The 72089-nt window shown below is 40.3% G+C and overlaps 4 protein-coding genes across 7 annotated transcripts in view; 3 read left to right on the top strand and 1 right to left on the bottom strand.

Moving 5' to 3' along the window:
• nr2e1 (nuclear receptor subfamily 2, group E, member 1) overlaps positions 1 to 7188 on the top strand; it is a 7242-nt gene extending 54 nt beyond the window's left edge. The window contains exons 1-9 of one of the 2 annotated variants that reach the window (XM_028605837.1): positions 1 to 4; positions 2724 to 2869; positions 3656 to 3743; positions 4120 to 4355; positions 4879 to 5025; positions 5373 to 5469; positions 5597 to 5746; positions 5951 to 6056; positions 6921 to 7188. The exon at positions 1 to 4 is cut by the window's left edge and continues 54 nt beyond it. In XM_028605837.1, the coding sequence (XP_028461638.1) occupies positions 1 to 4; positions 2724 to 2869; positions 3656 to 3743; positions 4120 to 4355; positions 4879 to 5025; positions 5373 to 5469; positions 5597 to 5746; positions 5951 to 6056; positions 6921 to 7083 (1137 nt within the window). In that variant the 3' untranslated portion in view covers positions 7084 to 7188. The remainder of the gene's footprint in view (positions 5 to 2723; positions 2870 to 3655; positions 3744 to 4119; positions 4356 to 4878; positions 5026 to 5372; positions 5470 to 5596; positions 5747 to 5950; positions 6057 to 6920) is intronic. The other variant, XM_028605838.1, reaches the window with a different exon arrangement.
• A 2762-nt stretch (positions 7189 to 9950) lies between these two features.
• On the bottom strand, positions 9951 to 24697 carry snx3 (sorting nexin 3). Its single transcript, XM_028605617.1, has 4 exons — positions 24500 to 24697; positions 14333 to 14428; positions 13809 to 13933; positions 9951 to 10429 (listed from the first exon to the last, which is right to left on the bottom strand). Exons 1-4 carry the CDS (start codon positions 24659 to 24661, stop codon positions 10324 to 10326), a joined length of 489 nt encoding a protein of 162 aa, XP_028461418.1. The 5' UTR covers positions 24662 to 24697; the 3' UTR covers positions 9951 to 10323.
• A 675-nt stretch (positions 24698 to 25372) lies between these two features.
• afg1lb (AFG1 like ATPase b) lies at positions 25373 to 55459 on the top strand. 3 transcript variants are annotated; one of them, XM_028605627.1, is made up of 15 exons: positions 25373 to 25502; positions 25721 to 26004; positions 28407 to 28490; positions 30103 to 30157; positions 30275 to 30376; positions 30627 to 30754; positions 34402 to 34501; positions 39009 to 39067; positions 49376 to 49411; positions 49801 to 49883; positions 50770 to 50840; positions 51665 to 51765; positions 52870 to 53010; positions 53843 to 53950; positions 54606 to 55459. In XM_028605627.1, the coding sequence occupies exons 1-15, from the start codon at positions 25388 to 25390 to the stop codon at positions 54750 to 54752; spliced, it is 1614 nt and encodes a 537-aa protein (XP_028461428.1). In that variant the 5' UTR covers positions 25373 to 25387; the 3' UTR covers positions 54753 to 55459. The 3 variants fall into 3 exon arrangements, with proteins under 3 accessions (XP_028461428.1, XP_028461430.1, XP_028461429.1); XM_028605629.1 differs by lacking the exon at positions 28407 to 28490; XM_028605628.1 differs by lacking the exon at positions 49376 to 49411.
• Positions 55460 to 59299: 3840 nt separating this feature from the next.
• foxo3b (forkhead box O3b) overlaps positions 59300 to 72089 on the top strand; it is a 47299-nt gene continuing 34509 nt past the window's right edge. The window contains exons 1-2 of the mRNA XM_028605626.1: positions 59300 to 59641; positions 60000 to 60718. Coding sequence (XP_028461427.1) covers positions 60170 to 60718 — 549 coding nt within the window. The 5' untranslated portion in view covers positions 59300 to 59641; positions 60000 to 60169. The remainder of the gene's footprint in view (positions 59642 to 59999; positions 60719 to 72089) is intronic.

The raw sequence follows: 72089 nt of genomic DNA, 5'->3' as shown, positions 1-72089 counted from the left end.
TCAAGTAAGTGTTCCATTTACTGATGCTTGTGGATAATACAAGTAACCCGGTGTGTTAGAATAAGTGCTCTATGGGCCTTTCTCTGACATAGAGTGTAAACATGAACATAAACCTGCTGCACACCTATTTATGTTTCTCATGTCATCCGAGCTTCACTACAATTAGTTAAGTCAGTTCATCCTTATGGTCTTATGCGAGTAGTGATCCGTGGGAAATAGCTGTGTTCTTTTTCCGAGTAGCCTACACACACAGTTGGCTGCGTAAACTTGTGTCCATGAGCGATAATTAAAGCGCCTTAATTCTGACATCTTTTAAGAAATTGAATATAGTTTTTGTTATGTTGAACTACTTTTTTAGGAGGAAAAGATATATAATCATGCTCCGAATATTCATCTCGCATCTCACTTGATGACACTTGTTGCCTGTAATTTCATTTTCAGCAACTTCTATGAAAGAGTAGCGATACAGAGCGAGATATTTAATCACTGATAATATATGATTTTAAAGATTGTATAAGGTATCCTTCTCTTAGTGCACTACTGGGTGCCTCTTTTAGACAAATTAATAAACAGCACGTATCTGTCGCGCGTTGCTATAATACTGTAAAAAATGTTGTTTATATAATTAATCATGAATGTGTTCAGTGGTTTTAAATTCAATTGTTGAGTATTTTTCTGGCGGTATTGAAAACTTACTTTTGGTTTAATGCTTGAGATCAAATTGGATTGTTTTTCTTAACCTTTGCAGTTATCCCTCTGTTAGGCCTCATAATAAATCCAAATTATTATATTATATTATTATAATCACACTTCGATTATAATATAGGCCAAATGTAGATTATTGTGTCAAAATATAATACATTTCTATTCATTGTACTGGGTTTCTTTCAGCATCGTTCCAAACGTGTTGCTCAAGTCAAACTGTTGCTTCTGTTGTTTTATCTTCAGGTGCTCAAATGAATCAAAATTGCTGTTAATAACCAAAAGGTTTTAATTTAGAATAAAGAAAAGGAGACTACAACATTACAACTACTGCCACTCAAGTTCATACCCACATTATGGGTGGTCAGTATAAACATTTCCTGCACTCAGTGAAACTTAATTTCTAGTTCTTTTAGCAGGTTTTAGCCTTGATGGTGATTACCTTAATAGAATATGCCATATATCTTCAAGCAATTACTGCACACAATGGAGACGAATTGGACCCCCACAGCGGGAAGTTAAATACATTTCCACCCTTCACAACAAAATTGTGCGTCATTTTATTGAATTGACTTTCAGCAATCTACAGTTTTATATTTCTTTGAGCTTATCTGGTTGAAATTGTACGCACGTTCGTTCATCTTCAATTTAAGAACAGTGAAAACTTTTATTTTGGGAGTGAGCAAATGAACTTGACTTGCTTAGCGTTGGTTTAATAAATGTCTGTTAATCAGTAATTGACTCCAATGAGTACAGTTAACATTTGTATTATTAGTTTAAGAAAATCCAGATTCTACTTGGCCTTTAGACAACTGCACGTGGTGATGTAAGTTATTGCACAGCAGGTTTAATTGTTTAAACTACTCTCGCGATGAAAAGATGACTTTCAACAGGCCAACTCTGCAGAAACTCTTTCCAGACTAAATGCTACATAAAACGTTAGTTCTCTCTATCTTATGGCAATTACACGGCTGTGGCCAACAGTTAAATAACATACATGGCCTTCTGATTCTTAATAATCTGGCAATTGAAACCATATAACTCTCCTCCTGAAGTCATTGTTTTTGCTGCTCAGTAGTTATTCCCATGCTACCCTTTTTGACGGGTCACTGGTGAATCAATGAGCAGGTGGCAAAACGTCAGTGTAATTACATAGACGGCTTTTCCCTCCAGAATAAAAAAGACTCCCTCATATGCATACAAATATACTTCTTTTTAATAGATCTGAATACAAAATCTTCGCACCAAAAAAAAAATCACATTTTTTCATCTACACCGGGGTCGATTTACATACACTTCATTTGAGTTGGTGAAACGAGTTGGTGCGCATTATTCTCATGGTGCAGTGTCACTCCCTAATCCTGGGGCCTATAGACCTGCGGGATAAAGCAGCTGTCGAGTCCCATTATGAAGGGGAGTTGGCAGCTTGTCGAGATCCAGGCAGTCAGACGAGGTTCAATGGGGGAAAATCATTAAGTTAACACTTTCCCCTAATGTCTCCATTGTGCGCCCTCGGGCCATTGTCTTAGAGAGCTCAGATATGACGCTTCCCACCGGACTTTATTCTTGAAATGTGCGCCGTGAATTCCCATACCGAGGTGCTGTCCAGTGTGTGTGTGTGTGTGTGTGTGTGTGTGTGTGTGTGTGTGTGTGTGTGTGTGTGTGTGTGTGTGTTTTTGTGCGGTTGTCGGACAAAAACAAATAATTTGTAGGACGAGTTGTCCATAGCTCCACAGCGTAAAATGTCTAAAACGACTTCATTTTTCGCATTTATTCGCACTGTCCACACAGTGCCAATTTAAGCAGCTAACATGACAGCTCCACGGAACTCAAAACTGAGTAAAGCAACGATTTTCTCAAGTTTTGTGTCAATTTCGGAAATTGTTCTTGCAATTTACCCAGATGTTCAATAATGACGATAAGCAATAGTCACAATTTGCCATGACATTTTATCCATTTGAAATTCGGCTGAATTGATAATTCAGTGAATGGCATTTAATTGAAATTTGGGCCTTTCTCAGGTAGGATTCTGGACATCCCATGCAAAGTGTGCGGCGACCGCAGCTCGGGGAAACACTACGGTGTTTACGCCTGTGACGGCTGCTCGGGATTCTTCAAGAGAAGCATCCGCAGAAACCGGACGTACGTCTGTAAATCTGGCTCTCAGGTGAGGCCTCCTTTTTATTTCTTATATATCCTCATTTGAGTATTGGCTCCTTTTTACACAGGCTTGTGGAAAAGGTGCAATCTCTATAAGTCACCAATGTTTGATCGTGTCAATTTTGCATCAGATTTTGTAGAGAATCAAGCAAGTTGGAGATGCAACATAATAATATAACTAGACGTTTATCAATGTTGTACGCCTAAAAATCTATCACGTTCAATCAGTAATATCTTATCAGTAATCTATTTTCTGTATCTCTCCCAAGAGAGATTTGTATTCTCAGTGTTATTAGAAGCAGGGGTTAAGTGACACGACGTCCCTGGTCCTCATCCAAAAAACATTACCAGCTTTACGCACGGAATGCGCATTTTACGCGCAGATTTTCTATTTGCTTTAACCCTTCTGGCGCTGTGTTAAGTCTCCCTTGATGAGCCTAATTGTGTCATGCCTGGACGATTAAGTATTGGGCTAAACACCGCGCTGCTATAATATACCAGGTGTAATCCAATCTAATGTAATGACTCGAAGGAGAGGATTTAGGCAGCAGAGGGCGGGATAGAGTACTTATCCTACGGGATGAGGCCGCACTGGCGCCGCAGGGGAGCAGGTTGATAACTACACGATAATAGCACGATCTTTCACCTGGAGATTGGCCTCCCAGGAAGATAATAGCAAGAAGCCTTTGGTTGTGCATGCTGAGAGAAATTAAACTGAAGGCTGTAACTCTCTTTCTTCCTTTCTCTCCCTCTCTCTCTCTCTCTCTCTCTCTGTGTGTGTGTGTGTGTACAGGGTGGCTGTCCCGTAGACAAAACTCACAGAAACCAGTGCCGAGCGTGCCGTTTGAAAAAGTGTCTAGAAGTGAACATGAATAAAGACGGTAAATGGGCATGATTTAATTAACACTTTTACAGTGGCGTTTTGGTTGGAGGTGGGCAGCAGGATGGAAAGTGTATTAAGGCTGTTAATGAAGGCTGAAAAGAAGTAACAGGTTGAATTGCCTACTCTTCACTTATTTTAAAGAGGATGCTATTTACACTCTGTGGGAGCATTAATGGAGATTACAGCTCATTACAGCCAATTATTTTTTCTTTCTCACAAACAAAATTTGCACGTTGACTCCCTAATTTTGGGAACACATAGTTTAGTTCAATACAATTCACTAGTAGTAACTAATAAAGACATTAGATAAATAAGCCATTTACTCCTGTAGAGATCATTCCTTCACTCTGTGTCCCTGATGTCCCGTTTCACAGCCGTTCAACACGAGAGGGGGCCCCGAACGTCAACTATCCGCAAACAGGTCGCCCTATATTTCCGGGGCCACAAAGACGTCCACGGATCATCGACCCATTTCCAGGGATCCTCTCTGCCCGGCCCTCCCTTCTTCACCACGGTCACGCAACTGGAGCCTCACAACCTGGAGATGAGCGGAGTAGCCACCACACCGGAAAGACAGGCCATCGTGGGTCTGGCACAGCCCACCCCAAAGGTATATTTTGGGAAACAATTATTTTTAATGTTGTTTTGTTTTTTTATCTCCCAGGATTTAATATGAGTTATACATACTTAGCTTATGAGTATGGCTAGTTGTCCACCTCCAAATAAATAGCAAAGAGTGTACAGGCTAGTGTGCTTTCTTTGGAGTTTTTACTTGACATCAAGGCTATAGCATTTAATGTCATTTTTTAAATCTTGAATGATCAGAATAAACAGTTAATTTAATAGTTCATGATATTCCGTGGATATTTATATTATAGGCTTCCCAAATGTTATTATAGGATTACAGATTTTCTCTGTAAGGGTTAGAAGTTGAAATTCTTGTTTTCAGCCTGTATGAACCACAAATCCGCCTATTAGATTTCTCACAGTAAATCCACCACAAGCAACACTAATAACTATAAAACCAGGTGCTGGGGCTTGGAATTTGACCTTTGTTGTTCACTATTCTGTGAACTTCATTCTAACATAAACTGATACATTATTGTGATGCTTATCTCTTTCACTTCCTCCAGTATCCCCATGAAGTCAGCGGCACCCCCATGTACCTGTACGAGGTGGCGACGGAGTCTGTGTGCGAGTCGGCGGCGCGCCTCCTTTTCATGAGCATCAAGTGGGCAAAGAGTGTTCCCGCATTCTCCACCCTCCCTTTATCTGATCAGGTACGCTTTGGAGTCCAAATATTATCCTGCAGGGCCTTTTAACGTAAGTGGCCGTCAGTCGATTTGGTCCATAACCAACGGTTCAAAGATAGGCTGGAGATTTGAATTTGATAGAATTTCAGTTTAAAAATATGTAGGTCAAATGATGTTAAAAGCTGGGACTTTCACGAGCCTTACTAAACGAACTCCCCTGTGCGCAATATAGAAAACAATATCAATCATGTTTTACGCACGAGTTACTATTGCAAGTACTTAATACGATTCAAAAAGGCTGATAATGCAATAAATGCATGATTCATTGTAGGGTACAGAGTACAGTTGAACAATGAAACTATTTCTCTTTGCAGCTGATTCTGTTGGAGGACGCTTGGAGAGAATTATTTGTTCTGGGCATCGCGCAGTGGGCCATTCCTGTGGACTCGACTACTCTTCTTGCTGTTTCTGGTATGTAACAAGGCATGAGAGAGCTTATCTGAATACAGAACACAACAGCTGCAGAGTAAAAGTGTTTGCATAATCAGTAACAGCATATCATGTTATCATAATGACATTTCTCCATATTTATTCGTAGGTATGAACACCGAAAACACAGAGTCTCAGCGGATGAATAAGATCATGTCTGAGATACAAGCACTTCAAGAGGTGGTCACCAGATTCAGACAGATGCGTCTTGATGCAACAGAGTTCGCCTGTTTGAAATGTATTGTGACATTTAAAGCCGGTGAGTATTATTGTCTAGAGTGTTCTCATTTAACCGAACGCCATTATTTCCACTTAAGTGAAGCTTCTCCGCTGCCTAAACCCAGCTCTGGAGAGGGAACGGGAATAAAAGCAAACGTTATTTTAGCAATTACTAATTTTTCATTATTATTGTAATACGTCACATTTTAATTAACAATTAAAACCCTGCCTCTGTCTTATATAGTTCCGACGCATGGCAACACTGAGTTAAGAAGTTTCCGCAACGCCAGTGCCATCGCTGCACTACAAGACGAGGCACAGCTCACTCTCAACAGTTACATACACACCAGGTAAGATTCAATCGAATCAATCGAATCAATCTCTCAGATCTCTCAGATCTATCTATCTATCTATCTATCTATCTATCTATCTATCTATCATTCATATCAATCGATCTATCTTTCAGATCAATCGATCTATCTTTCAGATCAATCTATCTTTCAGATCAATCAATCTATCTATCTATCTATATATATATCTATCTATCATTCAGATCAATCTATCTATCTTTCAGATCAATCGATCTCTTTCAGATCAATCTATCTTTCAGATCAATCAATCTATCTATCTATCTATCTATCATTCAGATCAATCGATCTATCTTTCAGATCAATCAATCTATCTATCTATCTATCTATCTTTCAGATCAATCAATCTATCTATCTATCTATCTATCTATCATTCAGATCAATCTATCTATCTTTCAGATCAATCGATCTATCTTTCAGATCAATCTATCTTTCAGATTAATCAATCAATCTATCTATCTATCTATCATTCAGATCAATCTATCTTTCAGATCAATCTATCTTTCAGATCGATCAATCAATCAATCAATCAATCAATCAATCAATCAATCTATCTATCTATCTATCTATCTATCTATCTATCTATCTATCATGTTTCACGCCTAGGTTGAACTGTCTTGTGCAGGTAACTATTAACAGACAGATTCATTATAAAGTTAATGAGGCAATGAGCCGCTGTAGTATCTTGTAATTGTACACAGGTGTCGTAGCTGAACCTCATTTTTAATTAGCAGCTATTTGTATCACAGGTGTGCGTAATTGGGTAGGCTGACACTCTGCACAAAGAACCGAGGAGAGAGAGAGAGAGAGAGCGAGAGGCTGTTTTTGACCCCAGTGTTGTTTCAGGTACCCGACTCAGCCGTGTCGCTTCGGGAAGCTGCTCCTGCTCCTACCAGCGCTCCGTTCGGTGGGCCCGTCCACCATAGAGGAGGTGTTCTTCAAGAAGACCATCGGCAATGTGCCCATCACCAGGCTCCTCTCCGACATGTACAAGTCCAGCGATATATGAACCCATGCCATCTGAAAAAGACTTGAGCTTAAGGCCCAGAGACCCACCCAGCAGTCGACAGAATGTCAAATCATAGCAGGTGTAATCGTGGGTTGAATTATTGCTGAGCACAAAATCTCTTAGGCTGTCTTAAAATAGCCTATTTAGGCCTAGGCTCATTTGAAACAAAGACTGCAACACAGCTGGAATTCACCAAGTAGCCTGTAAACAGTTGCTCTAGTTAAGAATTAGCCTTTAACTTTCATTATAGATTTACCTGTGTGATAGCCTACTGAAACACTGCAATCTCTGGTGTGGGCACCGTGTTTAAATATCGCCTAAACACTCTGGAGAGCACCTGCCAAGTATGTCTGACAAAGAAATGTTATATATTAAGACGTTTTTAGAGTGTCTGTGAGACCAATGAGCTTGACGACCAATTCAGTCTTTTATTGCTGTGATCAATCCCAATGGAGGAAACCAAAAAAAAAAGAAAAGAAAAAAGATGACGCATGCGTAATGGGGATGTGAATCGCTGTCCCTCGATCCGGTGCTGAAACCAAACGCACGGGGCAAAGAAGAAGAGGTGCCAACTCTATGAAGAAATAGAGGGGGTGGGAAAGACTTTTAAAGCATATGCTTGCATTGCTTCTTGACTGTAAACTACATTCATCTGAAGATGGTGTTTGTATTTAAGTGGTTACTGTCCTGTTTGTGTTGCTGTGTCCTGTTTGAGGCTGTTTTAGGTCGACTTTGTGAAGTTAGGCACTAACACTGGATAAAACAATATTCAGCACTTGGAAATGTTTTTGTGGCCTGTGATGTTTTTATTCTGTTGTAAATATTTGGAGTTATAACTATTTAGAGTTGTAACCGAGAGAATAAAAGACACTGAATTAAATTGCTTTCAAATAATATAGATATCAATAATGGTGACACTCTTCTAAGATCTAAATCTTCTTATCAATGTAAAAGTACAATTTCCGAGTAACACTATATAATAAGGGTACAAAAACATGCATACATAACTAAGACTCATGATGATTTAGTGCCAGATATATAATATAAGAAATGATCGAGTCACTATGGGTTTGCAATTAAAGATTGCCCATTTAAAATTAGTTAATACATTCATTTATCTGCCAACAAATGAGCTAAATTCAAGTTACATTTAAAAATGGGCATTTTAGATTCATGCATTAGATCAGCCTCAATGAAAGCCAGACATCACCTGTTCACATGGAAACATTAAGACATTTTTATTTATTTATTTTTTAAATCAGACTGGTAGTCAGATGCAAACATTTACATGTTGCTGATGCATGACCCAACAGTCCTCACTTTTCACGTTGCACACATTAAGTCTTTATCATTGCTTAATTATTACTTTGGAATTTATTTCAAGTTACCTGGTTGACTTGTCCCTTTACGTAAAGTCATATTGTGATACTAATTTACAAATGCTTAGTTAATGGAAATTCACTAAATTATGAAAAAGTATGGAACAAGCATACTGTTCTGCTTTCAGAGAGGCTATTCAGGCCTGAAATGCCATTTTCTATGTAACTGGATTCACGCTAATTGGGAAACATTTAACATTAACAATCATTTATTGATTATCTATTAAGCCTTAACTAATCGCATAAAGTCTGACTTGGTCATCACGATACATCCTGCTTTAAAAAGGTCCCATGGCATGAACATTTCACTTTATGAGGTTTTCTAACATTAATATGCATTCTCCCAGCCTGCCTATGGTCCCCCAGTGGCTAGAAATAGTGATAGACGTAAACAGAGCCCTGGGTATCCTGCTCTGCCTTTGAAAAGATAAAAGCTCAGATGGGCCGATCTGGAATCTTGCTCCTTATGAGGTTATAAGGACTTACCTCCCCTTTCTCTGCTTTGCCCGCACAGAGAATTTGGCCCACCCATGAGAGAGAGAGACATCATGGCTTTCAAACGAGCAAAGTGGCAGTTGGTCAAGGCCACACCCCCACCCTCCACCTTGCCCCCCCTCTCTTCTCCTCAATAGCTACAGACACAGAAATGGCACATACTAAGGAAAGCTCATTGTGGGACTGGCTCTAGTGGCTGTAATTCTGCACCAAGACTGAATTTCGGGAAAGAGACTTCAGATACAGTATTAGGGGACCACAAAGGTCTATATAAAAGCATCCAAAGAGCACCATGTCATAGGACCTTTAAATGATCAAACATTAGTTATGGATTACTTAAGCATGTGTTTTGCACCCTTATTTTAAAGGTTTACTGATTTTCATTTAGAAGTAGCCTACTCCATTTTAAATAAAAGCTTAGGACAGTTTTAATAAACAGGCATAAACCTTTTTGTATTGAAAATGACAGATTATGCATCTATTGAATAAGAAGAGTAATAATACATTTAGGATAGCTGGCTTGGTTGTGGCAGCTTGCAGTACCTAGCTGAATTTCCTATGTGGAGTGTTCGACAGGTCAACAGTCCAAATCAACAAATGTGGAGACATTTCATCTATTTTATTGGAAAATCTTCAAAATAAACAAAAATGGCACAGCAGTATACAAATCTCAAAATGCATATAGCCAGTAGAAATACTGCAGTTTCTCTGTGTAAATTATTTCTTACTAGAAAATCATTGTGATAACTGGGCAGGTGCTGGTCGACACACTCGTGCGTCCTTTTGAAGAGTGGATCAACTAAGTGTGATTTGAAAGTCAAGGCCCATCAAGTGTGTGTGTGTGTGTGTGTGTGTGTGTGTGTGTGTGTGTGTGTGTGTGTGTGTGTGTGTGTGTGTGTGTGTGTTGTGTGTGTGTGTGTGTGTGTGTGTGTGCCAGTATTGGATCTATATGATGGAAACATGCCAGTATTGTCTTTATGATGGGAAACAAGAGCTTTACATACATAGAACGCTCATTCAATGTTACGATATAAATGAATATATTCATGGCAGCTAAATGATAAATACATAATATATCCATGTTAGTGACATTTCCAGACGTAAAGAAAAATAATATAAATTACTTTCAACCACAGTTATGTGTCGAACATTCTTGACTCCAATTAGAAAGTGAAAAAAAAACACAGATCAGGGTCACTAAGTAAACTAAAAGAGGAAGTGAACAATATTATTTTGGGGTGGAGCGGGGAGGGGAAGTTGTCATTTAAATGTTTATTGTCTGAGAGAAACCTGAAGCATTGAAGAGAGCTTTGGGTTGTCGGACCAGAGCCAAGCCAGACCAGACCAAGCAGAACCATCTTTTCTTTTAGGCTTGTCTGATTTTGGACGGGGTGTAGTTCTTGTCCAAAGACTCGTCCTGTAGAAACATGTGCAGGCATCGTTCATTCTGCGCTAGAGGGTGACCTGCCACTCTGAAACACACAAGAGCAAAAGGCAGGTTTGAAACCTGAGCGACTGTTTAAAGACGAGCCTTGGGGACACGGAGACATGAATGTACCTTTGGACACAAGGACACACATGGACGGACGGAACGGGCAGAGACTGACGGGAGCATTGGACTAACTTTAAGGTAAAAAGTCTGGAAAAGATTTAGCATGAATGACCAAATTCATTAAATGTTTAGGAATCATTTTTGTTATGTGCTGTGAGGCAAGACACCAAATAACATTGTCAGTGTTTAAGTGTGAGCATGTAAGAGTCATCACCTCTCTGTTTAAATACTGGAGGTTAAAAAAGAAATGGCATTTTAAGGTTTAAGGTTAGGTATTTATTTCCTTAATGTCTGACACTTGATATCACTGACTTGCTAATCAAAAGCTGCACAATTAAACAACAATCTTTTACATGCTGTTTTTGTAGTTATTATTTTACAATACATAAACTTTCTTTATATAAGGAAATTATACTGCCAATTAATGTTTCTCCAAAAATGTAATAGTTATTTTTTATTTTCTGAGGTGTTCCTGGAGCTGTTTTACCAAAATCCATAATTACTTTTAATTTTCTCCATTTCCTGCAAAGCATTGTGGGAGAATAGTGTCACACTCCAAAATAAAAGGGTTTGCAGCATCCCGTTAGCCTAGGGGTTTAGAGTGAACCATGAGGGGCAACGTCCCCTGTTGAAAGTCCAGCTGGGGACCTTTGTCGCATGTCATTCCCCATCTTTGTCTCCTCCATAATAAAAGACACAAACTGTTGGACACAACAAATTCAAAACCTGCTGAGAGTTAGTGTGTAGTATGGATATGGGACACAGGGTCTCTGGTTGGACAGGGGATGTTGCGATTACATGGTATTCATCTTGACCAATAGGCTGCAATGAAACCCTGGAACAATCTCTGCAATAATCAGTAATCAATGTGCCATTAATACATCTAGTTAATGGTGATAAAGATAAAACTGCATGATGGTCTGAGTTATTGTTTCCCTGATGAAGAGCGTTGCTGACATTTTGAAAACTTTGACCATACTGTACATACTGACAGAGTACAGAGACAAACTGTAAATTTCACTAATGGTCAAAGACATACAGCGACGACCAGGGGTGAGCTTGGACAAAAATTTGGCCCTGGCAATTCCGTCCCTTACCGGCCCAATTTCAGACGGGGACATTATTTATTTTGTCTCACGTGAGATTATGGCACCAGCTGCATGAGGCGCACTTACAGGCTTTCATAATTAAATAATACACAAACTGGAGCAACTCATAAAACCTTCAATTAAACGACCATGGCACCATCTTAAAATAGAATGGAAAGGCTTGCATATTTAGTACATACTTAAACATCCAAAACACCAAACTAAAAAGACATAGCGGACCAGATGCAAGGGTTTATTTTGAAAAGTAGAAGCCTGATGGCACCAGACAGGAGGCTCCAGGCTGCAGCCTTACATATTTTTGTCAAACTAGTGTGAAAGACCGGTGTTTCCGCATTTTTTTCTTTTTTCCAGCTGCCAAAATCGGCTCCAGAGTGCATCGGCCCATCTGGCATATGTCAGAACTGCCAGATTGCCAGTCCGCCTAGGACGATGACTATCACCCATTTACATCAGCCACATAACTACCATGCAAGTATATAACTTTTACGCACATTGGTTCATGGATGTGGATGTGTGGATGTGTGGTTGTGGTCACACACTCTTATTACTTTGTAGTTGTAGTAGTAATGATTTTTTTTCCTCATCTCAAAGCCATAAAATAGCAAGAAAGAAAAAGTTGTGGATGAGAAAGACCCATCAACCCTGGGGTAAAAGATACACAAAAGCCTTCTATGATTCTATGAGAGCTTCAACAACCAGGAAAAGATGCAAAATGAAACTCCACCATGTGAAATCACAGTGTGGGGGAGCAAGTGTGGAAGTTTTGTTAAAAAGGACACAACTTAAGGTAATTCAGGTTTTTCTTGGGGCTTTGGTGAATGTGTTTTTCCTCACATCTATCTTTTTTTATCCGATGATTTAATTAAATTAATCTGTACTTTGTATCACCTTTATTATAGCTGTATGTTATCAATACATCTTTAAAATACTGTATGTTTGGGACTGTGTTTTCCTCTGTTAAAGCCACTTTGGCATCAGACTCTGAATGTCCCTTCGGATGACGCAAAAGGAGCCTAATGAGAATGAGCCAGTGCACCTGAGACCCTAAAAGCATCCCATTTTTCAAATGGTAAATTTCCCCCAAAAACATCAACATGATGACATTGTACATACGCATGCATCTTAACCTCCAAAGGAAAATGTTTTAGACAAATTAAGCACTTAATCACTGGAGAGACCATGCTGTTAAATAGTTTTTTTTGTTTGTTTTTTTAAATTGGGTCGTTGACATTGAGGACAAGGTTTAGCTGAAGCATGTTAAATGTCAAGGCCTTGTTTGCTTTTTAAAGTGGGGATGTAAGCCCTTCTTCTTTACCTGAAGCATGGATTATGTTTGACTAGCCTAATCAAAAACTGATGTTATCTCCTCTTCTCCCTCTCACTTGTTTCACGGCGTCAATCATGTTTACCATTCCAAAAGATTTCTTCTTCACAATGCTCTTAATCACAGATTAAACAATGCTGCACATCGGCTGAACAATGATATGATCAACAGCGGGGTTTCATTCATAGGAAGCAAGGGGGGAAAAATCTTAATTACTAACATTCTCATCTTCTTTGGAAAAAAAAAAACATATTTATGGTTTTTTTAAGTTTCTCAACTGTCTTTAAACACTTAATATTCCAAAAGGAAACATTGACGCATTTGCACATGAAACAAAGATAATGGCCAAGTCTGCAATCAAAGCAAATCATTACAATCACACTGTAACTTTTATTGTTCCGCAGCTGAAAAAGAGGACATGCTGGATCAAAAATAAGCAGAGGTGCACACACAATCCCATGGAACCACGCACAGTAATTTGAGCTGCAATTATCATAAATTACACATCAACAATAAAACAAATGTGGGAAAGATTATGTTGTGGGGGTGCACACTTGAGTCCTTTTTGGTTGTTCTTGTCCTTTGCGAGGTAATTATAAAAGAAATTAAGGAGGATAGTGAGGAAAAAGACCTGTCTGTCTCTGCGGGTTCAGTTTGTTAACAATAAGAAGAGAAGTGAAAAAGTTGAATCTACTTATTGCACAAAGTGTTTTATTGTTCCTGAGGGTTAAAATAATACCTCGCTAAGGCAGGAGCTGCAAACCACTGTGACTACAAAGATAAAATTGTAAAGAATAAATTGTTTTAACCTCATGTCAAAGCAGTGGAAGAACGGAGGAAGACGGAGAAGATGCAGAAAGGCTTACTTGTTGAGAAACTGCTCCAGAGCCTGTCTCCGCTCCTCGATGAAAGAGTCATCAAATATCCCATCATCCCCTCGGAACGGAAGTTGCCGGAAAAGAGCTTTTCCTGGGAGAGGCGGGACGACCACCTGTGATAAAAGAGCACCCGCAGAAAATCATACAGCAGCAGTAAAACAGGCAGATATAACTTATTATTGAGGATTTTAGTGCTGACAATTAACAGAGTAAAACGTTTTGAAAAAAGACAGCTTACTAAACTATGATCCTGAAGTGATCGTGTACGGCATGATCTGGAGAGAACATTTTTATATGGCATTTCTGGGGCTAAAGACTTGAAAGTTTATGGTCTTCATTAATAGCAGGACAAAGAACACAGACCACATTTAGGTGACATTTGCTTTAACAAACTGCAAAGGTTCAAAAGATCTAACACCTTTCTCTCCCATACAAAAACATTGCACATGTGATCAATGTTGTAGGCTGATTGGATAAGCCAATTTTTTTAAAAGCCTTTGTGTTGAGTTCACCTTGCTCTCCCTCTCCAGCTCCGCTCTGAGCCACTCAAAGTCGCTGTACCGCCTCCGTACACTAGACTCCTTCAGCTTGAAGATGGGTAGGTTGGTCTGTGGACACACACACACGGACACACGGACACACACACACAGACACACACACACACACACACACACACACACACACACACACACACACACACACACACTTAAATGTGTCACTCTGTCACACTGCTATCTTAATTTACTGAGGAATTTTCCTTAAACCTGCAGATGGAAGAATATGTTTTTTAAGAAATGAGATTGTCTTCATTTCTGTGTACCCACATTAAGCCAGTGCATTAAATTCCAGTCAGTTCCATAAAGTGTGTGCACATGCTTTTTTGTTTTTACTGTAGTGTATGCAGTGTTTCCTCTATGTTGATTTTGTAGTGGCGGCCCACCAATGCAAAATTTCTGCCACCACGGTATCAGAAATAGGGCTGTCCAAAAAAAATGTAGTCGCAGTTGCCTTTTAAATGATCCTGCCGACATAATGCATCCCCCGTTGGCTGACGCTCACATTGCTATTTAACAACAAGTAGAACTATTCAGAGGTTATTGGGCTCGTCCAGTTTAACTCCACATACTGTTGCGCTGATGTAGTTTATTGTCAAAACGTTTGCTTTCTTCAGAGTCGACTTTTAAACGAACAGCTCCACCAAAAACGGGGGAGGGTTGGGGTTGTTGTTCGGACAGACCTGCCACCACTGCTAAAAAAAAATCCTAAAGGAAACACTGCGTATGTATGGCTGAAACTATTAGGACTTAACTATTAACTCTTTCATTGTGAAACATCATAAAATAGTGAAACCTGCATGTCGCAATTTCCAAGAGCCCAAGTTGATGTCTTTAAACTCGCTTATTTTGTCTTACAAAAAATCTAAAACACAAATTTATTTAATTCACAATGGTATAACCAAGAGAAAAGCAGATAATCCTTACAATTGACAAAGCTGAAACCAGAAACTTTGTGCTTGATAAAATACCTAAACACTTAATCAATTATAAAAATTGCTGCTGATTATTATTTTGTTTATTGACTAATCAACTAACTGTTTAACTATATGAATATAGTGTAGGTTTTTCTTGACACACTTTATTCTAATGTTTTCTTGAGGCATGATGGCTAGCGGACCGCGCACGGTGTTATTCTTGAGTATACCCACGCCTTACGATAATGCACAACATGGTGTGTCGATATAATAATATAATTGATTCTAACCCTTCAGAGCTGAAACAATTAATGGATTCTACGATCGACAAAAAAAAATCATTAACTATTTTGATAGTCATTTAAGTCATGTGTTCCAGCAAAAATGCCAAACATCAATTGTTCCCAGCTTCTCAATTGTGATGTTTAGTAAACTGAATATGTTTTGGTTTTAGACTGTTGGACTTTAACTGGTTAATATAACCTTGGCCCAAAATTGTGATTGGCACTATCTTCTGACATTATATACAAAAAAAAAAAAAATCAATCGATTTATTGAGAAAATATTGCAGCCCTACTTCCCTTTGCATCATGGGATTGACTCCATTATTTCAGGGAACACATCGGCACGCATTATCACATTAATACCAAACAAATATTTCAAATACTTAAACTTTATACTTACTTAAAAAGTTAAAAGAAACCTTAACGCCTTAAGATGCCCTAACTCTAAAGATGCCCTAATTTAGCCTTTACAACCAGGGTTGTAATTATTGGGGGAATGAGTATAAATAGCAGAAAATGATCATTAAAAAATAAATAAATAAATAAATAAAATAAAAATCGGTAGGGAGAGATTGTGCCAACTTCAGGAAAAAAGACAAAAGTGAAAAGGTTTTATTGCATTGGGTTTGGGGCGTAACCTTGCGTTATCTCAAAAAAAAAAAAAAAAAAAAAAAAAAAAAAAAACAAAAACAAAGACTCCTTTAAATTACACCAAACAGAATAAAAAAAATTGAAAGTTCACTTACGTTTTGCTCACCAAGGTCTATCGCACTCAGAATGTTTTGCTATTTTTGTGTGTTCTTGTACAACAAAATGCAGATGTGTGCTTTATTCTAAGTTGCTGTTGACAAGCCCATGAGTGAGTTTCATATTAAAAAGGGGAGATGTTTCGACATTGACAGAGAACACTGAGCAGCACATTACAGCACAATGCCAAACCTCTTCACTTGTCCTGACAGCACATGGCCATCCCATGACAATGTACAAACAAGGAGAGAGTGAATGAGCATTTCATTGGCAGGCCACATTCACAGGAGGTCAGAATTCATGGAAGAAGTAATCACAAGCGCAAAGCAATTGAGCAAGTAGGTGCAGCATGAATACAGCGCAAGTTGCAGACTTATCGATGAGCGGACGACTGTGACTGTGTGCTGTATAGGGGATGGAGAGTTAACTAGAAGGCTGAGTAAATGGCTGAACAAAAGAGAAAGGAGGGGGTGTACTTGGTCACAAAGGAAGAGGAGAAAAAACTGGAGGGGTTGGGAGCTTCATCTGGTCTGTGCAGGACTAATTGAGGAGGAGGGAGAGCAGGAGTGGTCTTTTCCCTCTCATGGTCTCTCGCGTTCAGTCTTTTTCCTCTTAATTTCCCTTGCTCTGCGATAATAAATCAGATTTTTCTGCCCTTGAGACTCCTCTTGTGGCGTTTCAATGGGGAAAACGCAGGCATTCGTTTTCTGCCCTCTTTGCTCTGTCCTCTTTGTAGTAAAAAAATATAGATCCTACCCAGATTTGGTTAGAAAGAGCAAACTCGTTTGATACAATTTTAATTATGACAATAAGAGCTGCCTGTCAACTGATTTCAGGTTTGACTGTAAAACAAATGTTACCTAGGGAAATTATTGAAAGAGATTCCTGGTTTATGGCACAGTATACACACAGTTGCCAGTTAACGAGATACACCTAGATAAAACTAAAAAGGTATTGTAATACAAGTCCTGCAAAAAAATAAATAAAAAAATTGTTAAATTGTATTGTTGTAACAGGTGTGCTATTATTTTGTTTAACCCCATTACTGTATATTAATGAGGGTAGGCTAGATAACAGAAACACCCCCTGTGTTGCAATGCAGTTCAACAGCAGCACAAACTACATCCTAATACTATTATTACAACCTTCATGAAGGTTGGATTTATTGCAGGACTGTTGTATTAGACCGCATTATTGTTCGCTAGGTGTATAATACCTAGCCAATAAACTGGCAACAATAATTTAACTTAAAGTGATGGTTTGGAGTAATTTCACCCTAGGGTCCTTTGCACCATGACCTCGAGCCAAACAACCCGACTTTTTGGGTAATTTTAACATTGTGATTAATTTAACCCTTGTGTTGTCTTCCCGTCAACCTTGAAAAAAAAATTCCGACGCCTTTTTTTTACAGTTTGTTTTTGCTTTTTCCAACGTTTTAAAATTGTTACATTTTTATTCTACACATTTTTAGCGCTTATTTCTACATCCCATATTTTCTGATATAAAACAAAAATTGAAAAACACAAGGGTTAAATCTTTGTTACATCATTGGTTTTATGTTTTAAAGATAACTCTGGGACAGTACATCAAATGGCAATATTGATGTATAATATTGAACATGGTGTCTGACAAGAGTCTGTGATAGAGGAGAGAGAGAGGTGTATGAGTGTGTCAGAGAAAAATCAGCAATACTGTAAATGAATGGAGTTTGCACTGAAGATAGTTGTTATCCTGTACCTTCAAGAACTCCTGTTTTACAGTTTTTTTGCTTTTCTTGTGCTTTGTATGCTTGTGATTTGACAGCTGATAATTGCATTATCCGTGTGTGCGATACTACCTGATTTCAAAACTTTTTAAGGTTTTCAAACTCTTAGTTAATTAGGCCCCCTTTCAGTGTTTACTGTAACACAAAAGCTGTTTCACTCTCACCCATGACACAAGTTATTTTTTGGGGCATTTTTAAGCACAGCTGAAGACATGCAGCAAAGGGCCGCAGGTCGGAGTCGAACCCGCGGTGCCGAGGAGTAAACCTCTAAGCCTATATATGGGCGCCTGCTCTACCAGGTGAGCTACCCAGGCGCCCACGAGTTTTGTTTTTTAACCATCACAACTAGCCTTGCAGCTATTTTTCTAAACAAACCAACCATTCTGTATTCGGTATCTTTCTGTGGCCTTTGTGGTGCATGCACACTCCCTCTTTCCCACTAGGTTTTCATGTGACTAACCACCCCTGAAAACTTCACTTTCCCACTTATTTCAAGTTCTCTCCAGGTGAAGTTGTCAAATGAGCCCCTCACTCCTCCTCTTTCTCAGGTCACAGGAGAAGTGGATTATCTTTGCTTTATCACCCCAGTGCTCTAGCATTAACTCCACTCTCCTCTCTGTCCCCGCTGAGTCATGTTACCTCACAGCATGGAGCGCCGCAAAGTTAATCCCCACCACAACAGATCACAGTTACAGGTAATCTGCCACCGCCGTGACTCTAATCCAATCATGTGCACACAGAAAACACTTAACCACGCGCAAGCACACACTGACGTACAGGAGGTATGCGTGCACAGGTGTTAAGTATAAAGATTTGACCAGTCACACAGTTAACACTGTAAAATATAATAGCCCAGGGCATTCAAACCTGTTAATGCACACACAGTCGAACCCGGACTACTCATCTCCACACAATGAAGCTAGCAGTTAGAACGTAAGGAAAGAAAGTCACCTGGCCTTTCAATCCTCTCGCCCTCTCAAACCCTGTGATTAAGAGATTGGCCTTGCAGGACAAGGGGAGGAACGAAAACGACAGAACTGAAATACGAGAGGTCTCACACACACACACACACACACACACACACACACACACACACACACACACACACACACACACACACACACACACACACACACACACACACACACACACACACACACACACACACACACACACACACACACACACACACACACACACACACACACACACACACACACACACACACACACCGTGAGAGCTCTACAAGTCAAAGATAAGGTTTCCCTGGCCTCTGTTCTCTTCACGGCTGGATAGAGGTTAGGGCCTGGGTGTCTCAACTTACTGGCCCCTGCAGTGATTTGGCGGTGGGACCAGCCCACACCCAGCCGGGTCTTAGCATTTCATTAATTGTCTATAAAAGGCACACTTTGCCTCTCTCACTTTCTAAGGGACAGAATAAAACATAAGAGATGAAAGACAGTGAAAGAAATTAGTTAGCAGAAGGGACCAAAAACCTCAAAAATTTTAAAAGAGAAAATGCCGTATCTTTAAAAAAATAAAAATAAAAAAGGGACCATAAAGCTAGATGTACCTCCTTCAAAGTAAACCTCCTAGCTTCACTTTCCATTATGAGTGTACAAGGTGCAATCTATGCTCCATAGGAAGAGCATGGGATTCATAATGTGTGGGACACAATACCTTAGGCTCATTGAAAATGGGTTGAAAAGAGGAAGAACCCTTAGAAACAGCGAGGCAGAGAGAGAGAGGGGACAAAGATCACTCATCTGCTGAGAGAACAGTTCAAGGCCACCGTGCATTAGCTTTTAGCAAGATGGATTAAGTCAAGTTTGAGAGTGCGCATCCTAAACCTCCCCCATGTCCCCTTCTTACCCCTCCCATATACTCTCCTTTCAGAATAATAGCATAAAAAATGGCAACATAATACCATCTCATTGCATCATATTCCAAAATGGGAAAAAAAAAGACAGGGAACAAAGCGTTGGGGCTATGGGTCTTTCGCTCTCGTCTCTCCATGTACTCTCTCACTCGTTCACTCGCTCGCCGGCCCCTGCGGCCTGACAGCCTACCCTCTCTCCGACTCGCCTAGCTGGCAAAAAGCTGCTTTGTTGCCATAGTATCAACTCCCACTTTTGATACTGTCATTTCAAGTAGGATATGGTAGCCTTGATACAATATGTTCCCTATTTCCATTAAAATAGTTGTCGAAGAGGATGCTGTAGACTTTGGATTACACTTGACTGTGCCTGACAAGCGCCCCCCCACACACACACCCACTCCCCATTTTATTAATGACCAAAGGCCCCCACCCCATAGCCCAAATGGAAAAGAGAAAGAAAGAGAGAGGGAGAAGCCATGGGAGTAAAGAAGAGGAGGGGTAGAAGACTGAGTGAGAGTGAGCGACAGAGCTTTAAGAGGCCTTTTATGTACTCCTATCCATAAACAAAGTGAGATCCCAAAGTTCGTTCCCCTGAATGTGCTCCCTGGATGAGATGGGAACCAACTAAAGACAAGACATTTTGATAATACCCAACACCCTCTCACATGCACACACACACACACTCTTTACTGAGTGTCCAAATAAATACACTATGCTGCTTAAGGGGGTCCTCTCAAAGCAGCAACCACAAAAAAAACATTAAGGTGATATGATAGGATTCTGTAGAATAGCTATGTCCATAAGGGACATGAAAAACATGTGCAGAGGCAGAAAAGAAAGAACACCAAACCTACCAGCTTCCTGTGGTCTATAAGCCATTTAAGAATACGCTTAAAACGAAGGGATTTAGGTGAGAACAAAAATCCATTGTTTCAACACGACCCTGGACATTACAAGTCTGCTCAGGCAAAATGAGATATCCGCCTCCTTTCACTATGAACTTCGCTTCCACCTCTTTAAAAACCTGACTGAAAGAAGTAGATTGATCCCATTGATTATAAACACCAAATACAGGCCTGGTTGTCAACAAGTGACTGTGTAACCTGCGTCACACCTACTGCAGCCAGTTGGCTTCTCACATAATAACCCAATCTTTGTACAGTTTGTTTTACCACTAACTTGATGAACATTCAGACACTGCCAATGAGTTGCAGGCCAAATGCATAAGATGACATTCATTTAAATAGAGTCAAGGCAAGCTTTACAATTTCATTGAAGGAATAAGTCCTTGCACTGGTGCTGGACACTATACATTAAACCATATAGGTATCAGAGGGGCTTCAGCAACACATTATGAACCAGGCAACTGACTGCACACAGCTGGGAGTGAAATGGGATAAGTAGGCAATGGGATGAAGGCTGGTGAGGGGGTGGCTTTCTGCCCTCCCTTGGGTGGGGGTGGGGGGTAAGGATGGGGAATAAACACTCCAGCTCCCCCACACCCTGGCCTATTTCATTCTTCTCTTCTCTCAATGAGGGGATTAGGCAGACTCTCTCAGTGCGGCCACAAGGGCTCTCTCGATTTCGGGTTGGATAGCAGGACAGCGGTGAGAACTGGAGACAAGGGAATGAGTTATAAACAGAAACTGTCTGGCATAATTAGATGATAGAATGAAAGTAGTTTGAAATATTATAAGTAAGAAAGAAACAAAAAAAGCACAGCACAGGCTATGCATTCCAGACCAAGGCATTGTGGCTAACACTCTTAACATGCTGGAGATGGAGTAAAATGCTTCTAAAGAAAGCTGAAGAAAGGAGAAGAAGAGAAGCAAAGCAAAGTTGACACCACGTTTGTTAAGAAGTGAGGGATGCGCCGCATCTTCTGTGGTCTTATGCAAAGCAGGGTCACACAGGGCTATGAGGTGCACAATAATGCTGATTACACGCATATGCTAATTATTACACGCTAATCAAGTACAGTAGCCTTATATTCAACACTAATGCCTGGAGACGGCTTCTCTTCCCTCATTCCATTTCTTTAAGGTAAAGAGAAACTATAAATACTTTAAGGACGCTCACCAATCTAAATACGCCAGGCCACTAACTACAGGGGTGTCAGTCAACTGAAATTACAATTTAATAAAGATAAGAGATGAAGCAATCTAGTGACTGCCTGACAATTTCAGACTCAATACAGCCTGCACATTAAAAGTGCATACGGTGGAGACCTGGAATGGCTGAATTTAGGCAAATGAAAAATGAAACCATGCAAATGTCTTTGAAAAAAAAGCTTTTGTTACAACTTGAAAATGGTGCCATTTTAAAGAAAACCATACGACTTTCCCTTGTGATTGTGTTGGCTACATATAGGATAAAGACTCTTATAGCTGGTCATTTTGTAATTGAGCACTGAAACAATGCCTAATTTAAGCTTGACAATTCATTCTTGACCTTAGAAACAGCAGGTGATGAAAAAAGAAGAAAAACTTGCAGTCCAAGGTCCTCTCAGTCGCCGCTTGTTCTGGAGCTTTCAACCATATCACAATGTCTTCATAAGCACATGGAGTTTGCTGTGTTGTCATTGAACTGTTGGTGTACAAACTTTTCATTTTCCTGAGCACCTCTAGGATTTGTTGTTTCTGTTGGCTACGTTTGAACACCTACAGTTTGATGACAACTGTGCAAACCACCATCTGCTGATAAAGACTGTGATATGGTCTATAGCTCCAAGACATGTGGGTAAGTTGACCTTGAGATCATTTTTGTCAATAATTTAGTATGATCATTGTCTCATATATGTTTATTCATTGAAGTGCAGTCCTAGCGTTGTGTAAAAGCTGACTCTGCCTTGACTGAAGAAAAATACACAGGATACAGGACAGGATCTGTGTTTTGCAATAGCTAGGATTGTCTAACCGTTACCCTCGTCACTGATTGCTCAATAATGCCAGATTTCTGGACAGTGTAAGCCAATATAACATTTCACATTCTACAAGCATTTAAATAAAATTGTGTACATACTTCTTTACACAAGCATTTAGACCAACTACCAACTACTTTACTAAGATATGGCAAGACTTCTCTAAGAAGAAAGGCATTTGTTCTCCTCTACAAGTTATTCAGTAGAGTAGGAGGAAGGAAATGTGTTGAGAGGGGGTGGGAGAGACTGGAAAGGATCAGGCAGCATGCTACATCCTGTCTACAGTTCCAGAGAAGCTGACTTGCTGAGTTATGTTCCCCTTTGGCTCAGTACTGAAGTATACTACTTTGGATGACTTTTGATGACTAATCAGTGAAGTCAGGTCAAACTAAAGCATTCTTAAAACAACCATCACCAATCCTCACTCTACACACCCCTGCCAGTTTGTTCTCTCTCCTGCCCCCAGGCAGGTGGTATCGCAGCCTAAGGAGTAGGTCTGTGCGGTTCCGCGACAGTTTTTTTCCGACTGCAATCAGACTGTTGAACAGCAACACGCTGTATTGTAGACAATGTGGAACATATGTATGGGTGTATGCATGCGTGTGTGTGCATATGATATATGTATATGTATGGGTATGTGTGTGATATGTGTATACATGTGTATTTCTAAATCTCTCATATTTTTAATTGCTAGCTATCTTATTTATATATCATATTTTTACTACACCATTTATTTATTTATTTATTTATTTATAACTGCATTCTTCCAGCTGCTGTTGGTTTTTTTATGTCTGTTTTTATGGTGGTCCTATGCAACATAATTTCATTCTACACTGCACTTCCTGAAGTGTTTTTTGTAATGACAATAAAAAAAAATCTTGAATCTTTATCTACTGTAATATTAGTATGATGTGTATATGGAAGAAGAGAGCTGAGCATTTGGTCATACAGGCCTTTTAAGTTGGGAAAGTGTAACCAATTCTGTTATCTCTTCTTTGCAGTCAGAAATTGGGGTGTGGCTGTAGTTCAACTCTGAACTTTCCAGGAAGGCTTTTTAAGTTTTCTTTTCTTTTTAACTTGCTGCAGGGTTTATGTAACTCTTATTTGAAGACATATGCCTTGTGTGAATTGGTGAAACAGCTGCACTGTCACGCCACTGTGGAAAAACACTTGAGGCAAATGTAAACAAACTCCCTTATTTAGCAGAGAGATAGCAACATGTCTGTTACCAGTAACGTTGAAGCAGACATTAGCAGGTTTACTGTAATTATGAACATTGTTGTGAAAATCTCTCGATGACGTATTAACAAACGTATTGCCAAATAACTTCGATTCAAAACTAACATCAGTAACTAACGTCAACTCGTTGTTAGCAAGTTAAACGAGTGTCACTAGTCTGCTAGCTAGTGTTAGCTAACTCTTTTCGCAAATAACCTATTCGTAGAAAGTCATTCCCACATTTAAATATCAACTAAGTGGCTGTATGTGCGTCTCTTTGACAGTGGCGATGGCGATCCTGATGTCAATAAGTCATAACTTCCTTTGACTACAGGAAAGACGTTAGGTAGCTAGCTTAAAAGCTAACGTCATTAGCAGTGTAACTGCAGGCTCACCTTCAGTCTGACTTCATACGTGGTATATCTGGTCCTGCCAACCCCGATGGTCTCAGGGTTGCTCACATCAATCTCTAGAAAGTTACTTGGAGGTCCATAGGCGTCATTTAAGTTCTGAGGCTTTGAGAAGAGCCTTCTTGTGTCAGCTATGGTATCAGCCATTTCTCCCCTGTCCTTCCAGCAGCTAGGGATAGTGTTAAGTTAGCCAGAATACAAATGCTCACATTCCGTTGTTAACCTTCAAAATAAAATATTTAGTGGTTGTTGTGTCCGCGTAATAACAAATATCGTGAAAATGTGCACTACTTTAGGAGAGTGTCTGTATTTAATGATAGTATATATTCATATATGTACTTTTACACGCGATTAAATCGTTTACACACCTAAAAAGTGTAGGTGTAACTTTAATGTTGAAAGCAAATCACACGAGTTCCGGTATTGTTCACTTTCGCGAGCTTGAAAGGCCAGCGCGCTACACTTCCGATCAGCTGAGGTTCAGCTGACACTTCTCGCCCACCTGCTGCTTGGTTTGTTTACAACCTGACAGCGGGCACTTCGTCCGTTTGGACGATATACATAATTGTAATCATTGTATTTGTATAATCCGGACCAATCGCGCTTCGCAATGTAAAGTAATTGCTGCTAAAATGTAAAAACACAGGTTATGCAACGTTCAACATGATTGCAGTGCTCAGGATTTAATGCTCAAAATAATATTGCTTATTTAAAAAACGTAACTTAGAAAACGATAAGCGGAATATTTAATATTATTAATAAACAATGATATAATTTAGTCATATAAACAACAGGGATCGGCCTGAAATGCAGCAGTGTGTCATGTGGTTATGCCAAATGATTGTCAATAAAGTTTTTGCGTTTTGAAACATCATGGCGGCGTACAATGTTCTTGCAGCTGTCAGATACTCAATAAATGTTTTACTAAAAGACACTGTTCTGTCTTCAAAGAATATATGCCGACTGGCAGCCATTTGCACTGGAAGAGGTACGTGTCTTTCGTCACCTTGTAGTCAATTGTATTCAGGCTGTGAGAGATAAAAACCTGTCTGCTTGTGTAACTTTGCTGCTATATCACCTAAAACATCTGGATTACACTTGACTGTAGCGCCATCTCTTTCCAATCACGGTTTCATTGCATCTTGTCTATTTTTGTAAACTTTGTGTAACGATTAACACAGAATGCCTTTGCTGCAATGCTTCAAGGTTACACTAGTTGGAGGATGTGCAGTTCATCCGCATCATCCTGCTCCAATGAGTCTCCAGCAGCAGATATCTGTGCCTTCAGTGGACACTATGATCGCCTAGTTCAGTGTGGCTCCCTGAGAAAAGATGCTCAGCAGAGAAGTGTTCTCCAGCAGCTGGCTCAGCTGCAGCACACCCTGGAGAACTACCGTAACAGCATCTACTTGAACCTACCTCCACCAAGGCTAAACTCTAAAGATGACAGTCAACTTCCAAAAGATAAAGATGGTGGATATGCTGCAAAGGTAAAGACATTATTATACATAATGATGCATGGTCTGATCAACATTCTTCAACAGAATACCATGTATGTACTCATACCGACAAATTATCTCCCACAAAATACAATGAACGTCTTTTTAGAAAAAAAATGTCAAGGTATTTTATGTTTGTTGTCAAGAAACCCATGCATTAAGTGTTGTGATTTTCCTCATGGTTTAGATTATTCCTTATTGATAGATTTTTGACATGTAACTGGTCTCCAAAAAAGAAAAAGACAATTTATCAAAATCACACCGCAGACCTAACCACAATGGCAAAAGAAACCAATTTCCTGATGTGTTACTCTGATTTAGCCAAAATTCCTTCGGAGCAGGATAAAACATGCGCATAGACAGAACATATTTAACAAATTCTCTCCAACTCTCCTAGAGCAAGCATGTTCTTCCTATCTACCAGGTGCATGACTTCTCTCTGACTTGTAAAATGAATCGGTTGCTAACACAAAACATAAACTCAGTTGACTCAATAAACTCCCTCCACGTTCACTGCTCAGTAAGAGTTCCTGTAGGAGAGGGAGTAGTTGCATGTACAAGACTACCAGGCCCATATATCATATGATATGGTCTTCGACGTTCAGTTGCAGTTCAAAACACTAGCTACTGGACCTGTATGTCAACAGATCCATCTCAGTGACAACTGAGCAAACTCCATCCACTAATAAAGACCATGTTTAAAAGGTCGAGGGAAAGCCAGTAAGCGGACCTTTTTAGTTGGGTTTTGACTTGTCAGTCTACTCTATTTCCAGTTCAAGAATCAGCCGTCATGCTCAAGACTTGTGCGATGTCTAAAATCACTCCCCCATTCACTATTCTCTACATGATATAAACTGAATCATTGTGGTTTTGCATTGTTTGGACAAAAAATAGTGTACATGCTGCAGAGACAATTATTTCCTTTCTGGGAATTTTTGAAGACTAAAAATGTGCCTAAATTTAAAAGAATTCTGACACTCAAATAAAATGTTGGAAGGTGAAAATAGTGAGTGATTTTGGACACAGTTTACAATTTGCACGGCAGCATGGATTTGTTTAAAGCCTTTTACAGTGTGGCATCTGGACTCTTAGTCTGCTACGTAAAGCCTCATTGACGTGGAGGGACTTTACAGAGTCCGCTGCACTGTACTCCAGTTGTATCACTGATGGTGGCCATGGTGCTCAGGTCAAAGGAAGGGTAGGGGTCTGGGAAGTGTTTTGTGCATGTGAGTTTTGGAACAGCATAATGTAGGGGGCTGTTGTTGTTTTTAGGTCAGGGGAGCTGACTGTCTAGTATTTGGTGGTGGGAGTTGTTTTGTTGGTTGGCTGGCACAGACACATAGGGTTAGGCAGAGATTTTGGAAGGCAGCAGGGCAGACCTCCCGCTGGGCCCGTCCCGGCACCCCTCTCACTCTCTCACTGTCCCCATGCAGTAATGAGGGGATCCCTATTGTCTGGGCCATTCTTGTCCTTTTTGCTTTTGATTTGGGACTCTGACAAATACTTTGGTGTTAGGCTATCAACACCACTGCCCCAATCTCCTTTTGCACCTTATTTCTTGCTCTGTCTCTCACAGACACATACACACTGACAGGAGTACTTATGCAATTATTCTGGTTTGAATCAGGTCATACCACTGTCCTTTCGGTGTCTGTTCTCTCTGTGAAAGTGCCGCCATTGTCCTCACTAACTGACCAAGTCTATGAGGAGAGTACACTTGACTCAATATTGAACCAATGTGGCGTGGTTTTGCGGATGGTCGGCTAACAATGGGCCATTGTTTAGAGGGAGCCACCCTCTTCAAGTCAGACCTCCAACACTAGAGTCCTCCTGTACACTGTAGGTCTAGCAGGACAGTTGGACCACAAACCTAACTTAGACTCCCGTATTCACTCCATTAACCTTCTTAAAAGGAGAATTCCGTTCGATTTCAACACGTAGCTCTGTTCTTTGTAAATTTGGAGTGCTGTCAGTAGCGAGAAAAACAAAAACAATCGGTGTTGCCTACGCCGTGTTATCCTCCTGCTACAGTTTGGAGGCTGAAACAGGGCAAGTTTTAAAAGTGCTTTTATCCTCTTAACATGTTCGAAATGTGAAGTGATCCCTTCCGAGTGAACACAGTGAATCTGACTGCAGGAGATGTGAAAGAAATGCATAAAAGTTGTGCTAACTCGGATCTGTTTAGTTCCGATGTTGAGACAGCAAGACTTAGGGACCAAAAAGAGATAAAACAAAAATATTTATAAATTTAATGATTAAATAAGGTAGTGTCTCCAAACTTACCTCAATTATAACTTGTCTCCTGCTAGTTGTACTACAGCACTTACTTTAAAAAAATAAGCATATTTTTGAAAATATATTTTTGTATCTCTTTTCGGTGTTGTATTTTTTAGACGGTCCCGAAGCACTCGTCTTGCCGTCTCAACACCAGAACTAAACAGAAAGGAACTAAACTCGGAAGGAATCACTTCACATGGGTAGGCACTTGTAATGACATTTCGAACATGTTAAGAGGCTAAAAGCATGTTTAAAACTTGCCCTGTTTCAGCCTCCTGGGGGCAAACTGTAGCAGGAGGATAACACGGCGTAGGCAACACCGATTGTTTCGGTTTTTGTTGCTACTGACAGCACTCCAAATTTACAAACAACAGAGCTACGTGTTGAAATCACCGGAGTTCTCCTTTGAACCCTTGTGTTTTCTTCCCGTCAACCTTAAACAAAACACTTTTTTTTTTCTTCAAATTTTTCTTCTACACATTTTCAGTGCTTATTTCTACGTCCCATATTTTCTGATATAAAACAAAAATTTAAAACGGGTCAATTTGACCCGAAGTCAACACAAGGGTTAAGTGAGAGACATGACATCTCTGGCTGTAGATAAACATACATTTTTCCTGAAGTCCTTTCAAAGCCAAAGTGGCTATGTCCTGCATGTGAACTTTCCACTCATGTGCCAGTCTATATCCTCCTACAGGAGGTGAGACAAAGCCACAGAGCTCAGCGAGACAGAGTGGCTGAGGGACAGCCTTGTCCTTCTCCACTCTGCCGTGGCAAAATGGGTTCCAGCCACCACTGACAATTACCCCACCATGCCAGAGGGCAGCTTGGGAAGTCAGAGAGAAGTCACACACTGTTATGCCAGAGCAGACAGGAAAGGCTTGTTGCTCTTCCAGTGTTTCACTCCAGCACAGTACGGGCAGGGATGGAGGGATGGAGGGATGGAGGGATGGAGGGATGGAGGGATGGAGGGAGTAGAGGGGATGAGTGGGGAGTGCCTTTTCATTCAGTTTTCAATTGGCCGTTGTCTGCAAATTAAATTTTAAGAAGACAAACCTTTCTATTTAGTGCTTAGTTAATTCCAAATCTATTTGGTGTTGCCTGGTTACGGATAGACAACCACTGTGTTGTTAAACCCTGTAACATATATCATGTGTCCTCCTATATACAAATATGCTCCAGGTTATTATTACATGCCGTGATTAAACTGATGACACATGCGTTAACAGGGCTTGGGCCCTCTTTAGCGATATTTGGCTTTACTCGATATTCTCAGCTGGGTCACACAGAAGACGTTTTTTTGAAGCAAGGACCTTTTGATGATCGGAGGCAGGCAGCACAATGACTTCCAGCAGCACCTCAATGCAACAGTACCGTATCACAATTAGCAGCGCTAAACAGGCTGCACAGACAAGTCCACTCCATCTCGTATGGAGCCTCATCCAGTCCTCTCCGTTTTGTCTGACAAATCCCCCCATTGTTCCTCTGATGATGCTTTTCTTTCGTGGGAACCCTGGCTTGTCTTGTTGATTAGATCCCCTTTGTCTTCCTCCCCTGCGGTGGGCTAGTCTGGAGAATGTGAAACCTCACACTGTAGTGGTGGCTTAATGCCTCAACATACTTTATTAAACGATGATTCAGTCCTATATGGTAATGAATATAACAGAGTTGATGTAGGTCACCAGCTAGTGTTTTTTTTAATAAGGAAACTGTTGTGCACTATTGTTTATGATGACAAGCAGCCGTTATAAGATTTGGTGTAAAACAAACATGCTTCAGTCATTTCCTCATTTTTCCTCTTTTCCCTCAAAGGAGGAACCTGCTCCACCACCACCCCCCAAAGGCTTCTATATCTATGGAGATGTTGGTAAGATCGCAAAATAGAAAGAAATATTACTATTTTATTTTCTATGGTGCTAAATCTCTACAAAATGTCTAAGATCAGGACAGAAGTAAGAATAATTGCTTTCTTAATCCCCTTCAGGCACAGGGAAGACCATGCTCATGGATATGTTTTACTCCCGTGTGGAAAACACTCGTAAAAAGAGAGTCCACTTCAACAGCTTCATGTTGGACATCCACAAAAGTTAGTATTATCCTCCCACTCCCACGGGGCTAACTGCTAAAGGTTTGCTTGCTTGACTTTATGAAAGTTTTCTGACTCCTCAAGCGCTGGAGATCCTATATTTATCTCTCTGCTTGTCCTGAAACCCTCCTGCTAATTGTCTACCATTATGTATAAAATTACCGCTTTATTCAGTATTGTCACTGGGTTTGGGTTGCCGACGATGCAGGTGTGCTTTAAGATATGCCTGACGTTTGTGTACTGCTTAAAGGGATCCATCGGAGGAAACAAAGCCTGCCAAAACGAAGGCTAGGGAAAATGTTCACCTATGACCCCATATCACCAGTTGCCATGGAGATCAGCAGTGAAACTTGCCTCTTGTGTTTTGACGAGTTTCAGGTGAGTGTGTGTGTGTGTGTGTGTGTGTGTGTGTGTGTGTGTGTGTTCGTGTGTTCGTGTGTTCGTGTGTTCTTAAAACTTGTTTGAACATTAGTAACAAATAGCAAACCATGTATCAACTGCATACATTTGCTAAAAACAAAAATCTACTCTGTTGACACTAGTATTAAGTAATAGGTGATACTGGTAAATATGCTGCTTGTTCAATTTTATATAATAATGGCATGCCAATGCAAAGGAATGCTATGTTAAAATTTTGTTTATACTTCATTTTTTAATGTGTAGTTACTGGCATATTCAATATTCAGTGGGAATGGTGAACCAACAGCAGATATGTTATAGAGTAGAACCACACACACAAAGCCAGAGTCAGTAGAAAGCCACAGGACATGAGACTTTAGGATATACAATAACTCACAGATCAGAGATTTTGAAATCTCAAAAGAAGGAAACACATTTTAGCGTTTTTATTTTTGTGGGTAGTAATAACTGCTTTATGGTGTACGGTTCTCTCTTGTTAGATCATGAATGGGGAAAGAAAACATGTTAAATGTTGCACTCTTCTGAGTATTGAGTGTTCAATCTGTGATCACTATTAGTATTATACTTCTAATCTTGATTCTCCCACAAAAACAAGACTGGGGACACCTAGTGGCCTTTGTGAATATGGCATAATTCTAAAATGACTTCCAGTAGCATTGGAACATTCTCTCTCCTTAGTATGTGGTAAAGTAGTAATTTACTAGTATAGTAGTAGTAAATACATGTGTAATGTCACATGTATCAATGTATAATAATTTGTTGTCATTACATTGAAACTGCAGCAGTCAGTTGAGTTAGTGATCTGCTCCTGTTGCTTGTTTATGCACTCACACAGTTAGTTTGCTCCCAAACCATTACAACAACTCACCCAAAGTTTTTGTACACTGGCTTTACACAACTAAAAGGCACCATCAGCCATTAGTGCAGCAGAACTTCTCATTATTTTACCCTTTGGTGTCAAAGGAGAGCGCCACTACTGAAGCCTGAAGCTCTCTCTATTCTCTGTAAGGTAGTTAGTCATTCACTGATTAGAGAAAGACGTGTGCTTCTGTCTTCATCATTAGCCAGCCACACACATCTGTTTGCAGCACAATGTCGTTCCTCTTACTGATATCATTACAGTTAATGCCAGCAGGTCAAAGGTCACAGAAGGTGCGCTTGCTCTCTCTAATCACTCTGTGCATCTGCGAGGATCAAGAGCTGCTCCTTTCATCCGCCCGTCTTTCACATTTTAAACTGCGGCGCTGTTTGTGCATTCTCATTGATTTGTTTTGTTTGCCGTTGCCAGCTTTGCTGTTTTCGCTTGTCGACTGTTGCTACCGGTGAATGGAGGGGAAACAAGCGGACATGTGCATGTTGTTTGTGATGCATAAACAAGAGGTTGGGAGAGTTGGGGGTAGGGGGTCTATACCAATCAGCATCCTCCTCCACTCAGCCATGCAAATGAGGCTCTGGGTATCAGTCGCACTCTCCTGCTTCCTTAAGTGAGTGGAGCTAGAAAGCGACTGGCTGCTGCGGGTCAGATGGATCTTATCCTCTTAAATGCTAATGACATTTCTCCATTCTCTTCATTAGCGCCGTGCCATTATCAGTAATTTGTAGCCACCCCCCCCACCCTCCCTCCTTTTACGGCCCCCGCCCGGCTCCTCTAATGAATACTCGCCATTGAGAGGTCCAAGATGGAAAGATGGGGAAGAGAACGAGGAGGGAAGAAGAAGAGTGAGAAGAAAACGCTTGAGCATCATTGTCTCAGGGCCTCAGTCACTGTGCAGCCTCTGTGAAACTGCTCATAGGTTGTGTACATAAAGAGGTGTAACATCAAAAGAGGTTTAATTTAGCACCCGTGTGTCTAGCTGTAAACGGACAGCCGCTTGAGTAATTGGATGCTCATTTGAATATCGGCATTGGCTGACGGAGATTGCACCATTATTTTTGTGTTCCACAAGTGCTACATCAGTCCCCTCCACCTTTCTCATTCTGTGGGTACCCATTCTCTTTCCCTCTCCCCCTACTCATTCAGCAATCAATATTGCCCCTCATACTATCCCCATGTTGAGGGCACATGAATAAACAAATCCAGGTTGTATAAAAGGTCATTTTTAAATGATTCTTTTGAAATGAAAATAAAATCCTGCGGTCGGAGAAAATGGGGGCCCCTTCAGAGAGACACAGAGCCTTGGCTTTCTGTTGATTCTCATTACGCGCACACACAATCACTCACACATACACACACACACACTAATTTGATGCCCCTAGCCACCTCTCCTTAGCTAAAATCAAGGCTTTAACACAAATGTTAATCAAGTATTGGCAAGGGCAGTGGGGCTAATATGCAAAAGCAGAAGACTCTCCAGAGTATGAAAGGAGGCGTATGCTGTGGGTATGGCCATCAGAAGTGCCTGTTATACACAGGGAAGTAGGTAAGAGGGGAGTAAGAGTAGAGGGCGGGGCAGAAGTCTTCCTTTTATTCAAGAAATCCATGTCCTTTCCTTTTAAGATAATAGCAAAGTAACTTGAAATGTATCTCTCAATTTACTTAAAATGTGGATGGTATACTGGGAAATAATGTTTCTCCTCTAAATTGGATTCTTTCAGCAACAATAATTTTGCAAGGGAAATTGTTTCGTTGAATGTATGTCATATTGGAAGAAAAGTTAATTTATTTATGTGATGAATGTAAATGACAATTAGCATGGGACTGGCGACTTTGAGCGACAAGAGAAATAATTCAATTTCTTTTACAATATGCCCATCTGGTATTAGTCAGTCATCATGTTTAATCAGGTGTGTTATCTACATGCTGCTTTGACTACTGTGCAAATGAACAACAGAGGTGAAAAAGAGAGGGATGAGAACAAAAGTGAGAGCATTGGATTACTAATAGAAAGGTCAGAGCTCTTCATTTAACGTCCTTGCTTCAGTGTTGTCATTGACCTTTGTTTATTGTGGGCTCGTGGAAATGATGTAGATGAAAAAGGCAGCGGACAGTTGAATTGGATTTATGTATTACAGCCTTGTTTAGGTTGTCGTGATTTAGTATTGTGTTGTAGTCCTTGTGTAGCCTCAATCTATCCATCTTGGATAGAGGCTTTGTCTGCCATCGTGACCCCAGTCGGGATTCACACTGCTCCATTTTCATCATTCTTTTCTTCCTCTTTTTTTTCTAGCTTGCGTTCAGTCATTCTCACGTCTGCTCAGTTGATTAGCTCGGGACCACTGCATTGCCTCAGCTACTTGTCCTCAGCAGAAAGCTGCTTCGTGACCATTTGCAGTCAGTTCAAGGGTGTGTGTGTGTGTGTGTGTGTGTGTGTGTGTGTGTGTGTGTGTGTGTGTGTGTGTGTGTGTGTGTGTGTGTGTGTGTGTGTGTGTGTGTGTGTGTGTGTGTGTGTGTGTGTGTGTGTGTGTGTGTGTGTGCGTGCGCATGACTAGACACAAAGGATTGAATGAGCACACCTGAATGACACTAATCAACATGGAGTGTTGATGGCATGGTTTGACCTCAGACACACGCACACACACACACACACACACACACACAGTCTTGCAAGAAAAGCTAAATTATACAGTACGTGAATGTGTCTCTCTTCTTCTCTGGTTCTTTTCAGGTGACCGACATTGCTGATGCCATGATCCTGAAGCAGCTGTTTGAGACACTGTTCAAGACCGGAGTGGTGGTGGTGACCACCTCCAACAGACCCCCTGATGGTACGATGACTGGTGTTACTGGAGCTATTGTTTATTCATTATAATTTTGTCACTAAACACACAGAGCAGTAAATAGGTAGGATGGTTTAGTGCAAAAATGCAGCCATCAGAGTAACACTGTAGTAGCACTCTTTTCTTTTCTCAGAATTTGCCATTACACACTAAGTAGTCACAACTAAACAAGCATCTTAGTAACAGAAACAAAACCACAACAAATATTACATTCTCCCAATATTGCAGGAACAAATAATCATTTTACATAATGGTACAGAATTTTAAGTAGCTACATCACAACATATTTCTTACAATGTTTTTTCTTTTTGTGGATCTAACAAAGAAATAAGGTAGTTTTAAGCCATATGATCCCCATTTGTGAAACAATAACTTCCAAATACGTCACTTAGAAATGAATGCTTTCTAACACTAACTCTACTCTAATAATAACTTGCTGACAGCAAACATTTAGCACCACAAGTAACAATTGTATTGCAAAAGCTGCACTTTAACTCATTTGTAAGTTGACTGATCATTGATAAGGAAGAAAACAAAAAGTGTTATTTCAGCAGTTGTTTTTTTCCTTTTTGCTTAGTCTGCTAAGCCAAAGTGCTTAGTAGTTCTGCTTAGAAGATATCTCACATACCCACAGCCATATTTAGTCATACTGAATGTGACAAAATGAAGCACCTTGCACAAGAAAACTTTAACGTTTCAGTTTTTTTTTCATCAGGACTTTGCAAGAAAATTAAACCAACAAAATTGTAGCTACAGCACATTTTTCCAGTGCTGCATTCAGAGGTGTCAAAAGTATTCACATTCATTACTCAGGTAGAAGTATAGATACTAGGGTTTGAAAAGACTTCTGTAGAAGTTGAAGTATCAACTCAAGCTTTTTACTCAAGTAAAAGTATAAAAGTACTGGTTTCAAAACTACTTAAAGTATAAAAGTAAAAGTTATGTAATTAAAAATGCCATTAAGGACAAAAGCTTAGCCCGCCCCACCTCCACAAAAAAACATTTTTCTAAAGACAATAATGACTATAATGTAATATTAAAATCATACCTGCAAACTCAGAAGGGCTGAAAAAGGTGACACATTTCTTCTCTCTATCTCTATTATATATATTTAAAAAGGAGCACCTTGTTCAATTGTATTTGTCTGTTCTTTATGTTCAAAAATATAAAACAATTAAAAGTTTAAATTTAAAAAAAGGAGCACAAGGCGACATTAAAGAAAGGCTTGTGTATTGCTAAGGCCACAGGGTCAAAATGAAATGATTTATTAAAAATGTAATAACAATAACTTATTTCAGGCTGGGTCTGTGTTTTTCAGACAACGGCAGCTACAGTCTGGTGTTACAGTCCTCTCCAGTGAAATACAGACACACTTTTACACCGTTTAGCTGTCATCATTTTAACTGTGTTTAGCTGCTAGCTAATGCTAGGCTAACGTTACCTGCTGTCGAGTCTAGTGTTAACTAGCGTCCTGTGCGGAGATGTTTCAGTTCCCTCTTACGTCCGTTTTCAGAGCATCAGAGAGAAGCGCAGGCATTTAATTGGCACCTAAATAAGGCACCGAAATCCGCGTTGCTATTCGGTCCGGTAGATAGCGGTCGTTAAGGCACCGGTGCCGTATTAGCATCGGGTCTGTGCAGGTGCGATGGATCGCGTACAAACCAATAGGGTGTCGGAATGGTATATTTATATATGGTATATGGTTTAAACTTCTCATCCAACCATAATCAAATTTACTCTCTCCGGATGGCGCGATTTATCTGGATAGGTTTTTTTTGTGTGTGTGCATTTTTTTAATGATGACAAGCCGGGATGAAGACAAGCCGAACTGAAGAAGTAACAAGGTTATTTTTAAAATGTAAGGAGTAGAAAGTACAGATAATTGCGTGAAAATGTAAGGAGTAGAAGTAAAAAGTCTGCTGTAAAATAATTACTCCAGTAAAGTATAGATACCCAAAATTTCTACTTAAGTAAGGTAACAAAGTATTTGTACTTTGTTACTTGACACCTCTGGCTGCAATGAAATAAAAACCATTGATGAGCAATTGAAAAGCATATTGTCCTTCTAATTAACTGTTCATCAACATTAAACACTACTTAACACTTTATCTGGGTGTCATTTGAAGTTGTTTCCAGTTCCTTGATTTACAGTACATCAGTTGATTATAAATCATAGTCCTTTTGTGGGTGTCTGGGAAATATAACATCACACGTTGGAGAAGAGTTTTGCAACATGTTTAATGTTGATGAGCAACTGCTAGTTGTTGCTAATTGTTGGCTTTTACCACTTCTGCGAGCATGCATGAATGAAAGGTAGTCTATCTTCTATAGGAAGCTCTTCTCAGAAGGACTTGGAAGGCAAAAGTCTGAAAGTAAAACATTGTCGAACAATTCCTTAGCCTTGAAGCTCCTCTAAACTACAGCAGTAAACCATCTGCCTGCAGCAGAAATAACAAGTGATTTTCCTGGAACATCAATGTGTGCTTCTCCTCCTCCTGAACCAACACATTTCTCAGTTACTTTACATGCATCTAGTTTATTCACTTAATATTCGCTTAAAACGTTTATCCAAAAGTGCTTGGCTCCAGCAAGAATCAATTTACAAAACCACGCCGACTACTTAAACAGCAAATAACCAGAAAAAAAAGGCGAGGAACATTTGAAACAGCTCTCACTTTTAGGGACATGACACAACCTTTAAACAGTCTTTGATGTTGCATTTACTGCCAGTGGAGAAAGGTTGGAGAAAGAATGATCAAGGTGGAGATAAATGCATGATGTGCTATCTGACGTCTTTTTTTTTTCTCAGGGAAGACGTTGATGCCTCAAAGTCTCGAGTGGGTAGGAAGTGGATGGCAGCAAGATAGCTCTCGTAGACAAAGACGCCCGCCTCTGATATTTACTAGCTATTAAGAACAAAGCGTCAAACCATGCAAACTTGATAGAGAGCCTACTTGGTATTAATTACATGGTTAATGGAACACTGAAAGCCATAAGAGACAACTGGACATGAAAGGCATACATTTTCCATCTTTATTGATGTGGAGATGCTGGTATCAAACAGCCCTAGATGTGTTTGGAGGGGGAATTTAGAGGTTTATGCTACAACGGCTAAAGTAGCGTTTTATTGTTTTTATACACTGCGAGAGTTTAATGACATTGAGGAGGGTTAGGGGGATAAATGGTGTATTTTGGAGTGGAACAACCTCAGTGCAATTTACATTAAAGGACTTAAGTCTGTGTGAGCTTATTTTAATTAATTTAAATAAGTTCCTGTAATAAATGTCCTTGTCAGTGGCATTGGTTACATCTATGGTACAATATCATTGGAAATAGTCTTCTGGAGTTAAAAATAGCTTGTTTTATTGGCTTTCAAAGCATACACCCTTAAATGAATAGTTTGACATTTTGGGTAATAGGCTTATTCGCTTTCTAACTCAGAGTTAGGTGAGAAGATTGATACTCTCATGATTGCACAGTGAATATGAAGCTACCGTTATTACCGTCAGTTAGCTTAGGTTAACACTGGAAACCGGGGGGGGGTGGACAGCTAGCCTCTAAAGCTCACATATTAACACGTTATATCTATTTATTTGTATCTGTACAAATAAATGACACAATGTGGTTTTACGGGAGGTTATATGGCGGACTATTTTTCAGGATCACTGCTCCCAGCCAAGAAACAGTCCAGGACACAACCCCCTGTAAAACCACAACTGGTGTACGAACTAAACACACCATATATAACTGTTGAACTTTAGAGGTACTGTAGCCTTTGTGACCTTTACACAGAGCCGGATTATTTCCTTTTTCCAGTCTTTGTGCTAAGCTAACTGTCTCCTGTTTCCAGTGTCATATTTACTGCACAGACATCACAGTGGTATCGATCTCCTGAAAAAAGTCTCGGCAAGAAAGCGAACAAGGGTTTGTCCCGAATATTGAACTATTCCTTTAATCTTTGCACTAGTCATGTCTCATATACAGCACGGTCCATTACAGTATAGGAGTTGTCAAGCGTGTGTGTTGGGTCCTGCTGTAGTAAGCTTAAGCCCAAACATCAACAACTACCGCTTGTTTGCGTTCGCAGCTGGAGGAAGCTAAGCCCCGATGTGTGTCTGTGTGTCTTTGTCCGTGTTTGTGTGTGAATCCCTATCTGTTTTATCTGTCTATCAGGGATGCTACTTCAGATGTAATTTGTTCCAGCCGAGCTAATTGAAACATCTATTCAGCAAGCTGCTGTGGACATTGTCCGCGTTGAAAAGGCAACAGTCCTTTCTCTCGCCACCATTGTTTGGGAATGTAATGAATTTTATGTTGCTGCCGCTGCCGGTGGAGAAATCCATTTTTCTCTCCTAGTCCCAGTCCTTTTGTCGTACCTCCCCACCCATCCTTCAGTTCATCAATAGCCACTTTATCTGCCAATCTGCGGTGAGGGAATGACATTATTACGAGGCTAAACAGCAGCTCTAATACAGGCCCTCCCCTCCTCTTTCAGATCTGTACAAAAACGGACTTCAGAGGAACACCTTTCTACCTTTCATCGACGTGCTGAAGGTAGAGACAAAGTCATCCCTCTCTCTTGTCTTGTTAATTAATTCACTTGTTTATGACACACACATAAACACACACACACTTGCATGTGCGCTTCTGTCCCTCTGTCTTTTATTTTTTTTATTTTTATTTTGCTATGTTGCTCTTTAGTGGTTTGATGTTTTTTGCTTCCTGGATGCCTCGCACAGTGTCACAAAGCTGTCTTTGATCATACCAGGGCACGTTGAAAGACTCACAGAGAGAAAGGTAGGGAGAGATGGAAAGAGCGTGAGTGCACACAGGTAATGTGAATGAGAGATGGGCAGACGAGCTGAGTGACTGACTCAGACTGCTTGCATTTCAAAAGTAAGGGGGGAGGGTGAGTGGTGGGCAAGAGGAGAGGAGCGATGCAGTGGTTAGCATTTCCAGCAAAAAATCTACTTTGCAATTTAAACAGGTAGCACCATTATCCTGCCTGCATCTCAGATTATCATTGATGTGTTTTGGAGTGATCATGATCATAAATAATTGCATAATAATTTGTTGTCATGCATTTTGCAACAGAGAAGGGCAGCATTCTTGCACCTTTTATTGGTATTCAGTCTAAATAGTAATTTCTTTCACTATTCATAAGAGAAAATGACAGACACCAAATGACATAATGACAGAGCAAACAAATGTAATGTATAAAGTATGAACAGACATACAAATGTGTACTTTTTATTTACGTACAGACCTGTAAGTTCTCAGCAAAAGTTTGGCTGAGTTGCACTCACAGCCGATATAAGGGTTAGGATAAATGCTCTCTTGTGACTGAAGTACTGAAAATCGCCACTCAGTGCTACTTGAATTGTATGGCTTAATGAAGGAAGTTTTGAAATTATCATTATATGTTATAGTTTTTTTTAATCAACATATTAAAATTGTATTAGCACAATGATTAGAGCCTTACTATACCTCTTGGTTTAGAATATTCCGAAAATAAAATATCTAATATATTGGTACTTATACGTACTATGAATGTGAATGTTATTTTATGAAATAACGAAAAAAATAGTAGGAAATCGCAACACAATTGCTTAAACAAGAGAACATGGTTGATCTGCTGTCCCCAGGCTACAAACAGTTTAAGGATAGTCTCGCTTTGCCAGACCTACCTCCAGCGCTGCAGAGGAGGGTCTGGCTAGTCCACACAGGCCACCAATCACAATCGTCATGGGCGGCGCTTAGCGCGACACAGAGCCCTGTTGCATCTGCAAAATAGCCTTGGCAAGGAACTTGTTTTGGTGGAACATGTATACGTTCAAAGGTTGTTTTAGTCATGCAACCAAAAACTCAGATTGGACAGATAGTCTAGCTAGCTGTCTGGATTTACCTCGCAGAGATCTGAGGAGCAGTTAACCATAGTCCTCCTAAATCCACTGGGGTTTAAAAAGCCAACACAAAAAAGCGTAAGGTACCGGATATCCAGCCGAAAAGAAGCGACATAAGGCGGAATTTCTGGCAGCAATCCCGGAAGTGGAATATCGTGGATATAGACTAGGGTTAGGGTACACACACACACACACACACACACACACACACACACACACACACACACACACACACACACACACAATGTAAACGCACTACAACTGGGAAGGCCTTGAAGTCACCCTGCTCCCCACCCACTCTCTTAGCAGCACCCTTGCCCTCTCTAATCCACCCTCATCAAGGTCCTGAATGCCTGTTGTCCCTCTCTGCCCCACACTACCTCCTCTCTTTCAGGGTTCCATGTTCTCCTTTGTGAGGCCATCTGGTTTTTGGGTTCGGGTTTTTTTGGGGGGTGCACAGTGTTCTCTATAGCATCCTGTTCTGTAAAGTTAAAGCGTGTTTTAGCGGGGTCATGCTGCTAACTAGCTGACCCTTGATAGATTGAATTAATGCTTGCAGGGCTCGGTGGTGCGGAGTCCTCCTCCCTGATGCAGCTCACTCTCGTATGTGCATGCCTGAGTGTGTTTCTATAGCGGGCAAGGGAGTGAATGAGGGTGTTAAAAAGTAAAAATAGCCTCTGACCTCTCCTCCCTATCACCTGAGCTGGAGTGGTAGAGGTTAATCCACCGCCTCTGTCCGCCTGGGTTGACGTCTTTATTTAACTATTGACTTCTGATTAGTTGGGACCCCCTTTTTCCTCAGCACCCCATCTCCCCACATTATCCGGTTTCCTAATCTTAAAAATAAAAAATCATTAGATCAAGTACAAACTTTCAAAAAGACCCACTTGCCATACATTAAAAAAGCATAGAGCTTCACTAAACCGAAAAGTGTCTTAGGTGCTGCTTTTTACTTTTTTGTTTGTTTTCTAGGGTTTTTTTCATCCACTCAGTCATTTTGTAATTTCTTGTCCTTTTTAATGTCTCTGTGGACTCCATCAGGAAACGTATTCAGTTGTTAAGGCTCCTTTTTTCTTTGTGGCCATGGAATTGCTCAGCATTCTGTAAAATACAGGGTTAAAGGGCTTTTTTTTAATGGACACTGCCAGAATTGTAACTAAGACACTTTTTCTCTCTCACAAACTGTCCTTCCTCTCCACTCCACTCCTCATTTCCCATCCTCTCTCTACCAGTCATCCTCGTTCTTTATTCTACAACTATCCTGCTCTGCTCGCTGCCTTTGCTCACCCAAGGTCAGTTCTCTATATTTTGGTAGCAGAATAGTGACTTTATTTTCCCTCCGCTTGTCTGATTGCAGTTGCGTACAATGCTGCTGAGGCGGGGATACATGACAACAACCCTGAGGCAACTTTGAGTATCTCTGGGTTTTCTGCTGTTTTTAACCCTTCTTTTGATCCGCTCTCCTTCCCTTTTTTGTGTCATTCGTAATAATTGCTGTGTGCTGTGTTGGTAATGATAAAAAAGAAATGTATAAATAAAAACAGGATTATAGAGAAGGACAAACTGAGGAATGAGAGGGATGTGGTCCTCCAGTGAAGACCTTGGTGAGAAGGGCTGCCTGTGAAGAGCCGGCAGCCTGCCAGTTCAAATCAAATGGATGTTGATATTTGGAGACTCTCAATGTCTTCCAGAGCATTTAATGGCGTGGACCATCAATAAAGGACAAATCGATTTTTCCTCCGTTTGAACAACAGCCTAATTTTGATTGATTCAGTTACCTTGGATTATTCCCTGCTCCCTAACTGATGTGCCCCAGTGTTTTATTATAAGTGTGTGCACGTGTCAGATGTATTTCATCAAGCATGCATGGCCACAGGTGCATTATTCTGTACTGTGTGTTCATTTGTAAAGAAGGCCAACCAAAGGCAACACTTAATTCAGAAATGTCGCTCTTTATTCTAACTTCACTAACATGAAACGTTTTTATACTTATTATGCTCTCTTGCTCTGTTGCACTCTTGATCAACCCGCTCGCCATCATGAAGCTGAAAAGACGGACGTTTTTTAGATATTCTGAATTTAAATAGATTCTTAGACAGACTTTTAATGAAAATATGGGGAGTTACTAATTTGTTAGTCTAGTATATTCTTGACGTTCCACTTCCGGGATTGCTCCGTTGCCGGTGGAAATTCCGCCGGATTTCGCTCATTTAGGCCGGATATCCGTTGCTCCTTTGTGTTGGTGGACTATGGTTAACCTTTTCTCAGATCTCTGCAAGGTAAATCCAGACAGCTAGCTAGACTATCTGTCCAATCTGAGTTTTCTGTTGCATGACTAAAACAACTTTTGAACGTACACGTTCCACCAAAACAAGTTCCTTCCCGAGGCTATTTTGCAGCAGCACCACAGCTTTTCCCGGTGCCTAGCATCGCCCAAGACGATTGTGATTGGTTTAAAGAAATGCCAATAAACCAGAGCATGTTTTTCTCCCATCCTGGAAGTATGGAGTGTGGAGTAGCCAGACTCTCCTCCGCAGAGCTGCAGTGGTCTGGCAAAGCGAAGCTACAAATTTGTTTACCTGAACACAAACAGGTTTTTATACCTCAGTAATACATTGTTGGTGCTATTAGTGCTTACACGAGGCAAGACAACATTATATGGTCAAGACTAAAAACCAGAGTAAATTACATTAGATGAGAGTTTAGACCAGTGCTGGCTAATCTTAAAGGGGAATGCCACTGATTTTACACACCAAAGTCTGTTTACAGATCTTGGGGAATAGTCCTGCATATGTGAAAACAGTTGTATGAAGCCTTTTGTGGCTCCAGAGGAAGCTGCGCAAAGTCTGATAAATTGCATCAAGTAATGTCACTTGAGTAAATATTATTTGGGTTGGAAGACTACAAGTTTTAAAAATAAAAATAAAAAATCTGGGTGTGTGGAGTTACAAAGAAGTAAGTTTACCAGACCTCTGTAGCCTGCTCCTCATCTCAGCTTGAGGCTACGTTAGCCGCTACTAGCGTAACACACCAGAATCTCTGACCAAACTGGCGACAGTTGAGTTGCATTGTGGGTAATGTAGGCAGCCGGTTTTGACAATCAAGAAGAACGTGTGTAATAAAAAAGACAATATCTCTGTTTCGGTTGCATCAATTTGTGTCCACCATGAGTTCAACAGGAGTTGGTTACAGGAGTACAATGATACAAATCTGTATGGTATTCTTTTAAAGGTGTGGTGAGTAGGGCTGCTCCCTCTTAGTCAATTAGTCGATTAATCGGTCGCTTTGGTCTTATGGCGTTTTTCCATTACATGGTACCTGCTCGACTCTACTCGACTCTACTCGCCTCGACTCGCTGTGCGTCCGTTTTCCATTGCAGATTTTAGTATCGCCTCAGCGTGGCTGGTCGTCATAGTGACTGCCGTGGGCGTGGCTTAGTAGCTTGCTTTCCCATTGACATATCCCCGACGCATTTCCTGGTTCTCCGTCTCCGTAAACAACATGATATCAAATAGATAGTTAACGTTTACTGCTCCAGATTTCCCACCGTGGTCACATTTATATGACTCTAGAGTCGCTACTCGCTGCGGAGATAATTGCCGTCACTCTCTCACTTCTCCCTCGCTCACTAGCTCCCCACACACACACATAAGGCGACTCGACACACACGCATCACACATGCACACACCAGCGCACCAGTATAACCATCAGGCCACTTGTATGCTACGGAGAAAGCTCTGCGTGGAGCCTCCGGCAGCAAAAAAACAACGCTGGCTAAACTATTTAAAAATGCCGTCTCTCGCTAGCAATGCAGTGATCAGTGACGCTTCTTTCCGACCAATCAGCAGCCTGCAGGGTTTCACGTCACCTTCTCGGCTCGTTTGGAACCTCGACTGAGCAGGTACTAAAAAAAGTACCTGTTAGCAGGTTGCAGGTACATTTTTTCGTAATGGAAAACCAAAAAAGGCGAGTAGAGTCGAGGCGAGGCGAGTAGGTACCATGTAATGGAAAAGCACCATAAGTCAACTTAGATTTAGTCGTGTTAGTGAGTTTATGCGTTTTTCATGCTGAATGACTTATTTCCAAGAAACGTACGAGCACATCTCTGGTAAACACAAGAATTAAGGGTTGACATTTTACCTAATAGATATCACCATGAAACCTACTTTGATTAATTTCATTCAGGCAATTATTTGTTGTATTACACGTTTTCTGAAATGTTGTGTTTAAATATGCAAAGGAGGCATTATCTTATTCAATATATGCATCCTTTTGCATGACTCTTTGTTGAGAAACTCAGATTTACAGATCTGTCGATTAAATCAACTAATCAATTAGTCGATACAATTGAATGAGTGTTAGTCGACTAAGAATTTCTTCAATCGAACACAGCCCTAGTGGTGAGTTGATAAAACCAGAAGATCAGAGAGATATTTTAGTCCTAAACCATTTGGTGATTTATGAAGTAATAGTAACGTTTTAGAATCTGTTCTTTTATAGTCCTGAATCTAGTGCAGAGCTTTTAGTACTGAAGCAATGTGCTCAGCTGCATTTCTTCTGTATGTGTTGCTACCAATATGTGGAGCCTCTGTTGGGCAGGTGCAGGTAGCACAGACTCCATCAAGTTTTGGAGCGGTCCGGTTTTGGGCCTCATCAGAGCTTAGGAGGGGATGAGGGTGGGGGGTCCAGTGGGGGTCCTGGATCACGAAAGGTAGGGCCTCCAACTCAAAAGATGTTTCCCCAAGAGGAGCAGCCGAGGCAGGGGGAGGTTATGAGAACGACCCCTCAGAACAAACCATCGCTGGCCCAAGGCAGTCACACTTTAAGGGAATAGATCATTAGGTGTAATTAGGGTGTTCACATTGTCACGTACCCCCCCAACTGCCCAAGAATGAATAAAATCACCAGATACACCCCCACACACACACACACACACACACACACACACACACAGCAGCTCCCCAGTTAGTGAAAACACTTTGATGTCAGAAGAGTCGTCCAGAACTTGCCAGCATAAAGGCAGTGTTTTAAGCTTTCTCTTTTCTCCCCCGTCTCTCTCTCTCTCGACCCCTCTTTCTCTCCCTCCCTCTTTTCTTCTGTCCCTCTACACAAGGCTGTAAGACACACATGGTTGAATGAACGACAACCTTTCCCCTCCTCCCCTCTCCCTTTCTCTCCCCCTCCGTCTCTTTTTCAGCCTTCCCACCCCACATTTCTTTGAGGCCTGGTCAATTCTCCGGGCCAAACAAAAAAAAGCATCAAATGTTTTCTGCTGCTGGGTAATGAGGGAGTGGACCTCATCAGGACCCAATAGTCAGCTATCCTTGGCTTTTGTTGCAGCTCAATGGCACCGCGCTCTTTGAAAAACTCAAAAGCAACTTTTTGAGGAGTAAAGGATAGAGAAAGATATGGCGTAGAGGGAGCGGGCGCAGAGGGGAAGCAGCGACCCCAAAAAAAAAAAGCCACTCTGTTTTTATGCTAAACGGCTGTCCAGAGACAGCAGTGGACAGCTTGGACAATGACATGATTGGAGCTACATGTGTTTGGATGACTTTCTTCTAAAAGGAGTCTGATTCTCATGTCTGTCATCTCTCTCTTCTGTCTCTCCCTCCCCTCTTGTGTCTGTGAGTTCGTGAATGCATCTGTGCAAGTAGTGAAACTCTTAATTTGCAGTGATGCTGCTTCCATGCTGCTTTTCTGTGATTCAGCTGCACACAGGACTAGTTTTCACACCATTAGTACAAAAGGTTAATTATGCCATAACACATGGAGATAATGAAGTTAGGGAACACTGATTATTGTCCTTATTAATTTGAATCTGTAACTTTCTCTGATTAAGAGTTAATTCTTTATTTTTAATTCTTAATTCTTTTCATAATAATAATAATAATAATAATAATAATAATAAAATGCCCCACACAATTTCCCAGAGTCCAATGTGGGGGCAATCTTCAGATTGCTTGATTTGTCCAACATTTCAAAATCCAAATATATTCAATTTGCAATCATATAAAATACAGAAAAGCAGCAAATTCTCACTTTTGAGAAGCTGAAACCAGTGAATTAGCCAGTTTCCACCGCACTTTTCCCATGGACCAGGGCCTTTTTTTGTGTGTGTGGCATTTTTACATGATAAATAATAATTAGTCAATTCCTTAAATTGTTGTCAGTTAATGTTCTGTTGATCAACTCATCAATTAATCCTCATCAATAAATTGTTTCAAATTAAGTCACAATGTGACTTCATTTGGACTTCAGTATATCCTTTTATTATTTCTTTTGAGCAATTAGTGAGATGGAAAAATCTTTGTACGATGACGAAAGTGAACACAGGTGCAAAGAAAGGACAGAGTTGCTGTCATATATTAAAAAAATTGGTAATTTGATCATTGTGATATCAAAATAAATCCCTTATGCAAAGTCATTCTTGCCTCAATCAAATCCCAGTATTTGGGTATTATTAGTAGCCCTGATATTTTGTTCATTAAGCATATATGTAGTTTAGTGCAAGTGTGCTGCTTAGATGTTATATATTGTAGACTAAACACAGAGAACTATAGTAAGTGACTTTTACACCAGGCTAGGTCTGGAACTAAAGATTATTTTCATCATTGATTCATCTGTTCCCTAATTTCTTGATTAATTATTCAATTGATTAGCCTCTAAAATATCTGAAAATAAACAATTTCTCAGAGCCCAAGTTGATGCCTTTCAATTGTTTTTTTGTCCAACAAACAGTGATAAACCCAAAGCCAAAAAATATCAATTTATAACAGTATTAAACAGAGAAGCATAGCAAATTCTCACCCAGGGAATGTTTATTTTTGCTTAAAACGACGAGTTATCATAAATTTAAATTGTTGATTAACTCATGGATTAATCACTTACTAGTTTCAACAGTACACCTGACAAAAAACAGTGCAGCTGGTAGATATTTATTAGTGTATTAGAGTATAAAGTATATATCAGATTGTTGTTGTCCAGCTGTACAGAACAATGTACAGAATAAGCTAAAGGGACCGTTGGAGATGAGACTTAAGTTGCCAAGTAGACTGACAAGGATTAGAGTCTGTGAGAGGAGCATGATGGTGGAGGGGGGAGACCACAATGTGTAGGCGGATGAAATCTTGGAGGAGTGAGAACTTGACAATCCCCTCAAGATGGATAATCAAGTAATGACCCGCAAGGCCTCAGCCTTATCTGATTATAAATAACCAATGGAATCATCACTGATTGTGTTTCCATTCCTCCTTTTTCCCTCTCTCGTATTTGTACCTCGCTTCTCCGTCAAGAAACCCATCAGCCGCCTTTGCCGACAGTTCATAAAGGGAGGGAGTAGAAGATGGCAGGAGAAAAGACAAACTGAGTCTCTAATGATGTGGCGGTGATAGTGACAAGTTTTTTTCTTTCTTTTTTCCATTTTGGAGGGACTATTTACCCGTTGGTGGGGTCACAGTAGGTTGATGAAATGACACCTCCCTTTTGTGCATGGGGAAGGGCGAGTTTGTCAGGTTGTTATTAAGCCTGATTCAGCCAATTGGCTCAGAGTGGGAACCCCGTTTGTGTGAGCGGACATGGAGATAAAAAGTTGACAGCGGAGAAGAATGGAGTATTTCCGTCCCCTTGCTTTGTGATGATTACTAATTATCATGCAGCTTAAGGAGGCCAGTGGCAGAAATTCACTGATTTCATAATTTACCGGAGCTGTCGTTGAATACTCAGTCAGCCGGCGATGGCTTGGATGAGATGATATGCAATTCCTTTCTTTTCTTTGATAGAATAGTGGAGATGATGATTTAGTATTTGATATAGTTTGTAGTGCACTCCCTGACATGAATCCTGTTGACGTTTTACACTATCTGGAAGAGTTTGAACTCTGCATCACAAGTTCACCCCTGCTGTAACACACTTGAATAGCTGCAGGAACAATAGATCGGCTCAATAACCCATGAAGAAGTGACACAAAATCCAGAGAAGAGAAAGATGTCTCCTGCCTTCTCTGCTGCCCTGTTGTTGAATTAGTTCTTTGGTTCCTTATTTGCTATTTGTCCATGGCAGATGAGCAGGAAAGCCATATAAACTGTTTTATAATGTTGGCACTTACTATAGCATTTTGTGGTAAGAATCCAAAATAATTTATCATGTAGAAACACAACAACAAAAATAGACTCCTCAGCACAAACTCTGTTATCTTAAAGATTTCAACGAGACGATCAATCTGAACCTAAAAGATAGCATCCAATTTAATAGCCACCTATGGTTTATTCCATGTATATGGTGCACATTTTCAGTATTTCCTTTACATATTTTCAATACATCTCTGGTAATTTCGATGTGCCACAGATTAAATATCACCAGATATATCCTTTAAATCTGATTTAAAGGATAGGTCTGGTGATATGTATTGCATATCCATCAGTTTAGAAGCTGTGTATTTCAAAAATATTCTAAAGTAGAACCAAGCCGTAAACTTGGTAGCTGAAATGAAACAGCAAAACCAGATATCGTATTCCAAAATTTTAAAGAATCTCTAAAACTGAATTTGAAATCACCAAATTTGGGAGAAATGTGTTGCCAAAATGTGAAATAACTACTTAACTACTTAAACGAGAAGTTAGTGATATTGCGTAATTTTTTCCAATTATCAACTGACCCCATGAACAATGATGTTGATCCGACCTACAAGTATCGTCTCTGTTACCAAAGCCTGATATATATTATTCCTCTGTGCCATAGAGCTCCATTGTTTGTTGTCTTTTTCTGAGTCAATCACACGTACACTGTCCTGCTGCTGTGAATACTAGCAAAATACATCCACAGCTGAAAATAGTCGCTAACAGATGTAATGTTCAGTAAAATATACAGTGCCCAACTGTTTTAGGAAATGATTTAGCATTTTTTTAAATAAGAGTACAGTTTATATTCGTGACCTGCTAGTCAAGATTTCTATCTTCATTAGGAACCAATGGGTTTAAAGCTGAGTACCACAGACAAGGTAGGGAAGTCATAAAAGTTATGAGAGACAGAGTAACACATTGTTGATTTTGGTCTTATCATTTGATTTGTAGACAATAAGAAAAAGAAAAAAAGTATTACCATGAATGCTGGAAAATGCTTGGAATAAAAGCAATCTTGTCACAGAAGATGAATCCTTTAAATAAACTCTAACCCACTCTTAATTAATTAATTAATTAATTGCAAATTAAAAACTGCAGTTTGTAAAGTAGATACATCCATGGTTAACAATGTTTATACTGACTTTTATAATTCTGTTATGATTACTACAATTCTAACCTAAATATTATGATTTTCTTCTATATTATAGATATTTTTTCCTTTCAGCATTGCTTTTTCGTTCTACTGTATTTTTTTGTGCGTGTGCAGGAGTACTGCCACACCATCTGCCTAGACTCTGGGATTGACTACAGGAGGCTGGACAACAGTGCAGCGGGGAAACTCTACTACCTGTAAGATATATACCGGTACACACACACAGACACACACACAGACACACACACACACACACACACACACACACACACACACACACACACACACTAATATTGGACACATTTGCTCCTCTGTTTGCAGTCCAATCTGCTCAGAGGCTGTGCACAGGTCTGGTAAAGAGTCAACATCAATCTGCCTCCACAACATGCACACACAAACACACACCCACCCACACACACACACACACACACACACAGGAAATGTTTGTATTCATTATCGAGTTTCTTTTTTATTTTTTTAAGGACAGAAAGAGAAGGCAAAAATGGATAAATGGGGAGAAGCAGACTGTGGGTTTATAAAGACCTACATCACCTTGAGAGATCCATGAAAAGAGTGAAAGAGGAATCAATAGAACATGAGAAAATGGTAGAGCTAGTTTTCTATTTTCCTCATTACATATACGCTGTTAGGAACACACATGCAAATAAATAAGGTATAAATGACACTGCTGTTGCTCATCGCTGCATTGGAGCTTTCAAGTGCTCTCGTCTTTTCACTGTATGTAAATAGAGCACATCACACCCTTTTACCTGGAGTTAAAACACAAGCACACACACAGACACAAACACACACACTTTGCAATCTCATTTTGATGTGCATTCACAGGCTAATGCTCGTGTTTAGAGCCTAACATCCTGTTTTTTACTGATGAAGTGAAAAGCTAAGTACCCCCCTCTTGTGCACTCCTTGCTGCCATCGTTTGATGTGGCCACTTCAGCATTATTAATTTCATATCCTATTATTTTGTGTGTGTGTGTGTGTGTGTGTGTGTGTGTGTGTGTGTGTGTGTGTGTGTGTGTGTGTGTGTGTGTGTGTGTGTGTGTGTGTGTGTGTGTTGTTCAGCACAGGGGAGCCCGGTGTAGAGGCCTTTTTGGATGCGTTGTTTGAGGAGCTGGCCTTAAGTCAAGAGAGTGGTAAGGAAGTTCAAGTACAACACAAATTTTTGAGATTTTTCCTCCAGTCAACTTTCTCCATTGTATTAAGACACATTAAAAAGTATACATACTTTATACCCCCAGTAAGTAATTTAATCTGATGCAGCACGATAACTCTTTTATCATACTCCTTGTTGAGGGATATTAGATAAATGGCATAATCCAATAAAGTCATATACATTTTTAATGTTTTTGAAGCGTTAAGTAGCCGGTCAATGAAGTTGATCTAATTGGTTTATTTGTGCAACAGCATATTCATCCACTGTGATTGTTTTGTTCCACACATTAAAGGATAAGGCTGGCGATATATGTTTAACAGTATGGTGTCATATTGTGCAAAAATCTACCAAAGAAATGGGGCGCTACACACCACTGACAGGCTTGGTTGTGTATTATTTTAGGTCACTCATCATTTTAGCTTTAGAGCTAAACTAAAGCTAAGGCCTCAAAAAGTTAAGGAAATTTGATTTGAAATTCAGTTTTAGAGGTTTTAAAATGTTGGATTTCACATTTTAGTTTTCCAAGTTTACTTCTAGTTTAGACATTTGCTGTGTTTTGTTGTTTTATTCTTGCATTAATATATATCTAAAAGCAGTGTATTTAACATTTGTAGACACACTGTATAGAAATCTAAGTGTCTAAACTGTGGATAATGTATGTCACTTCAGGTATATATATTTCTTGCTTCCTGCTTTGATTTCTGTGGTCTAATATTAACTTTCAGTCCTTCACAGATTTGCTTTTCACATAATGATTGATAATATATGAGGATCAGGTATATTGTTGTGTGTGTGTTTTCATAGTTACAGGCCCTCGGTTACTCACAGTGCTGGGCAGAGATGTGACTCTGGAAAAGACCTGTGGCTCCATTGCTGACTGTACTTTTGATGAGCTGTGTGGCAGAGTGAGTGTTTGTTTTGTCTCATCATCTTTTTTCCTACAAATCTCAATTTGCTTCATCAGCATTACTGTATGTAATTGAAAAACAAATGTTTCAAGAGTTACACAATAAAGCATATTCTTAACAATTATACTTATTGCTGCAGATAATCACCATCTTTAGTTATGTATATATTTTTTCTCAAAGTGTTTACAAAGAACATTAAAAGAAACAAAATAGCATTCATCTCAGCCGTTTCTTCCAAAAATATAGTTACAGTACACACACACACACACACACATAAAGGTTTAGGTCACTATCTTTGTGGGAACCTGTCATTGACATAATGCATTCCCTAGCCCCTTACCCTAACCATCACAACTAAATGCCTAACCTTAACCCTTACCCTAACCATAATCCTAAAACCAAGTCTTAACCTTCAAACAGCCCTTTAAAGTTGTGGGGTCCAGCATTTTGGCCCCACAAAACTGTCAGGACCCCACAAGTATACTGGACTCCTGGTTTTGGACCCCACGAATATAGTTAAACAAGAACACACACACACACACACACACACACACACTCTCACACTCACACTCACACACTAATCAAAACTGCTTAAATAAGCCCTTCTCTTCCCTCCATCTCAGTCCTATTTTCTGCTCAATGTCAAAAAGCAAGTCTATTGACAATTTAGTGAATAGTTGAGCCCGTTGTGCCTCTAAAAAAGCCGTGAGGTACAGTAATCTGCAGTGTGTGTAAAGTCTCAAGCCTGATGGACAGTGTTGAGTTTTTTTCAGGCATCTTAGCTTCAAGGCTTCTTTTTCCATCTGACATATGTTGAAACGTCCACATTAATTTTGAGAGCAATCACCCTGAATGGCAAAGAACCAAGGACAGGGACTGAACATCAGCCTGAGCCTTTAGCACAAGGTGCCCTCATCGTACAGTTTTTTTTTTTTTTTTTTTTTTTCAGGCCAAACATACAGACAGAAACATTCCGTGTGCGTGTGTGTGTTTACAAGGCCGCTGTGCACATGTCCTACACTGAAACTATTTACTCTCTGCACTGTGATGTGCTGCTGTTGATCAGAAGCTCATGTAACCTGCTCACTTTTTTTTCTCCAGCCTCTGGGTGCCAGTGACTACCTGGAAATTGCACGGCTCTTTGACACCGTATTCATTCGCCATGTTCCCATGCTGACACTGACCCTGAAGGACCAGGCCAGACGCTTCACCACCCTCATAGACAACTTCTATGACAACAAGGTGCGCCATCTATTTCACAGACTACAGTTGGACTAAAAAATAGACCCCAAAAAATACATCATATTCATATCACAGGTGCAACAATGCTTTAAGAGTTGAAGCTTAAGATAACTGTGTAGCAGCAATTTTCTGTTTTGTATTATTTAGTGTTAAACATACACATCAACTGAGAGGATGATGGGTCATTTTACAAATTTGTCCAAATTTAAACTGGGATATAATAATTAGATAATTGTCATGATTATTTTTTTTTTTTTTGGGCTAAAGCGCCGACATTAATTTTTGTTGCATGTCATTGCCCATCTCTCTCTCTCTCTCTCTCTCTCCCCTCAATTCCTGCTTCCTCTTTACTGTTGACTATACAATAAATGCATCTAATGTAAAGTGCTTGATGACAGAAGTTAACACTAAAATTAAAATAGTAAATCACAACACTTCGCTACTACGAAAAGTAATATTACTGTATTATATTACTACCCCATTGCACTGCATTCAATACAGTCTTAAGTTGAGCGCCAACCTCATATTGGCTCACTTCCCAGGCACTGTAATTTTATCAATCAATTATTTATTCTGTCGAAGAGGAAATTGGATTTAGTAAAAAAAAAAGAAGTCAATAAGATCTTAAATCTTCTCAGGGATGCGATAAAACACCTTAAAATGGACAGAAATGTAAGTACTGGCATTTTAAGGAGGTAATGAATGAATGGTTAACTGCTCTTATTTAATATTGATGACAGGAAACAGACACATAATCATTAATAAAATAGGAACTAACCTCTATATATAAACTTGACATTCCCGTGTCTCTTTCCTTCCCTCCATGTCCCAGGTGAGAGTGGTGCTGCTGGCGGCTTCTCCTTTAGACGAGCTGTTTGTCCACAGTGGAAGGGACAGTGAGAGGGACAGACAACTGCTGGATGATCTGGGCCTCAGCGGGGTAAAATCCCATCTGCTACAACAGAACATGACAAGTTAAAACAGCAGGAAAACCATCATCTCCTATCAGCAGTGAATGGATGCTGTTCCCAAAATCCTCCCAAAAAATTGTAAAAAAAAAAAAATCACATCACTGATTTCACCTCATAGTAGGCTGCACTTTATTAAGGATACAAATCAGTGGGTTGTTTATGAGTTATTATTTTATTAGTGTTGGAATTACAAACTTATTAAAGGGGCTTTGCAGAATTACAATAACATTGACGCAGGTCTGCAGCAGATGGTGGTTATTATTTGATGTAAACAATTACATTACGTTTAATAATTTCAATATAAACCCAACTACAATTACTAATGTACATTTCATGTGACTCTATATCACTTCATTTATTGTAATTTGCTTATTTTGACTTGATACCTTGATATAATTGTTGATGTGTTGAAAAGTGAGTAGGTGTAAGGGAAGCTGGGAATTTTTTTAATTGCTGTTTTGAAGTATTTTTCTTTTTTGTAAACATGTCACATGTAAACATGGCATTTCTTAAAAAGAGGGTCTTGCTCTTACACAGATTGATCCTGCATTCCCAGGAATCCAATCTGGTCTTTGGATTTGAGTGTATCAGTCGCTAACCCTAGGGGTTTGTTCCTCTCTTCAGGAGGCAGCGGAGCGCCTGACTCTGTTCACCGCCGAGGAGGAGATCTTTGCCTTCCAAAGGACCGTCTCCAGACTGATGGAGATGCAAACAGAGTCCTACTGGATGAAGAGAGACCGCAGTCACAGCAACAAACACGTGAACACCTAACATCCACCCCTGCTGCCTGATGCTCATATATACCTCAAGACAACACAGTACCTCACTAACTACTGACAATACACAAGTTCCTGTTTAGCAGAAATGGGAAATACTCCAATATATCCAAGAAAGACTTGATACCCGCAGTAAATATATAACAAAACTAGATACCGGTTTTCAATTAGGATCTGACTTACCTTTATCTTATGCATGTGTGTTATATCATTTTACGGTTTGGTCCTCTGTTGAGAGGTGTGCTCTCTCCCCCTTGTGGACCATTTATTTTAAAGAATATGGAAACCTCTCCAACATGTGTGAACCACAAGGGAAACAGGTGTTTACTTCAGAGAGATGAAGAGGGCCAAGTGTCCCTCAGAGTAGTTGTAAACCGCCCTCTAGTGGGTGAAGTGGGTTCAATAGTCTCAGGCTATTCCTGTTTTTGTATAACAATATCAGTCTCTGTAAATCTCAACCGTATACTGTAAAAACCTGGTATGAATTAAAAATGTTATGCATGATATTAATCCATGTATTCTATCCATCAAGCTAAGTAACTGCTGGACTGGCATGGATGTATTCCAAATCTGGATTCTTAATCATATCAAGTGAACTAGTGTTGATTTTGGGGAGGGGGTGTCTTGCATAATTACAGGAAAAAGCATGCACAACTGCAAACTGTGGTAAAACTTCAATATAATAAAATTGTCAACAAACTATTGTGAAGGGGGTTTGCACTCTTGAATCCAGGTGTGTACATAAGTCAATAGTCAAATCTGATGTTAAAAAATGCACACTGACACAAAAAATGCACAAAAGAAAAACACAAAAGCATCCCCTCAGATGCAAAACGTAGCAGTTTATGTTCAAAAGGTAACAAAATGTGAAAGGACATGACAAATGTTTTTTTTTGTCACATCTTTTAACATTTTGTCAGTTTTTGCACATTCAATTGTTTTTGCAACTTTTTTGTCAATATGCGAGCATTTTTGTTCTGACATGCGACCATAATAAATGAATGAATTGTGGGTTCCATGCAAAAATATTTTAAATTGCACAATTTGATACGGTATATCGATTTCTGCAGTTGAGTTTTTATGATTCTCACACTTAATTCATATTAAAAACTAATCTTGTGTCTTCCAAAATTAGCACAAAATTAAAGCTTTAATATAACGTAAAAGGGTAATCTCATTTTTGGTAGACAAACTATAAAAACCTTTCTATTTTTTCCATCTATATTTTAGTTACAATTAAAGGGAAGAGAATTTTTTACTGTTGTTTTGGAACTAATTCCTGTGTGCCTGTAGGTGGCAGCAGAGGGCAACCAATTGCTACAAGGTTTGTTATTGCGTCCATATAAGGATGAGGTCATCCTAGTGCACCACTCCAGCCTGGACCAGCCCGCCCTGACAACTACAGTCAGAACAGTGAGCAGCACCTACAGTATCCAAATCAAGAGTGTTATATAAGATACTGTGTTTGTACCACGCAGCAAAAGTACAAAAACACCAGAGTAAATATAACATCTAGAGTGTGTGTGTGTGTGTGTGTGTGTGTGTGTGTGTGTGTGTGTGTGTGTGTGTGTGTGTGTGTGTGTGTGTGTTTTATGTGCCATTAAAAAGCATTTCAAGTCGGTAGCAAGGCCCAAAGTCTATCCCACCATAACTCTCAAAGAAAAATCAATCACGCCCTATGCCAAGGCCCCTAATCCAATCAGAGCATTATGCTGTTTGGGGGAAAACATCAGGCACAAACAGAGATGGCCGCCCCGCTTTGTGATTGTCTTAATTGGATGATTCCTGCTGGCTTAGAGAGGTGGTTGCAGTCTCCACCCTCTCTGGATCACAGTCGCATAGAGTGTTGAGATAAATGTGTCCTATTTGAAGAAAAAAAGAGTAATAATACTGTGTGCATGAATGAATGTAACCTTGTGCAACACTATTGTGACCCTCAAAGGGACATCTAGGGTGAAGCAGGCTTATCTTGGTGCAGAATAAACTGACCAAATGCCAGACATACTGCAGTAGGGTATTGCGGGGACACTTATTTAGTTCCACATGACATAGATAAACACATGTTAAACCTTGTCATGAAAGTCAATGTTGTGGTCTATACAAAGAAACCTAAAAACATCCAAACAGTCTAGTGTTTAGAAAGAAATAATGGAGTGCTCAATGGGATGCACTCAATGATCAAATGCTAGTGTTCTTGAGGAAAATGGGTTGACATTTTCAAAAAGAAAACCAAAACAATTTACTTCAGGCATGAGACAGAAGCCATGTGGATTATTTTAAGCTGTTATGAGTTACATGGCTTGGTCATGAGACAATTAAATTAACGGTTTCAACCTTTGCAGGTCATCTACTAATGGGTTAATCCAAATCAAATGCAATGCTTTACTGAATGATGACCAATAGCAAAATATCAAATACACTTAAATGTATCTTTAATTGTACTAAGAATGTACTCAATTCAGATATTCTAAAGGTTTAGCATTATATAAAGTAATGTGAAGATAGCTAAATATCTCTGATCTTGATACAGTTGGCTTCATACAGTATTTCACACACTCAGACACCCTAACCTTCCTCTGTACATCTAGTGAGCAGTTAACTCTATAGTTCTCTGCAGGAGGCAAACTGCTGCATCAGGTATTCTCTTTGATGTGAAGGGAACAAAAACCATCACACAATATGTGGTACGTGTACAGACTATCTGACTGTAATCCTTTACAGTACAGACTCCAGACTGCTGCTGTAAATGAAAGTGTGCGTGTGCTGTACCAACCTGCCTGGTTAAATGTGTGTCAATGAACAAACACAGTTAAACAATAATGTCTGACCTTTTTAGAGAGCATGTGTGTCAGCTTGGTGACTGTGAGTACTGTGATGAAGATCCTCCCCCCCCAAAAAAAAACACAGGCATAATATACACATATTTAGAGTTATGTTTTAGCAGGGAATAAATTACAATACAAGACATGTAATTCTTGCCCAAAACAATAACAATATCCTATATATAGAATACTATATTATTGTTATGTCAAATCAAAAATAAAATCTGCATTTAAGTACCATTATATCCACACAATAAATCCATGCAGTAAAATTGAAGTGATATCTTGTTATGGTCAGCTGTGAACGCGCATTCCTGCACAGAAATCGCGAGCACGCGCAGCTGGACGCGCACCTTGCATAGCAGTCAGCCCTCGAAACAAAGAAGACGTGGACGAGGCTGTTTTGATCCGGAGGAGGAAGGTGGGGGAAGAGGAGGGAGGTCCAGAGCATCACTTACAAGATGCAGAACCATCTAGGAATTCTCCCCTTATCTCTGGTTAATAAACGGGATAACGTCATCCTGAATGAGGTGGAACGGACTCCAGAAAGGGGCGTGGCCTGAGCGCCGTGACAGACGTGATTGACAACCTGGTCCGCTGATTAAAGGCACAATCAGCCGTTCCAATGAAGCAACAAGAGGATGATGTGAATTAAAAATATATATGGATGTTAAAGCTAAAATCAGAGCACATGATATTATGTTTCAAATAGTTTTATTGTAAAGCACCATCATGTCAATAACATAGCCTATATGTCATGTAACGCTTATTATGCTAAATATAATTTTTATAGGCCTAAAACTACAATACAAAGTAAACATTTCGTACAAATAGACCAAATGTCATTATGAAACATAGATTCATATTGTATTGTAATATCTGTCAGTAAGTTTATGTTGATATTATGTTTCAACTCTTATTTATAATATTTCTACAGTGGTTTCTACAGTGGTTCGAATGACTGAGGTGACACTTTTGATTAGATCTGCAAAAACCTTATTGCACACATTATTTCTTTAAAGGTTTTGGATGATGATTGTAGGTCTTTTTGAAGTCACAATTTATTTTCCCAACACTACATTAACTGTTAAAAAATCTGCTTTAGAGGTGAAACAATTACTATTGGCTAGTTCATTTGCACTATTTTGATAATCAGCTAATAATTTTTTAAGAAAAATGTCCAAAACTCAAACCCAAAGTCGTTGTTGCGTGTCAAATGTGAGTATTTGCTAGTTTTCTTTGTCTTCTATGATAATAAACTAAATATGTTTTCATTTTGGACTGTTGGTCGGAAAAAACAAGCAATTTGAATATGTCAACTTTGGCTCTAGGAAACTGTGATGGATTATTTTCTTAATACTTATAACGAAAGAAAATGTTAGTTACAGCCTTCAGCAGCTTCTTTTTTTTAAGTCACAATTGATGGATTCTAACAAAGTAGAAACCTGTAGGACTCCTGTAGTACCAGTTACACCAAGATGTGTCCTGCAAACACCCATTTTACTTGGCTGTGACAGTAAAAAATATTTCTAAAATGAATGCACTACTCGACTTTAATGGTTCTGCCTTTCTTTTTCTGGTGTGTCCCTCTATATTTCTGTGCCTGGCTGTCACTAACATGCCAGGACGTGTCCCAGCTTCCACCTGCGCAGACAGCTCCGTGCTGTTGGACTGTAGTGTCTCTTTAAAAGGCGATTCCATGCACAGGATCCAGGGGGCTGGCCCTTGATCTACTTGCATGCGCGTGTTTGTGTATAGTGTAGGCTATGTGTGTAACTGAGCGTGTGTGTGTGTGTGTGTGTGTTCGTGCAGCGCTGTGTGGAGAGCAAGTCGAGATACAGTAGTAACCCAGAGTGAGGTGGCAGTCTTATTCCACATCGACACTGACTTGCCCTGCATACATCCTATCTTTCTCTATATCGCAGAGCGGACTTGAGGAGTGAAAGAGGAAAGAGTCAAGATGGCATCTGAAAGTGGCCGTGGACAATCCGGGATCTAGTCTATTCGGGTTTTTTTTTGTTTTTTTTTTGTACCACAGAGCACAAGTGACTATCCGTGCAAGGTATTTCATTTAAAGTGTTGAGAGCGGATTTATTTCCCACAGAGATGAGGTTTGAGCACTTTCTCCTCAGTCATTGATCTCCAGTGGGTGGATTCAGACAAAGCCTTGCACCAAAACGGGATTTTGTGCAGAGCTCTTAATGATAAGTGTTAATAATGAAGAACGCTCAGAGATGCGAATAGCTTCATTTAAATCTGTTTTGTTATTTCTAAGAAGTGGGCTTGTTTATTGTTGCTTCATTAACAGAAATGGGTTAACCTACACACTCAGCCGCTGTATTCTATGTGTTAGGTTGTTATAACTTGGCTCTAACCGACGTGTTGTCTTTATTTTTTTTCTGTCTTTATGTCCTCAACAGGCGTTAATAACTAAGTTGCTCGTGGCCCTATCAGGATTTCGCTGGTGTGGAATAGCAACAAATGAGGGGAGCGCGCATTAATGGGACGCGACTTTGACAGCTCCTCATTTCTTGTCTTGTAACTTTATTACTTGGCAGCGGGGGCGAGATTGTGACTGGAGTAGGAGGTAATGGCTGAGGCTGCTCTTTCCGACTTGGACGTGGTCATCGACCCGGACTTCGAGCCCCAGAAGCGGCCCAGATCTTGCACCTGGCCGCTGCCACGACCAGACTCGAACGCGTCGAAACCGGAGAGCAATGACACAGATATTATACCTGAGGAAGAGGATGATGAAGAAGACGATAATGCCACCCAAACGGCCATCGGTGTCAATGGCTCTGGCTTGGCGACAGAGGACCAGAGCAGCAACAGCCCCGTGGCCGATGGAGCGCTCTCCTCCCCCGGCCAGGAGAGCGGTGGCTCCCCGTTCTCCGCACACTCCCCGACGGCCACCTCTGGCGCGCTGACCACCAGCAGCTTGGCTGCCCAGCAGACCCCGAGGAAAGCATCATCTCGCCGTAACGCCTGGGGGAATCTCTCCTACGCCGACCTGATAACCAAAGCCATTGATAGCGCGCCGGACAAGAGACTGACACTGTCTCAAATTTATGACTGGATGGTGAGATCCATCCCCTACTTCAAAGACAAAGGCGACAGCAACAGCTCTGCAGGATGGAAGGTAAGAGTCGCCCCACTCACCCACCCAGCCCCCTCCTTCCTCTATCAAAACAAAAACAAAAAGCATGTGGCTTGTAAACCCACTGACTTCCACACACAGACTGGCACACGCACACATTTAGCAGTCGCGTTTTTACGAGCGTCTATTTGGAAAGTCTGGCTCTCATTATACCTCTCATTATCATTCTAATGGAAATTACATTTCAGTCTAAAAAAACGTAGAGAAAATGAGGGGGAAAAAAATCACACCAGGGAGGTTTTTTAGATCATTAATCTCTTTAAGCAGCGTATGGTTTGGTGGCCTACACATCATTATCTCATACATTGACCAAAACGTCTTATTGCCAGATATTTAATAGATAAATACGGTTGCGGAGTTTTCATTGAAATCGCATCAGATGCATTTCCTTTGTCTTTTTTATTTGACATTTCTGATGAGTTATGTGCATACCATTCCTCCACATGGCTGGAATCTATGCAAACGGAAACGTATAACAGGTTTGTCTAGAACCACTGTAGCCTATTTTGAGTGATGCAACTCGTTTATAAAATTACATAAACAGTTTACTGAACAGCAGCTAAACTGTCAATAGAACAAGGAGCTGGATGTAAACAAAACGATTTAACAATACTGACGTGTGGAAAAGTTTGAATCCTGAAACTTCTCCTAAAGGCATACAAAAAAACTATGTGGTACACTCACAGTAGTCTTTTTGTAGTTGTGAATAGTGAGATTATAGTCACATAATGTTTTTTGCTTTCATATTTAGAGGCACAATTTGCATCATGCTACTGTAACCACAGTGGCATTGCCCTGTTTGCCATTTGTTATGTAAACCTTGGCAGGGATCTATCTCTTGGGTCAGGTAGGCAACTGCCAATGTTGCTAATCCTGCCATGGGGGAATTACATAACTACTGGGTTGCCATGAGTTTAGGTGAGCTGTTAAGGGTAAAGCTTTTTGTTAAAGGCAGCTATCTGGTCACCCATAAGACATATCGGACCCATGGAAAGAGACAGGGAAGGAGTTAGGCGCAGAAGGTCAGAAAGCAGAGATTATCAACTTTTAGAGGCTGAGGGACCAGTCCCATGGGGCGTGGAGCCTATAGGCCATATTTTGTCAGGGCTTCTCAAGTTTTGCTATGTGATATGCTTCAGTGAAGAGCAAAGAGGGAGGTTGTGTGTGTAGCCCCACCAAGTCAAGGCCGGGTTCACCATCAACATGCAGGGCTGTTACTCCTGGAATTTCGAACATGAGGGCCAGGCTGTCGGTGGTTTAGTGTTACGCATGGCCTGTCAATAAATCTGCAGCTCACAGCCAATGCCTTTTTTAGTTTCTTACAAGAGACTCTTTTCATTACAGACTCTATTCGTTTTTCAAACACAGAACTGTGGCAACACATATCACAAATAAGTAAATGGACTGTATTTATATAGCGCTTTTCTAGTCTTAACGACTACTCAAAGCGCTTTACATAGCGCAGGAACAATTCACACTGTGGCCGAGGCTGCCATACAAGGTGCCACCTGCTCATCAGATGAACATTCACACACATTTACACTCTGATGGGAGCAATTTGGGGGTTCTTGCCCAAGGACACTTCGACCAGGGATCGAACCACCAACCTTCTGATTGGTAGGCGGCCGCTCTACCACCTGAGCCACAGCCGCCCATAAGTAGGGTTTAGATAAAGCACATTTATCGAGACTTTTCTTTAGGATGATAGATCTCTGGAGCTCTGAACTGACAAGCAAGTTCCTCAGTATTAAGGCCTAAACATGCCACAAGCTGCACTTAGGTTTTAGTAAAAAAACTGAAACCAAAGACAGCCTGCAGAGCCATGTGTTCAGAAGACTACCTCGGTACAGGCCCTTTTTCAGAGCCCCTTTGCTCTCCATTTCACTCTCATAGACTCTTAGGTTTCACCTCCACACAGAGCCGGGTTTGAACACCTACAGTTTCATGCAGCCAGTGCACCTTTGTTGAGGAGATTTGCTGAGCAAATCCTAGTAATCCCCCTGGGTTTCTCTCCCAGGTTCCCACTTACATCATTCTATTTCATATATTTGTCCGTTAACCATTAGCCCTGGTAAAAGTAGGTTAAGACAGCCAATCATATCACTTGGACATCTTTTATCACCGGAGATTGTCTTTAACCAAGAGAAGCCACTGCACAAGCTTTTAATAGTAACAGAATGTTTGGTCATTTACTTGTTCTTACACAAAGAACAAAGAACTCAGTGTACACTATGTCAAAAATGGTTTAACCTTTTGATTTTACTTTCTTAAAAATCCTTTTAATGGCTAAGTATTGAACATGCTGTCAACAATCATCCAATGTCTGCTTAGATTTACGGCTGCAACTAATGATTATTTTCATTGTCGAAATCTGTAGATTATTTTCTGGATTAATCGATTAGTTGTTTGGTCTATAAAATGTCAGAAACTGGTGAAAAATGTTGAGGGTGTTTTTTGAAGCCCAAGATGACGTCCTCAAATGTCCTGTTTTGTTCACAACTCAGAGTGGAGAAACCAGAAAATATTCACATTTAAGAAGCTGGAATCAGAGTATTTTTCAAACCGATTGATTATCAAAATAGTTGGCGATTAAATGAATAGTTTACAACTAATCGATTAATCTTTGCAGCTCTACAAAGATTCATAATCTGTTAAGAGTATGTCAACTTAAGTGTTTTGGTGATATGCCTTTTTTTAATACCACACATCGTAACAACAGCCTGTGTGTAGGATGTGTGTAGTTTTCCAGCAGGACTTCTGTCCGAGATGGGCAGGTCCGGGTCAGAGCTGCTGAAATGTGTGCTAAGAGAAGCTTTGGTATGGTGGGGTAGTGACGGGCATCTCAAAATAGCACCCGTAAACACACCTATAACACTCTGAGTGAGTGTGTGTCTTTTCACCTGTGTGTCTTTGAATAATCGAAAGATTAGGTGTGTGTGTGTGTGTGTGTGTGTGTGTGTGTGTGTGTGTGTGTGTGTGTGTGTGTGTGTGTGTGTGTGTGTGTGTGTGTGTGTGTGTGTGTGTGTGTGTGTGTGTGTGTGTGTGTGTGTGTGTGTGTGTGTGTGTGTGTGTGTGCAGTGAACCTTGTGCTCTAGTGTTATTTAACCCTGCTGTAACCAGCTCCCTGTTCCCAGCAGCTGCCCTTTACAGGCCCAGACCTGGTTATGTCACAATGACACGCCACATAAACACACACACACAGATATTCTCATTTAAGGTTATGATGTTTTAACAGCCTGACATTCACAGTACATACAGTTCTTTCTATCTCCTTGTTATTAAAGGTGATCCCTAAAGTTTTTAAACCTGGTACACATTCCCACACAGACCCACATGCTTAGACATATATAGTGCATTCGCCCGGACATGTTCAGGCTTATCACCAAGGTACATGACAGTGAGCCTCTGCTGCAGGTCTTAATTTATATCTGGGTCTGAAATTAGCTTAACTCATTAGAATTCATTCATGAGATTACTTCGGGTTGCAACGAGTCGTGATTGTCAACAGGAAGTTGTTGTTTAACACATACATTAGTCATTATGTTGTTTAATTGATGGCTATTTGCAGATACTTCATTTGCAGCTCAACCCATGAACCAATGAGTCATGACCACAAGTGTTAAACACACCTTTTCCATTTGATCTACCGCTTTACAAAGAGACCAGAGGCAGAGGTTCATCCATGGCACAACCATCACACGCACAGATACATCTTACCTTGTCTAGAGGCGTATAGAAAGCAGGCCCCCATAAGCCCCGCTGGGCATGTTGATTAGCATTTTAATGGCCTAGCATTCTGAAAGTGTTGATTCTTTTAGGCTGAAATAATGTATTCTTCCAATCAGATCAGGATGGGGCTGCGAAAGATAACAAAAAACATTCATCCTTTCATTGACTGGCCATCAATGCAGAGTGGGGTGAGCTTTATGTGTGATAAGATCCTGCTGTCAGTTATGAATATCCCTGCAAGACATGGCTACTTGTGGCTGGAATTTAAACTTGTAATCATTACCTTAGGTTTACACGAGATGACTGGCCAGAAAGGAAATTCTTATAATACTGAAGAAAAAAAAAGAAAAAAAAGATAAGCTGGAAAAAAGGGGCTATGTGAATTTGTGTGTGCACTCAGGTACTCAGAACACAATCAGGAGGCCCCTCAGATGGAGCTGGGACTTTGCCAAGCTGAAGGAACTGAAGCAAAAAGGCAATAAAAAGGGGAGTGGAGGGTGTCCGTGTCGGGGGGAGAGAAGGGAGAGAAGGGAGGGTAGCTGAGGGAGTAAATTAACAAGCTTTGCTCTAAATTGGTGTATTACAACTGCCCTCTGGCTGTCATTCCCAATGGAGGGGTTTGTGGGTGTGTGTGGCTTAAAGGGCGATGGGTTATGGGAACACACCAGCTCCAAACACCCCTCCAAGTCTGAATAGTGTCACCCTGAGCAGTCAGCCTCTGTGTAGAGGCAAACCCCCAGGCCTTGTTCTAGTTCCATTTCCAATCAATGAACACATTTTTCTTTAGATGCCTGAGGAGTTTCTCTGTATCAAGATTTTAAATCTGAAAATTGCCTCATATGGCCAAAAGTGTGTGGACACCTGAGCATTACACCTATATGTGATTGTTGAGCATTTCATTCTGAAACATTTTACGCCCATTCAGCCACAAGAGCATTAGTGATTAGCATTAGATCAATACAACTCTCGTGTCTGTATGGTAACTATGAAGCTCTAGCCAGCAGCCGCTTAGCTTAGCTTAGCACAAAGACTGGAAATAGGGGGAACTAGCTAGCCTGCTCTGTCTGAAGACAAAAACATCTGCCTGCCTGCCAGCACCTCCAAAGCTCACTAATGAACACACCATATCTCGTTTGTGTAATCTGCACAATAACAGTGTAAAAACTACATTGGCCATAGTGTCAGCACATTCTCTCTTTTTTTTCTTTATACCCCTCTATCTCCTTTCTCTTTTTTTCACTATCCTACTGTCTGTCCATCTGTTTATGTGTGAAGTGGACACATAATTTGTCAAATTTTCTGTCATAATTAGTCAAGGCATTAGAACGTGCAGACATACAATGATCTAGATGAATAATCTGTTTTGAAGTCTCCTGTGTGTTTGTGTATTTGTATCTACAAGTAAGAAAAGCAGATTTTTGTCTCTCTCATTAGTTTTCCAAGCATTTCCTGCGTCCTCACCATCCCAACCATGTCACACTCCCTCCGCACGATCTGTTCTCCTCAAAGACACTTCTCAATTATTCAATGCGCTTGGGATGAATTCAGATCACAGTACTAATTTTAAAGAGCCAGTTCTTGGCTAAAGGCTAACCCTCTTTTACGGTTTCTGTCTCTCTTTCATCACTCTAACTCCTCTTTTTCACTCCCCTCTCTTCCAATCTCTCCCTCTCTCTCTCACTCACACCATCCCTCATTATTTTCCTGCCAGCTCCCTCATTTGTCTAGATGTAAAACACTGTGGTGAGCAAAAAACAAGCCGTCCCCCTGTAGCTTGCTCCTGCTCCTCTGAAGCACAACTCTTGAAATCGGTTGTGGGCTCTAATTAATGGAGATAAATCTTGGGCCTTTGCTCTTGTTACACTCCATACTCCCTTGACTCTTTGTCTTTTTGTGGCTATCATGGCAACACTGCAGAATTGAGACATTATGCCAAGCTGTTGTCTTAAAACCTTGATGTGGTCCAGCTGGGCTGAGCTGTTTGCAGAAATCCCAGAGTTCGAGGCAGATCTTAGAAATTACTTACAATTACTCTACTGTACATGATGATGATAGTTAAGACCAGACAGGTGACAGGATTTATATGTTGTGTTTTGTGTGTGTCTCAATGTGACAGACACACACACACACACACACACAGCAAAAGGGAAACCAGCTGCCTGCACATGCCCCATCTTTTAAAGGTGCAGTAGGTAAGATTTATAAAACTAACGTTCTGTCATATTTGCAAAAACTGACCCTATGTTCGAGTAGAACTACATGAAGCAGGTAATTTAAAAAAAATCTGGCTCCTCTGACACTACAGCCTGTAGTGCTAATTAGCACAACGACTGGAAACAGGTCTGTTCAAAGGTATGTGCCCTCATAAAACCACATGTTGATTTTGTTACATTTGGATAGAGTTAGGATAGTTGTCTCCCTCTGTGTCCAGTCTTTATGCAATATTATGCTAATATTATGCTAATATTATATATTATATATTATGCCAACTGGCTGCAGGCAGTTGCTTTATATTTACTATTAACTAAACATAATTCATATTGTATTTTGAGGCAGCAGTGGAGAGGCATATTAGCTACTTTAATTGTCACTGTGTTTCATTTCAAATCCAGTAAGCAAACCTTCTGTAGGAATAATATCACATTTTGTAATATTCCGTTTATCAGTGATAGTGAGCCTGACTGCTTATGCTGAGCCTGTAATTTTCCACAGCCCTCATGATAAAAAAAATCATAGGTGGAATTTTCCCAGAAGATGGACATTAACTTCATTACTGTACAAAACTAGAGCAGAACTATCATGTTTCAGTAGCTTTTCAGAGCCTGTTGAATCACCAACATTTCTGATCCTCACAGCACCCTCACACTGCAAAACAATTGCTTAGTAGTTTACACAACATGAGATTACACCCATCTTTTCCAACTGGTGCTGCACTAGTGTTCAAGCCAGATAACCGTATCAAAGCACACTGCTGAATTTGCAAGAATTCATCAAGAGCTGGTGGATGGAAATACTGGTAGGGAGGCAAGAAATGCATTGTATTTCCCTAGGAACACAAAACAAAAAAGAAAATGTACAGGAAGTAGAAGTCTTTTTTTAACATCAAGGACAAACCCATAACATACCAGCTCAGTATGGGAGAGCAGAGGACTATGGTGGTTTGTCTGGTAGGTAGAACTAGTCTTTAACTGGAGCACCAGGGCTAATCCTCCCGGCTCCAGGCTTGCTGTTCTGTAGTTGACCCTGACCTTTGACCTCACTGGAGAAAGATCAAGCCATGAACAATTTTCTCTAGTAGGTTCAATAAATTACAAGAGGCAGAAAGTTTAAGTGATAGGGAGACTACAGAAATACCAGTCTGACTGGAAAACAAAGTGGGGTCAAAGTGGGAGGCTCTGTGGTTTCAGGGTTGTTGGTTACCAAAGACTGGAGGCAAACTATCTTGCGTTAAATTTATACTGAGGTCACTGATCTACTGATCTCTAGCACTAGTTAGTTAGTAATTTTATGAGTTAGGAGCAGCTTTAACACTAAAGGGACTGAAGAATTACCAGCATTATGTCTATAGTGTGTTGTACCATCAGTGTTCACGTGGCCCTGAGCTCTAGGGACTTTCTTATACAATAAATGTGTAGATTGTCAAAGAATAATTTGACATTTTGGGAAACATGCTTATGTGTTTTCCTGCAAAGAATTAGATGAGCAGATAGATGCAACTCTCACGTGTGCCATAAATATGTGGCTGTAGCCAGCAGCTGGTTAGCTTAGCTTAGTATAAAGACTGGAAACAGGGAAACAGCTTAGCTCTGGTCAAAGATAACAAAATCCACCTAGCAGCCCCTCTAGAGCTCACATGTTATATCTTATTTGTCTAATCCATACAAAAACTGAAGTGTAAAACCAACAAGCTGTGGTTTTACAGAAGGTTATGTACCTGTCGTCCAGCAGCCAGCCAAGACTCCGGGAAAGTTATTGGTCCCGTCCCGTGAAGGCATACTTAACTGTATGCCTCCACGTCCCCCCCGATTGTCTGCAAGCTTCTCCTGACTATACATAATTTCTCTAGTGTGCGACAGAAAGTCACATGGTTATGACACAATCGTTAGCCTATTTTTACAAAAACAGCTGCTACGTGGCCATAACGTGAGATACAAGGTATTGGAGCTTTTTATACATTGTTGTGTTTCTTTAGAAATAAACAATGGACAAATAGAATCTTTAAATGCTTCAGATGTAAAGTTATTCGCTGTCAAAGTGACGCCAAAATGAATAGGAGTCAACGGAATGCTAATGGCAGGTGATGGCTTGTTAGTCTAAGAGTCTCCCCATAGGAGGTACGCTTTCCGGATGCTCGCTTATCCCCTTGGTTGTTACCTGTTTGTCTCTATAGCAACTGATAAGCTGGGGGGGAGGACTTACAGTTTGGGTGACAGCTGATAACGGAGCGACCCACTGAACAGATCTCTCTTCCCCCTTTCCTTACATACACACGCACACACTTAAGCACACACATGCAATCAGACTGCACATAACCGTTCTGGCCTTGCTTCTCAGTTCCTCAGATAACCACATTGCTGAAGTGGGCCTCCTTGCCTCTCTGCCACCTCCTCCTCTGTAATCGACTCTGCACCACCATACCACCATAAATAAATATGCTTTTGTTTATTTTGGGGGATTTAGAAGCAGGTGAAGATCTGAGGATCTCCCTCTCTGTCCTCCGTCATCATCTGAACTCTGTCAACAGTCAACAGCGCATGGCAAATTTGAAGAGATCGTCTCTGAATTTGGCTCACCAATGCGACTCTTGGCTTTTAAACTTTAATTTGTTTTCTTCTGAGCCTGTCTCTTTCAATTACACCACTCCACCTATCTGGCAACTCTGCAAAGGACAGCCTGAGCTATTGTTCCTGATTAACATTTAATTGACTACAATAAAGCTTTCTGTGTCAGAGGACGGAGGCAGAAGAAGAAGAAGAAGAGAGGTGGGGGGCGGGGTTGAAAGTGATGTGCTACTGACATATAATGGAGGAAATGTAAATCATAAAGGCTTTTTGGGATAATTCAAAGTAGAGATAAAGGGGGCAACCTCTGGCGCCTCATGTATGCGTAGTCCTTCGCAGCGGCCTGGTTTGAATAAATGCTTAATAGTTTTGTCAGTAAGTAAAATACTGAAAAATGTCCATCTCAGTTTCCCACAGTCCAAGGGGACCTCATCAAATGTCCGACCAACGATCCAAAATACAAAAATATTCAGTTTACGATGATACAAGAAAGCAGAGACAAGCAGCACATCCTAACAGTTGACAATCTGGAATCAACAATGTTAAACCTAAATATACTTTTGCTATCACACAAGACACAGTTCAGAGGCTAGAACTAGCAAATGACTTACTTATTACTTAAACCATTCATTTATCAAGATTATCAGATTTCATGGTTTTAACCTGATTTCCATAGTTCAGTACTTTCATAGCTTGAAGAGTTTTTACATACTCTTTAGACTCCAGAGTTACAGGTGGAAGCTCTTCAACCACAGAGATGAAACTCCCATATTTGATAAGCAAAGACTGAGAGTGCCATCAAGCAGCCAGCCTGTCAACCACCTGTTCAACCCACAGGCTTTCTATCTGGACACACAGGATTCTCTTTGTGTCTGTGAAATCCTATAGGTCAGAGTCACACATACAAAGCATGTCAGTTTCTCGTATGAATTACACAGCTCGAGATGTGTTGCTGTACACATGCTGGGCTCCAATGTTCCACATCCTCCATGCATCATTAAAACTAAGGAATTCTGTTTTTAGTTCCTTCTGGGCATCTGATAAGAGTTCCCATAATGTCCCTATGGCAATTTGTCTGCACAAAATACTGTGTGTGTGTGTGTGTGTGTGTGTGTGTGTGTGTGTGTGTGTGTGTGTGTGTGTGTGTGTGTGTGTGTGTGTGTGTGTGTGTGTGTGTGTGTGTGTGTGTGTGTGTGTGTGTGTGTGTGTGTGTGTTAGCCTTTTTAAGGCCTACTCAGATGTTTGCATGTAGCTGGCAGTTCACAGTCCATTGTGTTAGTCGGCATCAAGGTCCCACACACACACCACTAATCCCACACTTCATGGCCCACAACTTCAGCCCTGGACTTCTAAGATTGTGTGTGTGCGTGGAGGCGGGTTACTGTGGGATGAAGGCAAGCCATTGTTGAGCCTGCTTTAGCCACTAAACACCAAAACAGAAAGACAAGGCTGATGGAAGAAGCTACATCAAAGAGCGTATGTGTCTTTATGTGTTAATTTCTGTTCATTTATGGGAAAAATCCCTTTTTTATCTTGTGTGATTTATGATTTCCACATGTATCAAATGTGAAAATGTCACTGCTTGCACGGAGGCTAACTGCGAGGGTACAGTGAAAACACGCAAGGGGTGGAATTTCAATTAGGCTATTTTTCTTTCTCAAATCACTCTTTAAAACCTGGCAACCATCTGCTCTGGGGTGCTGCAAGTTGAAAACAGGATCTAAGATATATTGCATGCACTCACTTTTGGTTCGGTCATACTTTTCATACTTTATACTTTTCACATAAAGTCAACGTCATGTAAAATATCTCAACATCTACTTGATAGATTGGTACAATTTTACTGACATTTGTGCCAGACGATGAATCCTAATGATTTTGGTGACTTTCCCTCTAGTGTTACCATGATGTTGACATTGTGGTTTTGAGTAAAATGTCTCAACAACTATTGGATGGATTGCCATTAAATTTGTTACTACATTCATGTTCCCTACAGCATGAATTATAATAACTTTGGTAAGCAATTTATGTTTAATCTAGAACCATCATGAGGTCGAAATTTCAGCAATGGCATTTAGCACCAGTGTTTTACAGTTTTTCCTCAATCGCTTTGGCACATTTACTGAAACAAACTTACAATTGTCAAAACTCTAAGTACAAACCTCACCACATGGTATATTGAGCACATCACTATGTGACCTGCAGAAGGTGATTACTCAATAAAAAAAATGAACTCCTGTTTCAAATGTAAATTAATCCATCAATGAATAAATCATTGCCATCAAAACAAAAGCTTCCTTTATCATTGCTTAGATCAAGACAGTCAAAATCTAAAGACATCTTGTCAAATGACACTGTACTCTAAAAGTGTGACAGTTACCCACTCTGTAAAATTGTCAAATTGCCAACATTGTATATTTCGGCAGCTGAATAGTATTGATGTCAGCCATGGCACACACTATACTTGCTCAATGTATGTACACATAAGCCAACCAAGAATACAGACAGGGAGCTTGTACAGAAAAAAAAAGATATACAACAGAAAAATGATCAGGAACTGTTGTGCAAGATGTGCAAAAAAAAAAGGAAAATATGCTGCAAATGTATCAACCTCAAGGGTCATCCAATCTCCTGTCTGACTACAAAATTGTATCAACATCACACTTGATATCCTCCCTTGCAATGCAACGCATGACGCAGCCACCCAATGACAAATGACTACAGTCATGTGAACAACTAACCTAATGTTCCTATAAATAGTCATATAGTTCGACAAAGATTAATAGTCATTCGACAATTGTGCCAAAGCGATTGAGAAAAACTATAAGAACAGCCTCACAGAG

Source organism: Perca flavescens, chromosome 18 (genome assembly GCF_004354835.1).
Source record: "Perca flavescens isolate YP-PL-M2 chromosome 18, PFLA_1.0, whole genome shotgun sequence".
NCBI lineage: Eukaryota > Metazoa > Chordata > Actinopteri > Perciformes > Percidae > Perca > Perca flavescens.
This window is presented reverse-complemented; position numbering and strand designations above follow the sequence as displayed.

Bases quoted from the DNA above. Each gene is read 5' to 3' on its own strand.
- snx3 (XM_028605617.1), bottom strand. From the start codon at position 24,661: ATGGCTGATACCATAGCTGACACAAGAAGGCTCTTCTCAAAGCCTCAG. The intron at 14,429-24,499 runs GTGAGCCTGCAG...GTGTGTCCACAG, and splicing joins CGTATGAAGTCAGACTGAAG to ACCAACCTACCCATCTTCAA. The intron at 13,934-14,332 runs GTGAACTCAACA...CTTTTATCACAG, and splicing joins AGCTGGAGAGGGAGAGCAAG to GTGGTCGTCCCGCCTCTCCC.
- afg1lb (XM_028605627.1), top strand. From the start codon at position 25,388: ATGGCGGCGTACAATGTTCTTGCAGCTGTCAGATACTCAATAAATGTT. The intron at 26,005-28,406 runs GTAAAGACATTA...TGTATTTTTTAG, and splicing joins ATGGTGGATATGCTGCAAAG to ACGGTCCCGAAGCACTCGTC. The intron at 39,068-49,375 runs GTAGAGACAAAG...TATCTTCATTAG, and splicing joins CTTTCATCGACGTGCTGAAG to GAACCAATGGGTTTAAAGCT.